This window comes from Astyanax mexicanus, chromosome 13, assembly GCF_023375975.1.
Source record: "Astyanax mexicanus isolate ESR-SI-001 chromosome 13, AstMex3_surface, whole genome shotgun sequence".
In the NCBI taxonomy this organism is placed as follows: domain Eukaryota; kingdom Metazoa; phylum Chordata; class Actinopteri; order Characiformes; family Acestrorhamphidae; genus Astyanax; species Astyanax mexicanus.
In genome coordinates this window covers 34,608,337-34,661,630 of record NC_064420.1, presented here as the reverse complement: position 1 = coordinate 34,661,630, position 53,294 = coordinate 34,608,337, and the positions used below count along the sequence as shown (strand labels likewise).

The window sequence follows — 53,294 nt, the reverse complement described above, 5'->3', positions numbered from 1 at the left end:
ATATTTCGAAAACTGCGGCACTAGTTAACCGGACAAAAAACAGGTGGAATAATAAGAAGAAGAAGAAGAAGAATAAGACTTAAGAAGATCAGTACTGTGATTGCATTACTGCAATCACACTAATAATAAGAATAAGACTTAAGAAGAACAATACTGTGATTGCATACTGCAATCACACTAATTATTTAAATGACTCCATCAAAGTAGGCATATATCTAGGCTATGTAGTTAGAAAGAGTGAGATGCTGAGTCATGCATTTAATAAGCGTGGGCAAACAAATAAGTTTACAAAGAACTTTAATATTATTGATAAGAAAATTTAAACAATCCTTTTATTTTGATTACAGCACTTTGGATTACCATACAGACATTGGACTTTTAACGGACATATCTTTTTTTTTTTTGTCAGTTACATCATAAAAGACAACAAACCATAATTTTTTTAGAAGCTTCCTAAAGAATGCTCTATTTAGGCTTTTGGGCATTCAAAAGTTGGTAAACATGCAAAGTCAATACAAATGTAAGGCATTTCCCTAAAGCACAAGAACTTCCCTAATGCACAGTAAGTGCCAAATAGAGGTTTTATAAACAACTCGTAATTCTGGAAAGATAAGAAGTCTTAATGCACTTTTAAAACCGTTCTAAACAGCTTTCCAGGAATAAGGTGTCAGTATTTAACTGCAAGTGCAAATCACTATTTAGTTCCAAATATAAAATATATCTATACTTGTAGTGCACGCTCTAGATATCATGACCTTGAGGGGGGAAATAAACATAAAAACATAAGGAACGGAATTTAAGTAACAAGACATTAGGAAGCATCTATGAATCAATTTTCCCAAAGGGGCTTTGCTCAGCAGACTCCATGTTTGAGTACACAAAGTAAAGAAACACTGCAATGACAACAAACACCAAGACTCGGAGCCAGCCTGGCACACCCCCTGATTTGCTGGCCTCAGATTTGGCTGGCACTGAACTTGCGTCCTGTTGGCTGGATTTGCTTGGGTAGGCTGGTCTGAAGCGGGGAGCGCTCTGGTAGGTAGTTTGAGTGCGGCTGATGATAGGCCTTTATGATGATATAGAGTTTAAGTTTTAAATGAATGACAACATTTGGATACAGAAGAATGAAGAAGAAGAAGCTGTGCATAGACTAATAAAGTGCTAGTAGATAAGGCAGGCTTTGAAGAATATGGTGAAAGTGGCTAGAAGGGAGATATTGACACAGGGTTATATGTATATAATTTAGTTTTGGCAGATGGTTTTAAAAACTCACTCGTCTGCATTATCTATGTCATCTTCTGCAATTCTTGATCTCCTTGTTCTGCAAAAACCAAAAACAGAGTACGGTGTTATTTGACGTGATACATTATGTGAAGCCATATTTAACTTTCTACCACATTTTTCGTTGTTCACTCTGTGCAACAGTGTAAATAAATGCCTTTTATTTTTAATCCTAATTAAATTTTCAAGCATACGTATACTGGCAGAAACAGAACTAGCACATGCTTAACAAGGACTCTGATAAAAGACACAGGTCTGTTGTCTTTGGATTAGACAAGAAGGCACCAAAGTTGGAATCATAATTTATTTATGATTCTACAATTCTGCTTTCTTTTGCTTTTTCCTAAGATTGGTATCCATGAATGAACATACATAAGCCTATAAAAACTCCACCACAAAGCTGGTAACATGCTGCAACAAATGCTTCACTATATAATGTTTGTTATTTATATAATATAATTTTGTTATTTTTTACTAAGTACAGATAAATTTATCAGTGATAAATTGCCAACCAACAACCAAGTTCTGCAGATTAGATTTCATTATATTCAGGATCTCATATACATTTGTCTGAATAATTATTCTGGCAATACAGAATTTAGCAAAACACAGAAACAATAAAATCAGAGGATGCAAACAGTCTGTTGCCTCACACTGCTGTACTTACACTTCTTCAAAGCTTTGTTTCACCTGAAATTTAAAACATGGCATGAGATTAGATTCCCATACAAACATGTAGGAGTACAATGTATCTGTACCTTAATTACTATTACTCAGTATGTACTTACTGGTGGGTGATATGTAACATATTCGATTTCTTCCTCTGTGGAGAAAAAAAAAAACATTTTGCCATGAGTGCATTTCTTCAGCTTCAACAATCAAAATCTGAATATGATATTTTAATATCTTGTTCTGAATTAAGGAAGCTATTACGTTCTTCTCTGTAGTAAGTCTTGTCAGAGGAAGGTGGCTTAGTGCCTTTGGCCATGGCTTCTGTCAGCTTCTTCTCATAAAGCTTCCTTGTAGTATCTAAATGAGAAAAATGCTCTTTTTTACATTTATAAAGCAGGTAAATGTTCAAGAAGAAAGTTTCTCTAAAGCTGGAAAGATTAGCTAAACCTCAAAACATCTGAGCCAATAAAATATTTCAGATATATAAATATGTGTCTGTTACCAACAATGGGTCCATGTTTGATCCCGTACTCATCCAGTAGTTTCGAGAGCTCTGCAGCAGACTTGGTGCTCAGTGAGGACATGACTAACACCTGAAAGGTCAAAATGAAAACTGGGTCAATTACTGACATTTCCTGTATATTAAATGTGCAGCTTTTGGCTGACACCCATATCCAGTTACCTACACCTGAGTCATGTTACATAGGTAGGTGAAGGTGGCATCTTGCTATTGTAATGTATGTGTCTTATCAAATCACTTATAAGGTTGCATACAAAGCCCTACACAACACTGCACTGGTTTACATTTCAGAACTTTTAACTCAATATTGTCCATCTCACAACCAGTCACCGGACTGGAGCCTGCATTTGTGGAATCAGCTAGCCTGAAATATCGGAGCTGCAGACAGCCTGAATTATTTAAAATCTTTACTTAAAACTCATATTTTTAAAGCATCTAATGTACTTTTGAATTTGGATTCCTTATTTCAATGTTACTCCTCGTGTTCTTTTTTTTTGTTTTTTACATGCTTTCATTATTTGTTTATACATGCTTCCTATTTTACACATTTCTTGTTTTTTGTTTCTCCTATTTCTCTTAAAGTTTATTTAATTATAAGCTAATGTAATTTTATTTGACTTGTTTTTACCTGCTTTATTCTTGGTTTGTATGAATTCTTCTTGTCTTGATGCAGCTTCTCCTGTCTTTGTTGTTAAGCACTGTGGGTTTTCAGGAAGGCACTATATAAATAAATGATGAATATTATTATTATTTTGGCAATAGTCACATCGCAGGAGCTGCAATGTCACTTAAGGCAAATTAACTCATGCACTTCATGCTACAGCTTTTTTAATTGCTTGACACAAAGGGAAAATGAACCATGTTCTATGTAATATCCAAGTGCATATCTGCACAATATCACTTATTTTACTGTTATCACAGTTTATTTTACCTTATTATATTGAGTTTATTGCTATTTGATGTGACCTGCAGTTTCAGCCAATCGTTCCTGATCATCAACAGCTGAGTGAAACCCCCACCCGCTCCCCCGCCTGTAGTTCAGCACAGACAGTACAGAGTAATGGCAGGAGAAATGCTGAAATTTGGTTGTAAAAATTGTAAAAAGAAACCAGCGTATGATATATGGAGTTATTTCGGCTGCAGAAAGGAAGATGTTAACCAAAAGCAGGTAATTTTAACAACACACGAGGCAACACGACTAATTTGTTTGGTAATTTCAATTCTCGCCACAAACCAGACCTGGATACTATCCAAGGAAAAAAAAACGCACACCTCCGTGGTTCTAGTTCTGTTTTTTTTTCAGTCAGTGTTACTAGAGCCTAAAGGAGGGTTTATACAAAAGGTTTAAAAGGTAAATATATGTCTCACGCGCGTTTAGCGAGTTTTCTGTTCTACCTTAAATGCGGCGGCATTTACATTCAGAGTAATAGAAAATCAATTAAAACTTTTTAAAATTAAATTCAAAGCCTTTTTCATTGTCTTTTCTGACTCTGACGTTACATGGAAGAGTCACACCCAAGTGTATATTTACATATAAATAATGATAATTATAAAATGTATGTAATTCTTCATTTAAACACATTTAATAGGTTTAATAATGGTAGGTTGTGTGTTTTTATACAATTACAACATTCGTTTTCTAAAATATTTAATATCTGGTCAAATATATTAAATAAATTATTTTAAGAACTATTTTTACATATAAAATAATGTGGCAAATTAACATTGCTGCACTGCTCATTTAAAGAAAGTAACCTACATCACTGCCTCAAAGAGGAGTAGCTTTGTTTCACTAAGCGAAATACCTACATTTTTATGACCTAAAGAAGACCCTAAGAATATAGCTAGCTAGACAGTAGCATATTAGCAGTAATTTAGAGGAATACATAAGTTTCTTTGTTTACACTATAGGCACAAAAACAAAAAAATGCATTTTTATACGAAATGTGAAATTAAAATATATCATGTAAAATTAAAAAAAATATTGTTCTACTTGTTACAACTCAGATAGCTAAGTATTTTGGTGCTATATTAAAGCCATTTTGCTAGAGTGCCTAACAAAAAATACAATGTGCTGTTTTTGAAAAGTGCCTTCTGTTACACTGGCCACACCCCTTTTTTTTAAACTCTGGTTTGTCCAGATTTTAAATATTGTGTTAATGTTTGTCCTTCCAATTATGGTGCACAGTGTTAACACACTATTTAGTGTGTGGTAGCTCACGATTTAGGACGCAGTCAGTGAATCCGTTTTACCTGAACCTTAATGATAGCTTTATTTGCACACTATTACACATACTATACAACTGTTGAGGGACTGCTATGCTACAGCCTCGTCTGCTCTGAGCTGCACTGATTTAAGGGAAAGAACTGTGCATTTTAATCACCGCCTCGAGATGAATTAGGTTTGATTCATTACTCAAAATAAATACGTGAATACACACGTATTCATGACTAACGTCTTAGACAGATTACAGGCAGCAGAGAACAGTAGGCTAGCAGTTAAAATAGTGCAGTTAACATTAGTTAAAATGTTGACTAAAGCAAAGCGATTTTACTACACGACGGGGAAATATATCACTTTAGTTTAGCTGTTTAATAAAGCTAAAATTAGAGACTTAAGAGAAAAAGGGAAACTCCAGCTCAAACATCTGGAACTGAATGGGCTCAGCGCATGCGCACTAACTCACTAAGTTAGCAGCGAAAGACGAGTAGTCGCACGGCGCTGAAATACAAGGTAGAAGTTTAGCTAAATGGAAGCACATTTTGATGATTTTTTTTAAGCAGCTTTATCTTTATATGCTGTAAATATGCTTAAGAAAAACGGTAATCTGTGTATATGCATATAAATCCAAGTTAAATGAGGCTAAAAGTCTTTAGTTTGCAGATGTTAGCCAGCTAAGCTAACGCGTTAGCTAACCTAGCCAGCTCTGTGCTGAGCCCACCTCCGTTCGCTGATACAGCAGGACACAGAGACACTGCGAAAGCGGAAAAACAACAGCACAGTTAACCTGGACTGTAGTCGACATGCTCCTCTACGCAGTAATAATATATTTAATGTATACAATGCGCTTACCTGTCGGGGGTCTGGTGTGAGTCGTGCTAACTTTCCTTAGCCAGTCCTCCCGAGCTGGGCGTGTGTTCCTCCGCCGGAGTGACGCTGCGGGAGACGCCCTCAGCCCGCTGGAGTTCAGAGTGGGATTTCGAAACGTTAAACAGAAAGCGCTCAGGCTCTGCCATCTTACTACAACCCTGGAACATCGCCTCCGGAAAACTTACGCTGCTGCTGGCCTCATAAAAACACAGTTTTACCCCAGCAGGGCTTCTTTTAACTTACTGCCTGTTTTGTTACTCGCAGTATTGACCCAGTTTCGTTACTTACAGGCACCGCATTTAGTTTACACATGCACATTAACAGCATATCCTTTCTGTCTTCATTTTTGTCTTAACCGTCAACTGGTGGGTCGGGGACAGTTTGTAACAAAAATAAATACATAAAAAAAATTTGAACTCGTCATTTACATATAAAAGGAAATATTTTGTGGCCCTGTTTATTTGATGCAGTATTTATATTTCATTTTATTGTAGTAACTAGGCCTGTCACAATAACAATTTCAGTTACCAATATCTTGGTAATATATATAGACGATATCACGATTATTAAAATTATTGAGACCATGTCCATTTATTGTACGATGAAAGGCCTAGTAGAAACTGTGACGGTAGTTGTCATGTTCCTCTGAAAAAATGCTCTTGCATGCATATGTATGTTAATGGTTTTTTGAAGTTTGTTTTTCAAAAATAAATTTGTTTCTATAAAAGTGGATAGAAAAATGGTAAAATAGTATTTTGAAACCTGAGAAATGAATGTGAATACTTCTGCCATCTTCTGCCAAAAGTATTCATATTCATTACTCAGGTAGAGGTATAGATACTAGGGTTTAAAAATAATTTTGTAGAAGTTAAAGTATCAGCTCAAGTAAAAGTTAAAAATAAAAAGTAATGTGGAAATTGGAAATGGGGAAAAAAAGCTTAAAGCTTAGGCTGTGCCTATGGTGGAGCCTAAGCCTATGGTGGGGCCTATGGTGCACAACCCCCTCCAACCCCCCCCCCCCCCCCCAACCCATAGTGCAACACATTTTTCTAACAGCCATAGTGAGTATAATATTAAGTTAGAATGTTAATGTTGCACTATGCTCCCTGTATCAGCTGCATATAAAATAATTGAAAATGAATGCATTTTAGTACAATGCAAATATATTACAGAACCTTAAATGAGTTCTATTGAGTCTCTGGACAGATTTAGTGCATTTATGGTGTATAAGGTGGTAAACAATATAAAATGTAGAACAAGTAATACTGTGTAAGAAACATAAGTTACATTGCAAGTAACAAAATATTTTCAATGTTAAGGTGCGCACATAGGAACATACAGGTTCATACAGTTTAGCTATATAAATAAGAAATTTGCTATCTAGCTAGTTATAGCTTCCCTTGTTGCTGTTTTATAAGAACAAATAGGTCATATAAAAAGATTTTAGTGTCCCTGAAGATATGTGGGAGCACATCAAAGTAATACATTTTTACTAATAAAGATCCCTACCCTGTATACAAACATTTATTTGTGCATAACAAATTATTATTTTTAGTTTTTTGTGTCTAACTTTACATGTAATAATTTTTGCAGATGAGAAAATTGCCTGGAATAGGTGTGGCATCATATACTCCCATCCCTTGACATCAGAATTGTAGCCTTTTTGGAGTCAAACATCCTTACTCTCTGGTGAGTAAAACATTAATTCACTAATTAATCAATTTTTGACATTGGCTGTTTGTAACATTGTCACACCTTAAAATAGAGAGCACTTTACCCAGCAGTCCTACCTGATGCAGCTGTTTCTTCAACCAGCACATTTTCATCCAGCACACCTTAAAGCATCCTGTTTTCCACCCAGCACATCTTTACCTGGTACACCCTAAAGCAGCCAGCACTTCACCACTTCATCCTAAACCAGCTGACTCTTTACCTGGTACATCTCCATTCAGCACCTCCTAAAGCACTTCCATTTTGGCTTTCATTTTTCTACACATGTGAAATATGACAAAAAAACAAAAAACAATAATTGAATACATTAATTTGCTATTTGATTTTTCACTCAAGAACAGGTAATCTGTGAAAAAAAGCTATTGTAATTTCATTTTCATTAACATACAGGTATTTCACCAGTCAAATTTGAAATTAAAAGCCTAATAGAAAAAGAACAACTCAAACTTCACTTTGGCTTAGCTTTTTCCTTATGAACTGCAAAATAATACATATGAAAATGTTATATGCACTTATATTTTACTACAGATGCGACAAAATACTAATAAAAACTGGTAAATAAGTGTCAGTTTAAGATTCTGTTTTTAGCCCTCAGCTTACTTTCAAGTAAAAAGTGCCACATAGTGCTGATTTTACTTTTAATTTCACCTTTTTCTTTAATTTTTTTTAAGCTGTGCATCTTTAAATATATGTAAATTAGTAGTGGGCAGGGCTTCTACAGTAATGGCAGATTATCTGTTATCAGGTAAACAAACACATGCTGATTTAGACTTCTGCCCTTCCAACTTCCAGCCATAAAGGCACTATACGCTGACCGGAAACTTTATTATTTCTACATTTATTGTCTAACTTATCAGCTCCACTCATCATATACTATATGCTGACTGGCCATTTTAATACAACCACTTTAGATCTACAATTGTCACATTAACTTTTATTTACCTGTTTTTTATTTGAATTTGCATTTGGTCATTATCACAATTGGAAAGGAAAAGCTTAGTGCCTATTTTATTTTCATGAGGAAAAAGCAAAGCTGTTTTCCATGAAGCTTTTCATTTTAGATTTGACCGTGAAATAACGGTCTGTTAATAATTTTTATTTTTTTACAAATAAATATATTGCAAATAAAATATATATTTTAATTTTGTCATATTTTTTACACATGCATTTTCATTTTAGCCATTTCATTTCAGTTTTATGTTTCGCTGAATCTGCATCCCATATAGAATAGATGTTTTGGGTAAAGTGCCAGCCAGCGTCTTGATTAATTATGACGTTATAAACAGAATGCAAAATGCAGTTGTAATATAAATTCTTTGGACAGTATAGTAGGAATATGTGGTTTTGAAAACAGCCATTACGTTTTCATTTGGTTCCTTACATGCAGCTCATCTTCATACTCAGTTCCTTCAGGACCACACCCTGATCTGTAGTGAAGTTTCAGTTCATTTATGTGGGAAGTGAAATCACCACTTGCACACTAATGTTGATGTTCTACCCTCCAACTAAGCCTGGTGAGACTCTGCCCAGCTCTCTATATTTTAGAGCATGGCTGTTCACTCCCGGCTGCCCTTGAGGGCCACAGCCCAGCGCTGACTGCTCTTTTAATGTTTGCTAGATTTACTTGGTGTGTTTGAGTACAAAAAGCATCAACATATGCTGAATTTTAGGTCTCCAAGACCACAACTATAATACTCTTGCTTGAGAGATTCATGCAGTATAACACAATCTTCAGCCAAATAGATGCAACTGGCAATCTTCTGTAATCTTCTCTAATTTAGCCTATCTGATTCTAGACTTTACACAGGTTTACACAGCAGCGCTTTTGGGTTTACTTTTGCTCAGTCACAGAAAGCTGCAGTATCTCATCCAACCACCAGTTGGAACTCTGGAGCACAGCTGCAGACATTCAGTCAGGGTACAGGCCCAGCTCAGCTTACTCAGTCGCAGCTCCAGAGATCTGCTGGCTCAGTCCAGAGTTGGGTATTGTTTCAGTGTTTCTGAAGTTCATATGTTTAGGACTAATATGCCTTGAGGTAGAAAGAGAATTAAATTTTTATTCTCACTAACCCCATACCACATTCCAGAGTGAATCATTTAGCTTATATAGTGAATAGCAGAGCTAACAAACACTGCAGACCATATTTAACCTCCACCAATAGAGCAATTGGTGCAGCAGCAGTCAAAACACCAAAAGGAATCGTTTTCAAAATGTTTTAAGGGCTAGGTTAGCAGCAATTTCTATTTGTGTTTCCACTTTGAGTTTCACAGTGCTGTTCTGTAGGGGGATTCAGAAGCCAAAGGAGAAAAAAAAAAAAAACAGAAAAACAAAAAAGGCATTGTATGGTTGGTTACATTACATAAAAGGAGCTAAAAGGTATGCAAAACCTAGCAGCTACAAATGGTGCTGCAATGGTGCTAATGTTATAAAAGTATTGTAGTGTACCTGCAGCTTTCAGGCAAGAAGAGAGGTTCTGAACTGCATGCATGAACATGCTAATGCAAGACCCATTCCCCAAAAAAGCAAAGTGAATGCAATGCACAACAGATATCTGATTTATATTTACTTTCATAACTGCTTGCTTATCTTATCTTGTGCATGTGCCAGGTTCCTGAGTTTATGCAGTGAGTCACCTGCATGCCAAGGCTGGGCGTTGACTGCACTTCAAAATCCCAATCAATCCAAGCTTCAGTCAAGGAGAACAGCCTTGGACATGTACAAAGCACAAGACAGTAAAACTCAGGGACTCAAATGAACCCTACACTAAAAAAGGTATGTAAAACGCTTACTGTTAAAAGGAAGATTATACAGCATTTTAGTAGATAGAATAAGAGCTTTTCTTTTAATGTGGGCTTTTCTGCACTGTAAAACATCAGCCAAGCTGTCAGGAAAATGCTGTAGGTGGAACCCAAAAGCTACATAAACCAATTATGCATAATTGGGCTTTAAAATGAATTAATTAATGTGCCTCGTAACAGCTCTTTACCTGCTTTTTTATAAACAATTAGTGATTTTCACTTGACACAAAAACACACAAATAAAAGGCAAGAAGCATTGTTAGATTGACAAAAATACTTAGAACAACTTTATTGTTTTATCAAAATACTGTAACAGTCTTACAAATATTGACTCTCTTAAGACATTTTTTTTCTATTTGGGAATACTGGTGACAGACATGAAAACAGAGCTGAAGGGCTGAGTTAAGTGAGAGCAGATACACAAGTGACTCTCCCCACCCCTCCCCCCAAAACACTTAAACTATAAGCGCATTTATATTTTTCAGTTAGGAATAATTCATTTAAATGCATCTCCCTTTCGTGTCACCTCCAGCCCAATGGGACTGTCTACTTTCAATTCATTCAGAATTTCCCTTTTTTTTTTTTTTTTTTTTTTTTTTTTTACTAGTCATTAGAACCTGGTTCAGAAGTCTTCTTTAATTTCAGTCTAAAAGTAGAGATTTTCTCAACCAAGGGAGCAAATGTTCAGCTCTACAAAGTGCATTGGAAAATGTAAGTCACACCAAAAAAAATATAAGGCAATAGGGCAAACCCACAGCTTTGGCACCAGTGTTAATTCAGTTGTGTGAAAGGCACAAGAGGCATTATGAAGTACTAATAAGTTTCATGTCACCCAATGGTAAGGTGTCTGTGCTCTTTCAAAAGGATGCAACACTCCTCTCTCGTCTGCTACTCACAGGAGTTTAAACAGCAGCATCCTAAAACAGGCAAACAAACTGTAGCAGCCCTGTTGTGTTCAGGAAAGATCAGTAAACATACTGGTGTAAACCTTTGAGAATGTGAGAGCCACCATGACCGGTACCTGCTTAACAGTACTACTGAACACTGCAAAACAGCCTGGCTGTGCTAGAGGAAGGGAACTAGACAGATGAAGGGGAAAAAGTACAGTATACAGAGAAATGAGTGATCAGCAAGTCAGCAAGAGAAGATTCAGTGTTTATGTATTTATCTTTGGGATGCAGGAGCACAAGTCTTGGCTATGGTTGTTGGCCACTTTGGTTGGGGTTGGCATTAGACAGTGATGTGGAACGGGCTCCCAGGAATGTGGTCATCACCCCATTTTACCACCAAAATGTACTCGCCCTTCTCTTTCAGCTGGTAGGACACATTATAGAGGCGGTTGCCCAGGTGTTTGACCAAGATCTCTTCACAGGGTACTTTAGGGCCGTCCACTCCAACCAGCAGCATGTTTCTTCCTGTTATTTAAAAGAAAAATAAAGCCTTTAGATATGGTGTTTAAAAATAATTTAAGTAACTTTAATTGTAGTAAAAGCAGCCATGTGTTGTACCTGCTTTGCTGCAGTCTACACTGAAGCTGTTTTTCTGGCCAATGAAGCCCTTTGTAAGCCCCAGGCCTTTAGCCACCACGCGGCTAGCATCAGAGCTAGCCCAACCCGGTGCTGCCTGCTGACTGGAGGTCACACTGCGGGTCACAGGGTCAACCAGCACTGATGAGGTTTCATGCATGCTGTGGCTACTAACAAGACGAGAGCCTGAAAAGGAGAACAAAGTCAATGAACTGCACTCTAATCCAGAAGGACTGACTGCATCAATGTGTGAGGTCTCTAAACACTTTTGTAGGACGAAAATGTGTTTGTTTAAAATGGAATCAAATTCTTACCAGTAATTCTAGCTTTAAAGGGGCTGCCAACAATATGGTAGGGTCCACCATATTTAATAGAGATTAGGTAGTTTCCAGGTGCCATGGGTGTGTAGGTGACCTTGTATCCCTCTGGACACTCCTGACAGTCCATCTTTACTTTGGAAGGCCCATCAATTGTTACTGCCAGCGCTCCAGGGCCAGCTGAGCTTGTGTTCACAATAAATTCACATGGAGATCCTGGAAAGAATAAGGCAGAGGATCAGTCAGTCTTCACTGTTTTTTTCGCCCTCCAAAAAAAAAAAAAAAAAAAAAAAATCCATGCTTAAATGTGGTCTTATCCATAACACGTAAACGTTACATACCAGTGTTTCCACCCTCCAGACCAGCTCCATAAGCAGACACCATGCCTGGATCTCCAGCCTGGCCTGCCTCTCCTACTCTGATCTTGAAAGGACTTCCAGGGATATGGGAGCCATTAAACTTCACATCGATCAGGTACAGACCATTCTCTCTGGGAATGAACCTCACTGCATACTTGTCTACAAAAATAATTGGAACACCGTACAGAAACAAGAAACACTCAGTAGGCTGATTGCTTGGCATGTATTCACTAAAGCTTTACAGAAATTATACTGATTTACTGTTTAAATCAGACTAAAATGTATGTTCTTAGACATTAGTAAATACTTGTAAATAGAATTGGTGCCAGTTGCGGTTTAAAACTACTGATGCTTATTCTGAGCATGCAGCAAAGTTCACTGCAAAAGTATGAGCAGTTACCAATTTAAAAGTATAGCTTTGATACAAACGTCAAGGTCTCAGCCTAAATACTAAACATTACATTCTTGAATTTAAAGAGGAATACATTCATTTGCTACAATGCAATAGAAATTCTGCATAAAGGAATGTTGCAGTCTATTTGAGCAAACCAAATCATAATTATTACCTTCGTCGATCTCAGTGACGCAACACTCCTCCAGGGCTCCGGATGGGCTATGAACTTTGGCGTCAATGACACCCTTTGCCCCATTCAGGCTCACAGCGAAGGATGCTGGTTGGTTCACCTTTAAGCCGGACTCCTGTATTCATTCACATAACACTTCAACTTCAACTCACCAACAAACAGTTAAGAAAGCCTGGATGATTCAGATCAATGTAAGGCCCCATCCACGCATTCAGTTTTTGTATTTTTGTCCACACAGACTTTTTTCCATTTGTTCCTTAAACAATGCTCCATTTGGGTTTAGGGTTTAGATGACTTGTGTGTAACTTTTCTGTGTAACTGTTCCTTCATGTTATGTCTCTTTGAGACACCAAGTTACCCACTACTCCATATGTACTGTACTAGGCAAGTCACCTAAACTCAAAACCCAAATAGTATTTTTGCACCTTCATATGTAGTGCTACCTATAGGGAGTAGGGTGGTATGGGATTGAGCTGGAAACATCCATGCATTGTGACGTGTGGACAAAAACTGAGCTTTATAAAAACACAAACAGTTTTTAAAAATCTCCACCTTGAACAATTTTTGAAAAGCTGTTTTCGGGGACCACAAACTGCATTTTGTGTGTATGGGTGGCCAAAATGCAGAAAAAAGTTTAGTTTTTTTTTAGAAAGATATCCAGTACTATATCCATTTGACCAACATCTTACCTTTAGGCTAACAGAGTTAAAGAGAGGCTGATTAGAAAAGAACCCCTATCCTAATAAATGTTTACAATGTGAAGACTAGAAGAAAAGAAAGGAAAAGACAAGAAACAGATGTAAAGAAAGAAGGCCTGAGATAAGAAGCCCCTTTGCTCTCTTTAACCCTTTAGCCCCTAGATTCCTACATCCCTGCAGGCATGTAGGGAGAGAAGAAGGCTGTTGGGAGCCTTTAGGACAAGGCACGAGAAATACAAACAGTCCTTCAGTATCCCACAATCCCCGGCACAGCCCTTCAACACAGCAGCAGCACAGCATGGCACTAAATATAGACTAAAGTCTGGTGTTAAATTTATTTTTCACTGAACTACAGTTAACATACTATGGGCACTATAGGCACATACTATGGACACCTTGTGACTTTTGGAATTTTTATTTTATCTTTATTCCTAAAGTCCATGAATAGGCTTGATTGTGACTGAAAGTGAATAGTCTGAACTTAATTATTTCTTATGGCTTACCTTCTGTTAAATGGGATATGAGTGAGTTCAAGCATATGCACCTAACCCATAGGGTGTTTAACTTATCTGATGGCTTATATTTTTGCTATCAGGTGTTATATTAAATCAGGTTAGATTAAGGATGAGACTAAAACTCTGCAGGCTGGTAGGTCTCTACAGCTTGAGATGGGCATCCCCTGATGTACTCCCAGAATCTCATTAAGACCTGACAAACTAGCTGGTGTAAAATAATCTGCTATGTGTGTTTTGTATAGGCTGTTAAAGGATTGGATTTTCTGCTGCTGTGCTGAGGGCAACCTGGGACTAGCTTTGGGCGGACAAATGTCTGTCTTCCTCGAAGCCTCACCTGAAGACTGGCAACAGTAAGTCGGCGAGCGTCATCAGAGGGTGAGGCCACAGGCACCACAAATGGACTGTCGGGGATGTTCTCATCGTTAAACTTGATGGATACTTCATAATCTCCTGCAAAACCAATCCACAAACTGTGAGCTATAGATTTCATCATTTAAATAATAAAGAAAAGTGAGCATGTGGTGTAAAATATCTATTTTAAGTAAATAAAGATTGCCACACTAGCTCACCAGGCTCCTGGACAATATAGGAGACACCACTGGATCCATCTTTACGGTCTTCAAAGGCAATCTCAGCTTTGCTGGGGCCCTCAACAGCAATGGACAGACCCCCAGCTCCAGCCTCACGTGTCCATATACTAAATTCAGCTAGAGGAAGGATCAAGCATGTGTTAAAATGTGTGTTAAGCACTATAATGCTTAGTCATGCCTCTCAAGTCTCCACCTGCCCCCAATTTCCAGTCACAATCATACCTGGTACTCCAGCCTCTGCTCTCTCCAGCCCTGGACCTCCTGCCCGGACCTTGTGAGCCCCCCCTTCACCTAGTGGCCCAACTGTGAACTGGAACGGGGAGCCTGGGACATGCTGGCCCTGGTACTTCACACTGACTGTGTGAACACCCATCTCAGTGGGCACAAAGCGAATGCAGTATGTGTTGTTCTCTCCTTCCATGATCTCCGCCTTGTGCACCTTTCCAGAGGGACTGGTTACCTGGGCAGTCATGTCAGCGATGCTGATCTCTGTAGAGCAGAAAATTAAAAGATCAGGCTTAATTAGAAACAGCTCAAATACAGTTAATCAAGGAAGGAATAGTTTGGAGGTGCATACCGGGTATCTTCAGGCTCAGGTCACACTGGCTACCAACATTTGCAACAGATGCAGCTCTTCTCTTACGAGTAATGCTCTCCTTCATCCTGCCTTCTCCAGTCACCTTCACTGTGAAAGCGCTTCCTGTAGAACAAACAGCGTTTCAGAGGCATGCTGACCTGCTGCCTTTTTAACTGGTTACAGTTTCACAAATTACAAATGAAGATGCACACCTGGAACATGCTGATCAGCAAATTTGATGTTGATTATGTAATTTCCTGGCTCAGTGGGGCAGTAGGTAACTTTGCAGGTTCCATCTTCCTGATCCTCAGTGTTAATGTCCACCTTGCTGGGTCCTTCAATGGACAGGCTAAGACCACCATAGCCTTAAATTAAATAAATAACCACACATCAGTACACTGCACATAACTGTGCCCCATTTCCCACAACTATTTTTTTACAGTCTGCACTCACCTGCATCTCTGGTATCAATGATGAACTCTGCTGGCTCAAACGTGCGAGCCTCACTCAGGCCCTGGCCAGAAACACGCACTCTGCTGGCATCAGCAATCTCTGACTGGTTGATCATAACAGAAATGGGGCTACTAGGAATATGGCGGCCATTTTTCTTTATATTCACAAGATGCTCGCCGATCTCTTTAGGCACGAAGGAGACACCTAATGACCAAAAAAAGAAAAAAATTAGTCAAGTATTTTGTGTCTTAATTCCTTATCGGAGTTACCTATGTGTTAAAACATTACAGTAACTGGGCATTTATAGTTCATGCAAGTCATGCATAGTGAAACAGAAATTGGGAACAGTTTTTCAACCACATAACAGAACAGAAGACTTATAAAATCAACTGATTAACTGAGCATTTTATTCAACAGCACACTTACCCACATGCCCGTTACGGAGCATCTTGAGCAGACATGGCTCTTCACGACCAGATGGAGTGGTAAGAGAGGCGGTCAGCTGGCTCAGATCTAGCTCACCAATGTCCAATGGGATGTCAGCAGCAGAGCCCACTTTAAGATGGGACATGCGCATGGAGTCATCTCCTGTAGAGAAAGGGGGAGGGTGTTGTCAAGAAAATCCAGATGAGCTTCTACTTAAGCATCCAAGACTGGATCATGTCAGAATCTCTGGCTTGACAAACAGGACCTTTCTTACTAATTCTGGCTCTGGGAGATTGAAAAGTTGTGCTACTCACCTGTGATCTTTGCCACGTACGGACTGCCAGGAATATGCTTGTCGTTGTACTTGACAAGGATGTTGTAGTCTCCAGGCAAAACAGGGAGGTATGAGACAGTGCAGGTACCATCCTGGTTATCAACACAGCTGATGTCTGCCTTTGAGGGCCCCTCAATGGCAAGAGAAAGACCACCTGAAAAAACACCAAGCAATTAAGCACAGTTGACCACTTCCAAAGTATTGTTCTAATAAATAAACCCACTACTTAAAAGAACCACAGTACAATACAGAGTCAATGACAATCAAGTCAAGTCAGATAGTTTAAAGGTTTAAGCAGAACCTATGCTTCTATACCTTCTCCTGCATCTTTGGTGTTGACTGTGAAAACCGCTGGCTTATTGACCATGCCGTGAATCAGACCAGGACCATAAGCAGTCACATGACCACTGTTGACATAATCCACATAGAACTGCAGTGGGCTTCCTGTCAAGGAAACGAAGGGAGTTATTAAAAGACCCATGCAGGTAACAATACTTTTCACAGAGCTCACTACAAACATACTATGGATAAAAATGGTAAACATTTTTGTACCATATGTTTACAACCTCCCTCAGAAGTTATGCATAATTAATAATTAAAATGTATATAATATATCCGTTACCTGGAATATGTATTCCATCATATTTGATGTCCATCTCATGCAGTCCAGCCTCAGTAGGAGCGTACTTCACTGTAACAGTGCCATCCTTATTATCTGCAATTTCTGGCCTGGCCACTTTTCCAGATGGCATCCTCACTTCACCTAGAATGATTAGATATTAAATTAAAATAGTGTGAGAAACAATTTATGTATATTAAAGCAAGTGGCTGGAAAAACAAAGTGTAATATTTTAATTAAAACCTGCCTGTGACTTCTCCCTTCTGGATGGTGAATGGAATGACCAAGTCAAAGGGTCTCAATCCAGCCACATCCAGTCCATTCATGCCCATGGGCCTGTCTGTTGCCTGGAAAAAAACAGAAAGCATAACACTCCAGGCGTAAGTATAGTTGGGGAATTCATTTAGGCACATTTACCCTAAATAATTGTATAGGTTTTATATTTATCTTATAGTTTAACAGTATGCTGAATGTCATAATAAAAACCTAAATGATAGCCAAGTCATTATAAAGCTAATCAAATATGGTTTAGGTATCAAGTGCAAATAAATACCAAATCACACATGACTGATTTACACAAAACAAATGAAGAGATACAATTATCTGTAAAGAAAAATAGTGTGTACATCAAATCCCCCAAAAAGGGAAAAAAAATGAAAGAGATGATAATGATCATGAAGATGACACAGCCACCAACGAACACTGTGAGAGATGACATCATGACAAGAGAATGAAAGCTCAGTGAGATTCACTAGTCTGTACAATGGTAACGTGGAAAGCCAAGCAGACAAGACAGTGACTCACAGGGACATACCACAGGAAAGGACCCAACAATTATCTGAACAAAACCCCAGCAAGCACCACAAATACTACAAATGTCTAATATGGTCCCAGCCATTTTGTTAAATGCAGACTTCCACATTTATTGCCTTCAAAATGGCTGCCATTATCTGAATGGCATCAAATTCGAGACCTACACCTGCAGGGAAACAACAGCTGGAGAATGGAGACGAAAGACAATGTCAATGAGGGACAAACAAGGGTGGACATGATGAGGGAGAGAAAGCAGGGAGTGTCAGTACCCATGGCTGGCCCATGTTGGGCGCGTAGGCGTACTGCGGGACCTGGGTCTGCTGCATAAGTTGTTCAGGGGAGGCACCTTCCAAAGCCTGAGATAGGATGACAGAATCAAGGGTGAAACAGTCCTAATACCTAAACATTCACAATGGCATTAAGAAGTCCCTTTGGGAAGCTGTTTTGTAATGAAGTCTGCTCCTGGCTTTGGACTTAAAATAATACGTCTATCAGCAAGAACAATTACATCATGTATTTCAACTTTTTGCATTTAAAAGATTTGGTCTATTTAACAATTTAGTCAACACACAGGGATAATGGAGGGGGGGGGGGGGGGGTTGTATAAACTGCATGTGCTATTGCATGTATTAAAAAAAAAACTACTATATTTTAAATGAAGTGTTGCAGTAGTATAGCAACCTACAAGGTAATCAAATTGTTTAGCCCACATTGAAACTTAGTGTTAAACTTCATTTGAACATCCTTTCAACTATATTTGCCCGAGATTTCAATCACTAGAAGTTAGAGCACACTTTCCTTAAAAAAATAAAAAGAATTAGTTTTAGCATAATGACAATCCCATCAGCAGTGCGCACACAGATTAAATGAACAGTCTGGTTTATACATACCATGACCTGGAAGGGGCTGTTGGGAATGTGCTCTCCTCCAAAGCGGACGCAGATGACGTACTTCCCAGGCTGGGGGGCCGTGTAGAAGATGTCAAAGGTTCCATCCTCATTCTCAACCACATCCACATCCACCTCTGCACCATCTGGAGTGCACACCGTGCAGGTCACCTTCCCCTTTCCGGCAGCCTTTGCATCCACAGTGATGACCGTCTGCTCCCCGATCTGGATAGTGGGACCAACTCCAGCACCTGGTGAACAGTAGACAAATACATCACCACCTCTAGTTTCTGCAGGTGGTCAGCTTGGTTCTGAGTTTCAGGAATCGCCCCCTTTATTATTCATTCAACCATGCACCCCGCCTCATTATGACCCAGACACTGTGGCAACAGACAGAGAGAAAGAGGTTAAGGCTGAGAGATTCTCTCAGGCTGCACAATTATAATGGAGGACTAAGCAAAGCTGTGACTAGAATTACTAACTACAAGACTCTTAATGTGTCTGCTTTGTATCAATGACTTTATATCATTATTATAAAATGTCTAACAAAAATGAAATTAAAATGGTTTCACGAAATATTAAAGAGCATATAGGTGATTGATTAGATAGCTTTAGTGCAGCACAAATGCTGAATATGAAAAATAAAATGCATTTAATAAAAAACAAATACATCTTTATTGCAATCAATAATCTGAACCAAAATATCCAACATGACTGTGCACAAAGTGAGAACAGATATGTAATTTTAATCATAAAGCTATTCCCCACAGTATTATTGTGCAGCCTAAATCATTTGTCTGTTACCTCAGTTGCCTCAAATCTACTCAAAATGCTCTATTCTCTATTCTGTTAAAACGGACGATGTTTGGTCAGATAGGAAAAAGAGCTCGTCATAACTTGTTTTTAGTAACCTCAATGCTGCATTCCACCATACAGACAAATGAAAGCCTGACTCAAGTTAGTAATTAGTCTACCATCATTGATAGTTCATGCTCTCTTATTTAAAAAAATAAAGAAATAACCAAAAAAAGGAAGTATGATGCAGACACAGAGGGATGAAAATGGGAAAAACCTCTGCTTTGTATCCTCTCATATTATGTTAACATGTAAGCTGTTACATCAGCTTAAAAAGCACCCGCTAATACAAAATGCACAATGTGTAAAATGTATAGAGAGAGGGGGGTTGCTATTTAAAAGCAGGATGGTGGCATTCTGCATGCAAAAAGAACCGGAGTCTGGAGCAAAGACTTTTCAAAGCGCTTACCCAAACCGTGACCTCCAATTGAGACTGAGAAACCGTGAGAAGCAGAGAGCGAAAAAGTGAGAAGTAAAAGTCAGGACAAAATCCAACAAAATGTGCTCAAAAAAGAATTAAACATTTAAAACAAGTGGGGAACAGGGTGTGCTCGGGAGTGTGAGCAGCTCTGCACAACAGGTAGTGTCCAAGTAGGTGACAGGGTTGAGAGCCACACACAAAAGTAAATAAAAAACTGTCCAGCATTAGTATTAAAAACTAAGGGCAAAACCACTGGTCCAACTGAAGTTGTCTATTGGTTCCATGGTTTTCTCTGTATATATTTTAGAACAGCAGACTGCAAGAGGTTGATGTCCAAAATACAATACAAAAAAAATAATAATAATAATAAAAAAAGTACATTGGAAAGTTAAATTTAGGGAATCATTAATATATGAATGTTGGACCAAGGTAGTGTTTACACAAACATAATTTAAGGATTCAGCTTTCTAACCAAACTGTTCTGTATTGATCAGAGTCCAGGGTTGTATAGTAAAGCCTACCTGTGACTGTGCATTTGCTGGCATCTCCTGTTGGCAGGGCCCGGATGCGGTATGGAGAGTAAGGGATTTCATCTCCGCCATACTTAATCAGGATGGTGTAGCGCCCTGTCATGTCTGGCACATAGGACACCAAGTATGTACCATCTTGGTTATCCCGAATGTTTGCTTTCTTGGGCTTCCCTTCTGGATCCTAAAACAAAAGATCCATGTAAAAAAAACAAAAAACATTGATCTTGGCAATGTGTTCAATAGTATCCTTTATACAGAGAAAAACTAAACACATGAAGACTGTGTAAACTCTTCTGCTTACAGTAATCTGGACAGCCAGAAGTCCTTCTCCTGCATCTTTGGCATCAATTGTGAACTCCACAGGCAGACTGGCAGGCACACCAGTGGTATTAAGCCCAGGGCCACTGGCACGCACCTTACTGGCATCATGAGTGGGCAGAACCTTTACCTTATAAGGACTAAAACCAGAGTGGAGACAGGGGACAGAAAGGAGTGATGAGTATAAGACAATTTACATTTCATAGAATTGGTTTGAAGATGATCGGTTTCTATGATTTTCTTCTAATGGCAGCCATTAAGAGCTTAGGGAAGAGCACGAAGGCAGACACCACGTCTTTATAGAGCTGCTGTTTATGCTACATCAGTCTGTTTAAAAATTAGAGCTTACTGCCATGTCACCCTCTATCCCATTAAGCTACCCATTCATTTCCAGGATCTTCAATAAAGAGCACTTAACAGTCACACACCTGCGTGGAATTTCCTCATCAGCGTACAGTACATTAATGGAATATGGTCCCTCTCTGGTTGGTACGTAGCTCACTGTGTGGGTCTGATCTCCATTATCAACCACTTCAGCTGGTTCCACAACACCTACCCAACAGATCAGAGGGGATCATTTAATAAAATAAATAAAAAAAAGCTTCAAAACTACATTTTAAAGATTGAATTGCATGATGTTAGATTTCATGTTGAAGAGCAAGTTCTCACCTTTGGGTCCCTGCACTCTGACCTGCAGAGGAGCCATGCCTGCTTTGCTGGCATCCACAGTGAACACCTGTGGGATATTAGCCCGAACATTTGTCCCGATACCCTGTCCCTGGCACTTAACCTTGGTAGGATCAACTGTATCCTGGACTGGCACAGAGAAGGGGCTTCCTGTAGGAGAAGACAAAGCAAAATATAATTATGCATTATGAAAATTAATAAAGAGAGGAAAAAAAATTCAAAAATAATAAAATAAACACTAACCAGTAATTGGTTGGCCTCCATAAGTGATATTGAGGTTGTAAGTCCCTGGCTCATATGGTATGTACTCTACAGAGCAGCTGCCGTCTTTATTATCAGTGCAGGACATCTTGGCCTCGGAGGGTCCTTCCATAGCCAAGCCCAATCCTCCTGTACCCGCCCCACTTTAGAGACAAGGAGACGAGAGTCAAAGATCAGACGAGGAGAGGTAAAAAACTATGGCTGATAAATGTAGCTGATCAATGGCTTTACTACTGACCGGGTCTCCACAGTGAATTTGTTGGGTTTGTTGGTGAGGCCAGCCTTCAGTCCTGGGCCGTGCACTCGGACACGTGCAGGGTCACAGCCTTCAGTCACCGGCACACGGAAGGGACTGTTGGGCACTGGGGAATCATCGTAGGCAACCTCCACGCTGTGCGGACCTGTTTATAGCACCAAAATAATATATTATACCTTATTGAGATTAGCAAGCCACGAGAAAGGTCTGTTGAGCTCTGAGTTACTTTATAGTAAAAGTCATACAAGCTCAAAAGGGCTCACCCTCTTCATATGGAGTGTATTCCACTTTATAGGTACCATCTCCCTGGTCTCTGATGAGGGCTTCAGTGCAGTTGCCAGATGGGTTGTTGACACAGGTTTTGATGTGTTTGCCGCCCGTTTTAGTGAGGGCACGAGCGTCAACAGTGAATTCTGTGGTAGCCTCTCTGAAAACACCTGTGGAACAACAATTCCAAAATAAAAGTGAAATTAATTCATAAATGCATCAAAAAGTTAAAACTTGACCATATGTAATCTGTGAGAGGTGGTGGTAGTAAAGATACTCAAATTTTAAAATTCAGACCAAATGAAAATACCTTTTCCTTCAACACCAGGTCCAAACACCTTCACACCACTGGTTTCTACAGCTGGCTCAACATGGAGTCTTGCAGGGAAGTTTGGCACATCCTGGCCACCATAGCGGATGGTCAGGGTGTACGCTCCAGGGTACAGAGGGATGTAGGTAATGGTATATGTTCCGTCTCCATTGTCCTGGATATGAACCTCTGCCTCAGTGCCATTATCAGAGATGATTTCTATGGTCAGCTCAGCAGGGCCAGCGTTGGTGCAGTCAACCACGAACTGGCCAGTCTCACCAACCTTGGCACGCTCCAAACCTGGGCCAGAGCAGCGGACCTGAAGACACAACAGAACAGTAAGAGAACTTATTACAGTCAAAATGTTTAAAAATAAAATAGCTGCATCAATATAGCAGATGTAAAGCCAGGCATTACATCATGCACATGCATAGTTCACCTTAGATGGGTCAGTAGGAGCCACAGCCTCCACAGGGAAGGGACTTCCTGGGATGGGCACACCATCGTAAGTGAGCTCCACCTCATACGGCCCCTTGTCTCTGGGGATGAAGCGGACCTGGCTGGTCTCTGGGCTCAGACCTGGCTCCACCTTACAGGGCACTGGCTTGCCAGCAGGTCCAGTCACCTTCGCACCAACTTTACCTTGACCGCCTGCACCCTTTGATTTCACTGTGATATCCTGGTCTTTTCCAACAGTCATTTCTGAGAAAAGGTAAGAATGCTTCAGAATTAAAACCAGAAGCACCAAAGAGTGGATCATTACCAGCACTGACCTATAAATTCAGGAAAAAGAAAAGTAAACAAACTCACTGTCTCCAAGGCCTGCAACCTTAACCTTGCTCAGATCCAGAGAAGGTGCCACGGCCACAGCGAAGGGAGTCTTGGGAATAGGGTCACCACCATAGGTCACATTCACACCCATATTACCCTGAACGGAGGAAAAAAATAAAAAATAGGAAAACAAACATTTATGGATGCAAAACATGGCTCATAGGAGTCTTGAATCAGTAAGAGATTAGAAGGTCTAAATATCGAGCATTTGAGAAATTGAAGCAGTCCGTACCTGCTGCACAGGAGTGTATTTGACAGTGTATGTGTTGTCATGGTTGTTTACAATGTCAAAGTCCCGGACAGCCTCTCCCTTGGTGGGGCCAGTGAACTGAGCATCCAGCTTAGCCTTGCCTGCTCCTTTAGTGTTCACAGTGAAGTGAGTCGGTTTGTTCAGTTCCACACCTGAAAAATGTAAAAAAAAAAAAAAAAAAAAAAAAAAAAAAAAAAAAAAAAAAAAAAAAAGGATGTAAGAAAATCACATTGATTTTAATTTTTAATTTAATTTACACAAAGATTGCTGTCAGAAGGTGGTTCATTCTGTATTGTGTTTGAACCCCAACTGCTTGATAGTGTTGTACTGTGCTGTCGTTACAAATCCATAAAATGTAAAAGAAAGTTTTTTTTTTAAATATAAGTGTTTATTTTAGACTATGACTGATTACTGCAAGCAAGGTAATATTAAGATTGTAGCTATTGCATTATATTGAGATATACTGAATTGTATATAAAGTTCTGCCAATACACAGCCAAATATTGAAATCTTGTCCAAATATGGCAAGTCACAAAGCTAAACAGATGCTGAACAGAGAACCTTTGGTTCCATACAGATCAATTTCTGTAGCAATGTGGAACTGACTGAACCTTTTAATGGGATAAAGAACCTTCACTTTATGTTTCTTTACCAATAAAATATGTTTTCCCACACTGATTAAGCCGAATATGAATCTTTATTTTTAGGCAAAAAAATTCTTACCAGTTCGGCTAAGACCAGGGCCCTCTGCTTTGACTTTGCTGGCATCGTGAGAGGGGTCCACCTTAATTCTAATAGGAGTCATGGGAATAGCCTAGCAAAAATAAAAAAATAAAAAATAAAAGGTCAATACATACAAAAGGAACACAAATTACATTATTAGGCTACATTATTAGTATTTATACCAATCCCAGCATATGCCTTACCTGATCAGCAAACAGAACCATGATGGTGTAGCTGCCAGCTCCTGGGGGAGTGTATTTAACTGTGAAAGTGTCGTTATCATTTCTGATGATGTCAAAGTCGATGTCAGCCTCAGCTGGTCCAACCACCCCTGGAGCGCATTTAATCCCGATGCTGATGTCACCTGCAGAGATTATTTATAAATACAGCTGTTAAAATTAAAGTGAGATTACTTAATAAACCAAAAGCTGCTGAATACAAGGCCTCTATCTATAGATCATACCCTGGCCGGCCTCAGCACAGTCCACAGTGAAGTAGGTTGGTTCAAAGGCCTTCAGGCCTGTCTTGGCAACACCAGGTCCAGATACTTTCACCTTATTAGGATGGCATCCAGCACCAATATTCATCTACAGGAAAATAAAGAAATATATTTATGATTATTTATAACATTTCAACAACCTCTACAGAAGTGTCTGCATATGCAGAAATACAGATTTACACACTCACCCTGAAGGGGCTTTCTGGGATGTTGACGCCACCCCAAGACACCATGACCGTGTGTTTAAGGGGTTTGCGTGGGGTGTAGCTGCAGCTGTACGTCCCATTGCCATTGTCCTTCACCTGTACATCTACTGGGTTTCCATCCCGGTCCTAAATTAATAAATTAAAAATAAAAGAAAACTGTAACTGTACCTGACTAATGTTTGTAATGTTTGTGCAAGAAACAATGGAGTAAGAGAGGCATACCTGGGCTTGGATCTTTAGAGGAGCTTTGCCACCCAGTTTGGCATCCACTGTGAACTCTGCTGGTTTCCCCACAGAAAGACCACTGCTCTGAAGGCCAGGACCATAAGCCTTTACCTGCAACAGATACATTAAGCCATCAGTACCCAACGCTGTGGTCTGGCAGCATTCTAACTTATTATGAGCAGTCTAAGAATTCCCAGAATTTACCTTGTCAGGATAGAAGTCTCTGTCTGGTGCTGGTTTGATCTCAGCCATGAAGGGGCTGTGCTGGATGTCCTCATTCTTACAGAGCACATGCACTGCATACTCTCCGGGCTCTGTGGGCCAGTACCGCACGTCACAGGAACCATCGCCCTTATCATCACACTCAATCTTAGCCGGGGATGGGCCCTCCACAGAGAATCCTGTACAGGACATTAAGCAGTAAGTGGTGGGATTAGCATGCCATGTATTTTGAGGTCTTTACAAGAAGAGTAGAAAAAAACAACAACTGAGAATTAGAAAAAAATAAATAAATAAATAAAATTAAAATAAATAAATAAAAGACGAATGAAGAAACTTACCCAAAGTACCAACATCATCCCCAACCGCCTCCACGACAAAGTCAGCCGATTTGCCCACAACACCACTCTCCAACCCTGGACCCCATGCCCGCACCTGCTGTGCTCCAGCTTCAGTGCCCACCTTTACTTCGAATGGACTGCAAAATAAGAAACAAGATTAGAGAACATTCAAAAAAAAAAAAAAAAAAAAAAAAAAGAACAAAGGAACTAAATGTTTTCTACTCTAGGGCTCCCACTTCTGCTGTTCGAATCAGGATCCTGTGTGTTAGTATGGCCTTTTATACAGCCACAAATAAATAAATCAAGTGTACAACAGTTAGGGCTGAACAAATATTTAATGTGAATTCATAATCAAAAAAAATCACAATTTGAAAGAAATTGTGGTAAAGCTGGTAATTGTGAAATTACCCCAGGCCAGATAGTATCAAATTACGTTTTTAGAGCAAATATATGATGTCAAATATCAAAAATCTGTTCAGTTTTGCATCTCAAATTAAGTAATTTGATTAGTCCAGAATCTCCTTTATTTATTATTTTTTAAAAATGCTGGCTATTTGCTGGAGTTCAAACTGATTTACATCATTTATAGCATTAATTACTGACAGATTTGTTAAAGGGCACAACAGTCAGTTCACTTGCATTTAAGCGAAGCAAAAAGGGCAGAACATCAATATGTTTCCATACCCTGTGCATGAACACACCACAGGCAATTTGGATTTTATACTGTTCATATTATTGAAATATTGTAAAAGCGTATGAAATTCAGAAACATATAGTGGCTATGCATACAAAAGTAACATACTCCAGGGCTAGACAAATAGACATTAGCTTGAGATGCTGTAGACAAAGTAGCCATGTGAATATTCTAACCTGCGAGGAATATGCTGTCCACCCCAGGTGATTGTGATGATATAGTTTCCAGGTGTGGTGGGGTAATACTCAAAGCTATAGACACCATCTCCCAGATCCTTCTTCTTACATGGCTCCTCCAGACCCTCTGTAAGATAAATTTCATGTGAGACTAATTCCAGTTGGAAATCTAAGACATGTAAGCTTATACTACATGGATTGACCTGTGCAGTGCTGCGTTTTAGGCGAAAAGGTTACAATTCGAGAATGCTAGCATTGCCAGCAGATAAAATGTAAGATGTTCAGGATCTATACAGTTTATGTAAATCGAGTTTTAAACATTCAAAACCACAAGGAGATTAGCTGGCAGACATGTAGACTGAAGATTCACTTACTAGGCCCTTTGATGGTAACTTTCAATTCTCCAGTGCCAGCTCCTTTGGTGTAGACCTTAAATTCAGCTGTCTCCTTAATCCGCAGGCCTTTGGGCTGCAGACCACGGCCCTTGGCTACGCAAAGGCTGGGATTACAGGCTGGAAAATGAAATTACAGACATTAAATTACTACACGTATAGGAATTCATAAGCCATAGGCAATCATGTGCCCAGTTAATTCTCTGAATGGTAAGGCTTTCAGAGACAAGCAGGAAACCCCCGGCATGTAGAGATAAATGGCAGAGTGGCAGAATTAGATAACTTTAACAGGAATCTTCCACATAGAGTTAAGAGGAAAGAAACAAGGCAAGAATAGCAGCAGTTTGTGGTAGTAACCTCTAAAGGAAACTGTGCTCGTCTTAGTTTCTGATAAAATGCCATTATTAACACTCTTACAAATGATTGCACCATGCATTAACCTGCCATGGGGACACCCAAACCACTTCTGCCTTCCAAAGAGATAGTTAATATTAGGAGTCTGTACAGTCAAGAATGTGGAAGTGAGCGGGGGGAGGGGGGAAATATTAAAATGGTTCATCAAAATATGCAGCAGACCAAGTGTGCATGCAAAGCGAGAAAAATACCCAAAACAGATCCAAGAAGAAAGGACAAAAAGTCACATCAGAGCCCAAGAGGCCGATCCAAAGAGAGAAGACAGATCAGCAAACAGCTGTCCTTCAGTAGGAGAAAGAATCAGCAGGAAAGAAGAAATAACAGAAAAACAATGAGAAATACAGTGGGAAAAGATAGGATAAGCACTTAATCTCTACAACTGAAATACAAATTTGTCATTCAGTACAAGGCAACAATATTTACAAAGGTTACGCAGTAAAACTGAATTTTTGTTACATGTATACCAACAGATTTTCCACAATTCACGGTAAATAAATGAATATATCATTTTTAAACAATGTCTACATTCACTTGTGCTCTCTTACATATTTTTATCATCATCTTGTTAAATCCTTACCCTCTCCCACGCTGACTGTATAGGGGCTCTTGGAAATTTGGCCTCCAGCAAACGTGATGTAGATGATATGCTGGCCTTCCTGGGTGGGCTTATAGGTGCAACGGTAGCTGCTGTTGCCTTTATCCTCAATCTGGCACTCTACCGTGTCCTTTTTGCCACTGGGGTCCATAATTACCACCTCTACCTCACCAACTCCTGCACCTGATAGAAAGAAGAGTGGGACATAGACTCAATATTTCAATTCAATTTTTGCCTAAAATGAATTTATTATTTATTAGGTTGCTGCCATAAAGTGGAACCATCCTCATTTCTTTGGTATGACAGAATTAATCAATCATTTATTTAATCTGCCAATAAACTACAGTACCCAGTCTGGAAATCTTGCAGTACTGCATGTGTCGCAGAGGGAGCATTTACCTGCAGTGTAGACATCGAAGTAGGTGGTCTTATTTGCAATGTTCCCAACAGCCTCCAAGCCTGGACCCTGGGCTGTTACCTTGCTGGAGTCTCCCTGAGCCATCCCCACGTCCACCTCAAACGGGCTCTTTGAGATGTGCAGCCCTGCAAACAGCACTGTAACCTAGAGGAACAGAAACACGTCAGATCTCCAGATGCACTATGGAAAATGTGTTCAGATATGACGCATCTGAATAGGTACGTACTTTATGCATCCCAGTTACTTTAGGAATGTAGAATACTGAGTAAGTGCGGTTCTTGTCGTTGTTGGCAGTGACTTTAGCCTCCTCACGGTGACCTGCCGGATCCTCCACATAAACCAGAACTTCTCCTTGACCTGCGCTGATTGTCTCCACAGTGAACACTGCCTTCTTCATTACCACGTTACCAGTGGGCTCAATACCTGAATAAAAAAATAATGCAGTGTTCATATACAAAAAAAAACAAACTAACACTGCAATAGCTCACATTTATGGGTAAACACAGCCAGTTGTAGAATATGCACACACTTGAGAAGTTACAACCGTACCTGGCCCATAGGCGCGAGCCTTTTTGGGGTTGAGTTTGGGACGAAGAGGGGCGCCGGGCTTTAGCTTGGCCTTAGGGAACTGTGACAGGTAGGTCATGACGGAGTGTTCATCCACATTGGGATCAACAATTTCCTCTGGAGTGATAACCTGGTGGAGTGGAGAAAAAAAAAAAAAAAAAAAGGCATTGCTTAATACATGTTACCTGACATGAACCGGGGGTTGGGGGGGGGGGGGCAGTGGTTTGGCATATGAAATCATAACAGACCGTCTCATAGGAGACAGGCAGCTCAATAAAACCACATGGCAGTCTGCGGCATGAGCGGATGGGCACAAGACATGTGACAAGCAGGAAACTGTGCCAACCACACTTGCAACCGACGGCACGCAACGTACAAGACACACGGCATACACTCACCAATAAACCTCATTAGTCTACTACTTCTGCAGTAGTGAAACAGTGTTACATTACCACAACTGTCATAGCAACCAAGTAGTAAAGAAAAGGTAGAAGAGGAAACATCCCCTAAATCTCATTTTACATATCTCATCAGCCTAAACCATTCTTGTTACATTAATTATTCTGAGCCAGTTTTGCTAATACTTAAATTTTAGGAAGGGGAAATGATGCATAAAAATGTTAGCTTTTACTTAAGTAAAAAAAAAAAAAACGCAGTACAAGATTTCTGTAGTCAGATGGATTATGGTTAATTTCTCTTTACCCATTCAAGTTTTAACTAAACCTCAGGTGCCGCAAGAATTAAATATGCAGTGAGCACAAAATCGAACTAATCTATCTAATCTAGTGCAGCTGAGGTGTAGTCGCAATTTAGCAACAATCAGCAAGCAACACAGCAAAAGCATCAAGCTGGGACTCTCAATTTATGCACAGTTATGATGTGGTAAACTGACAAAACAATTGATCCAAGGTCCCCAGTATCTGTGCTCAACCTTTTCCTCTACCCGCATTTTTGTTCCTATTCTCAGTTTGGCACTAAACATGGAAGCTAGTCATAAATCATCTCTTTTCCCATGATTCTTTTTCCAGCCAAATATAAACATTTCAGGTGACACTAAACATGACTGAATGGTAAAAGTCTACTAAAGTGTATTCCAATTTATACTGTGGGCCAAATTTTCCATTTGTTTAATTTCAAATATAATTATTTTTATTTAGTAATAAAAAAGCCTTTAATATGATTCTTAGCAGAAAAAAAAACAGACCACACTACATTTGGTTATGTGTTTTGGCTAATTCCTTGTCTTATCGCAACCTTGTACGTGCCCACATACGCGACATTGTGCACGACCTCAAACACCTACACAAAAGACAAACTCTGGAAACTTAAGTGTCTTGTCATCTGCTAGCATAAACAGAGTAGAGCTTAGATTGGGCCCAAAAAAACAATCCGGAGCTTTTTAAAAACATTTTCAGGCTGTTTGAATGAGCAAAATCTGTTCAGAATGATAATGTTAATTAACATTGCAACACTGAAGAAGCATTGACCTATCATTAAGGAAATAATGTTTAAGAACAGCTACACATGGAGCCGCAAGTCAATTGCATAAAGTGGACAAACAGAGGAACTCGTGTGCGTGAGCCCCAGAGCTGCGTGATTCTAACATTCTAACTAACAGTTTAATTTGTTACTTTACTATATCGCGATTATCATGCCCTAGCTTTATATAAGATAAAAAGCATTTTAAAACAGAGCCTCTGGTCAGGTTTGGGCAGAGAATCTAAGCTCTAAAACAGTCAGAAATGTACTGTAACTATGATATATTCACCTGAGGAACTCCTAGCCACTCATCAGCCTGCTGCATAGCCTCACGGGCATTGTCCACTGGCTTTGTCTGATCCCAGGAGTCCCAATCCGGACACAGACCTCAAAAAGGTAACAAAAACAGAAGAGCAGAGTCATATTTTAAGTGCAATATAAGGTGTAAATACTGGTCTAAACACTGGTGCTAGAATCTGAATATAAAGGAGCAGCACTTTTATACACTTTATATAGCGGCTGGCACTTGGCTACAGTTAGCACTTTAAGTTCACGGTCCACTTTGCCCTCCCTCTGCTGACCATTTGTCCTCAATCTCCCCCCCCCCATCAAAATGTGACCCTCACCTGGAGCACAACTGTCCACAAGAGCTCCCAGGGCTTTTCCTGACTGCCAGTCGCGACTGAAGTTGGTGATCGGCAGCTCGGGCAGCTTGTTCTGAATCCAGCCCAGGAGCCTCTGCTTGGGAGTCTTCTGCTTGGCATCGTCCGTGTCCTCCTCCTCGTCCCACATGGGCATGGAGATGGAGTAGTGCAGGATAAGTGTCCATATCAGTCCCAGGATGAGCTTCAGATTTCCGTCCACTATGGCTTTACTGTCTGTATGGGACACAACAAGGGGAGGAATTAAAAAAAGAGTAAGGGAGGAGAGAGAGAGAGAGAGAGAGAGAGAGAGAGAGAGAAGAGAGAGAGAGAAGAGAGAGAGAGAAGAGAGAGAGAAGAGAGAGAGAGAAGAGAGAGAGAGGAGAGAGAGAAGAGAGAGAGAGAAGAGAGAGAGAGAGAGCACATGGAGCACAGCAATGGAAGAACAAAATTTAAAGCGTCTAGAAGGATGAACTTTGGTATACACAAACAGGCCACATGTCATGGCACAGCTCCTCAAGTTTTTAAATGTTAAAATGTGACTTCTGTTAGAGTTCTTTGACTGATCGCTCATTGTACTGTCCACTGCTGGTCCAATTTTGAATTTGGGACAGGAAAGATTTTTGGACAAGGGTACGAAGTGACTGTAGCAGTCAGAATTGTTGCACATTGTGTGAATAAGGCTACGTTCACATTACCAGGCTGAAGAGATTCAAATCTGATTTTTTTTATTTATGTTTCTCAGATTTGATTTATTAATGGCTGTGTGAACGTTCCAAATACGATTTTTTTCCAAATCAGATTCGAGTCTCTTCTATATGTGGTCCTAAATCGGATACGTATCCAACTCCATAGACATGAGACATGAATGTGAATGGTCAAATCGGAATTCATGCGTATTTTTGCTTTTACACTCGCGCCAGGTGCTTCTCTCTCGTACCCACACATCTCGGTGCAGCTATAGCTACAAAAACAGCAAAAGCAAACCGCCTTTTTTCTTCTCCTTGACAAGAGTATGTAATTTAGACTAGCTGTTTGCTCTCCAAGAGATGATCCACATATATGAGCTGCTAATGCGTTAATTTCCCTTTATAAAGCTACAAGTCATCTATTTATGCACGCATCAATGTGCGCATGTGAGGTGACTTAGGGACAGATTTGTACACATTAAACACACATATAGGTCACTTACATTTGTAAATGTGAACCTACATGAGCAAAAAAAAATCGGATTTGAGCAATGTGGCTTGTAAATGTGAATGTAGCTCAAGTTCACAACATGAGGAAAACCCTGATGAAATCTGAACGAAAAAACATGCGTAGGATAGGGCAACAAGGCCTACGGATCAGCAGAAGCTGAGCAGTTCACTCCTACTCCACCCAGTTTTGTAAGAAACGCAGTGCAATAAAGGTGGTCAGTGTGTAAACTCTGTCGACATTCACACTTCTCTTTCTCTGCACATCACTACAGCACACACCCATCCGGCCCGCGCAATTCAGAAAATGATGTTCCCCCAGTTGCAAAAAAAAAAAAAAAAAAAAAAAAAGGACAAGCTAAGGACACTCTGATAAACTCGTCACACGGACACTATGCAAAGATCTAGAGCTGAGCACGACGAATGGACAGATCTTGGCTCAGGCTGAGCAGCTCTAGAGATGGCTGTAGATAACGTGGGTGATTACTGGCTGTTTGGGCAATCACACTGTCAGGGTGGGGCTGGGAGGGGAGAGCTCTTCCTGTTCTAACTGAAGCGTGCAGCGCTGAGGACAGACTAATTTTCAGTGGAGGGGACCCCTTTAGTGCAGTCCCACTCCCAACTGCAGCAAAACATGGGCTGAATCAGTGAATCATCGTTAAGGAATTCAAGCCCAGTGGACATCATTTGTCCTGTTGCTACAAACCAGTACAAGTACGTAGATCTCCAAATTATAAACAAGAAAACAGATTAAAAAAAGAAGAAACCGCTCAAATAAAATGGAAATATTCAAGCTTATTATATGGGTTGGACAAAGCCACTTGTGTCCATTTGTATACAAAGCAATCATCCAAACTGATGTCCATAAATACCTACAGATGTGGGGCAAGAAAAAGGTACCATTTTTTTTTACATCTTAATGATGTTTCAATGCAATGAAGCAACATTTTGCATGAACTTAAAATACATAATGTTTATGTATGTAAAAAAATCTTTATGTAAGGCTCTATGGAGTCACATAGCTGTCCTTCAACAGGGAATGCTGTTTATGCAAGCATTGTTTCACTCCAGACTCAACATTCCCCAATAGGGATGTTCAGCAGGCTGAGCTAATATGGCCTTCAACCCAATAGTGCAGAAGAAAGGGTAAATACCCACGAATAGATGAAACAGCCTTAAATAGAAGCCTTGAACACTCTGTATATTTTGAAATATCACATAACACACTATCCTGCTACTGACCCCCACTCCAGTTATCCAGCAGTGCCTTTCTGCCATGTAAAATAATACATTTGTAATTTTTATTTTGGCTCTCATTTTCTAGAGTGTGGCCTACAAACCTCAACATCCCTCACCACCAAAGCTGCAGGAATTCAGCTCTGCTTCTGGTAAAGAGGGTTATGGAATAATCACAGCTCAAATTTTCTTTTAGATTAAAAATATTTTTGTTTAAATGCAGTTAGGAGCCATCAAAATAATAAATCAAAGAAAGCAGAGAGGCATTTTTCTATCCTCTTTCTTTAAAACTGGTGTGTTTGATTAAAATATAAGGCCCATGGTTTTGACCATGTTTTTTTCTGGTCAGTTACCACAGATAATATTTTGACACGGTTTCAAAGTAGAGGGGACCACAAAACCATCATACTCATCATAGAATGAGACGGGAGGCTGCCTTAGCATGCACATTGACACCAATTGTTACCGTTATAGATATAGAGAACACGGCTTGGAAATATACTGTCAATAATGATGGATTGTGCGTGCATGGGTGCATGTTTGAGGTTGAGAATGTTCAAGTTTGTGAAGGCATGGTACTTTGTACACTCTTGTGCAAATTATGTTGCAGAATAATCAGAATTAAAAGGAGCAGTATAATCATTTTTTAACCATCTTAAACAGAGTGCTACAGTCTATTATTAAACACTATTATATATACACACACTACAAATGTTTACCAATTAAATATACAGCATTATTAGACATTAGCATAACACTTGATTATTTTAAGTAGAAATAAATATTATGGACAAGCTCTTTATTACAAACATGGCAGGGAGAAGTAAAGTTGAGCAATACTAAAATATCCCTTTTAACAACCAGAACATCCAGCAACTCACTCTTGCCATCCCACGAACTGTAAGGAAGTCAGGAAGGAAAGTGTGTCACAGTGAGCTCAGGCCCTTATGACTTATCTGTCCCCATGACAATTCAGCATGAGCGTGTGCATCAGTAACACACATACAGAGACAGAAAGAGTGAGTGTGTATGGTCTGAAAGAGTGATCTGCTGCCTTGAGCAGGTTGGAGCTTGTTAGAGGGATTAGAGGCCCTAGTGATGAACTGCAGTGTGGAGAGGGTGTTGCCAACCCCTGAGTGAAAGCATGTAAAAGCACACCCCAGACTGGCAGCACAGCTGGAGACGGATCCTGGACAGTCGCTAAACTTGCGTAACCCTGCATTCCTTCAATTGATCAACATTTCACCTAAAGACGTGTTTTCTAGGCTTAAGCGTGACCACAATCTCCATAGTCCATCCCCAAGTCCTAATTTATGGAGTGCTGGGGGGCAGGGCAGCGGTTCGCTTAATCAGTACAGCTGATTCACTGGGGTGGGGTGTTTAAGACTTTTTTTTTTTTTTTTTTTTTTTTCCCTCCTTTCTTTAATCATAACCTTAACTGGCGTGGTACATCATTTATTCTGTAAATTTCTGGGAATCATAGACTTTACCACAGACATGGAGGTAGGTGTGTGTTTGTGGTGTGTCCATATTAAGAATGAAACAAAGAGGACCTGATTGCCCAGGTCAAGTTTGTAAATTTGGTAGAGAAAAGCAGAAAAATCTAAAATCAATTCTTCCCTTTTCTATAGTTTGTTCTACACAAAAACCTCACCATAACTACAACCATGGTAATTGCTTTTCAGTAGTCATGGACACATCATGGTGTGCAGCAGCATTACCTGTAGTTGTGAACCATACACAACAACAGGTAATATGAAACAGCAGAAAGAAAAGCTTGTAAGCTTCCTAAAGCACTTGCAGCTTTTTGGCTTTTTTGCCAAACATCAAATCATTCTGCACTATATGTTTTTTTATTTTATTTTGTCAGATTATTATTTAACACAAAATAAGGGTCTTTGTAAGTTACTGTTTAAAAACAAACAAATAAATAAATAAATAAATAAAAGTTAAGACGTATTGTCAAAATTAGCATTATCGCAAAAATAGCCTGAAATATTGTGATCATTTAGGGCCATAATTGCACATCCCTAATTGCACTCTAGCTCACTCTGGTCTTTTAATTCATTACAAAACATGCACATACATGTGATTAAGGAATAGTTCAAAATGTGAAAGTCACTGCCACATAATTTCTTTTTTTCTTAGAGATGGACCAATCCCTGTTTGGGGCCGAATGCCACATTAATGCCACACAGATGCCAGGCAAACTTGGGACAGATTCCCCTTAATTACTTCCTCTTTTAAGTAAACATTGGGAATCTAAGCTGACTGCAAATAAACAAAAGCGCTTTACTAATATCTTTCTAATAATAAATTGTTTTTTGTAAAAAGTGTAAGAACTGAACTGCGGGGCTCAAAGTGGAAACAAATTGCTGCTTATCTACCACTAAAGAATATTTTGACTGCTTTAGTTTTCTGACTGCTGTTGCTGCTGTACTTTTTGTGGAGGTTATATGTGGTGTGCAGTATTTGCTGGTTTGTGTGGTTAGTGGCGTTTGTTAGTACATGCCAAATATGTTTGTGTTGATTATGTCCCAGCAATACAAATACACAAATTCTCTGTTTTTAGTTTTTAGTCAATATCAAAAACAGAATCTCTTTACCAAATCCATTCATTGTGTTTAATGATCTAGGCCACTATTGTTGAGAAGTTACTTAAAATGTGATTGTCAACCAATTAAAAATGTTGGGATTTTATCCATTGGAAGACTTTTGCCAGGCTCAATCTGCATTTGGATCCAAAACTCTGCTGTGGGTCAGTTTGCTTCCAATGTTCTTGGGCTATATTCCAATTTTCTGTGGTTCCAAGTGGTTCTTGTTTTGGGCTGAGGGTTGAAAAGCTTCCAACATACGTCATAGCAAACATATGAAACATGACAGGAATCCTCACCATACCAGCCTCAGGCCCTTTTTTGGACATGGACAGTCGTTCAGGGCTAAGCCATCAAATTCCCAAAACATGAATCGCATCACAGGGGGAAAGCAGGGCTGGGGGGTGAGGTGGGGGGGGGGGGGGGGGGGGGGGCCATGCAAGATGCGAGAAAGAGGAAGGTGGAAAAACAACCTCTATAGAAAGACGGAGATGCATATCTAAATGAAACTGTTTGGCAGAGTCTTTAGAAGGCTTCTAGAGAAGCTAATTTCAGAAAGCTGACTCATCATTCTGGATGTGAGCACTGATGTACCTCCTCAGGACACATTCCCATGACTCACTGGCTCTCTGGACCAACCAACAACTGCAGCCAGTGTGACATCAGTGATCACCTCCAACCCCACACCCAGACATCTGACGCACCATGACATGAGCCACTGCAGATGCTGAACGCAGTCTGGAGATCTGGCTTAATTCATTGTCTGCCACACTGAATAACCAAGGAGATTTTTCATTAAAAGGGCAGACAGATCAATTCTAAACATCTAGACTAAGATTAAAGCCAGAGTTAAAAACTAAAAATGAAGGGTCACAATTAAAGCCCAGTGAGGGGGCAGTAATGCTAGTAGCATGGCAGTGGGGGGAAGCCTTAGAGGAAATTGCCCACATTCCAGTAAGGTCTTATCACCAAGTTCTGGCCTGTTGGCTAGACAAGAACACAAACATGCATGAATCACGGAAAACATGCTTCATCTGTACCCCCCACTCCAAATTTCAGTACAAGTTGTGCACATGTACAACAGAATACTGTAACCATGTACTGATCCATAAAGGCGTAAAAAGGTTCACATTTACTTAAAAACACTCACAAAGAAAAACCTTTAGGGACCACTAATAACTCCAGAACACCACACTGTGCAGGAACACTATATGGTGCTGTATTGCCACATACAGGAAAGCCTATTAAAAACAATACAGCAATTCCAACATGCGCTTTTAAAAGCGTGAGCTCCACAAGCAAACTTCCTCTTTCTTTTCTTTCTGCTGCTTCCAAACGTCCCTCCCTTCTTTTCGGCCTTCCTCCCTCCCTCTCCCTCTCTTTTTGGAAATGTTCCCCTTGGTTTTTTAGCCTTAAAAGGGCAGAAGCAAACTTGATCCTGGCAGGCCACCCATTCCCCTCCACAGCGGTTTCTGATTACAGAGAGGGAGGGAACAGAGCGAGGGAAGGAGGGATGAAGGGAGGGAGGGAGTGAAAGAAAGGGTAGAGGAAAAAAAATGCCTAGAACACTGAAAACTGCTACGTTTGGACTTTTGTAAAACCCCATATTGACTGAGCTGAATTGTCACTTGGCTCCTCTTGTTCTGTGGATAAAAATCAAGCCACGTTCCATCACCCCATCTATGCCCCATCTTTCTTTTAAATAAACACAGTGTCATCCATATAAAAACAAAACAGATGATTCACATTACACTTAAGCTCAACAAGTACTGATAATTAGGTGCCCATGTGCTTAAGCCTCCCATGTCTTCTGCCCAAAATTTCAGATTTTAAAGAACAAGGTCTGTGTTCACAATTCTGAATCTACTGTCCTATAGTATTTCAACTGATTGCAACTGTTCACAATCAATCAATCACAACCATTCAAATACACAAGGCCCAGTGCCTCCATACTATTCCCATTATAAAACAGACATCTGGAATAGCACAGGAACAGCTGTATAGTTCAAGCTGACATGTTCAACTTAAACTACTGTATATAAACTTCTTAATCTAATGAGAAATAGCTATGCAACCATTTTACACGTAAAGCAACACTTTCATTCCCTTCCAGGACACTTTTACTCTTGTTCCTAGCTTGCACTCCTCATTTGCCCCCCCCCCCTTTCCCTCTGCTTCCCTCAAAATGAATAAAAAGAAAGAAAACCACAGCCCCAGACTGGATGCTTTGCAAAAACATACCATCCCTCACTATTAGCTTAACAAGTGGTGCCAAACTGAATTCTTGTCATCCTTATCTGCTTGGACTTTGTGGAAAACTGAATTATAGACATCCTATAAGAGAAAGAAGACTATGACCTGCACTTTTGTCAGTATTGAAGCTACTTTACCACTTTAAACCTTGTGTGTGTTCCCACTGTGACTGAAGTTTAAACCTCCACATTCTTCACAAGGCTTTTCAGAAACATGCCGTCGTGGTCTTCTTGTGGTTTCCCTGGCTGCTGTCTCTCTGATTCAGAGTCCCAAAGAACACAACAGAAAACCTTTGAAAAGAGCTCACATAAATGGAATGGCTCCATTTGAGTTACAGATTTGTGCAAAATAAACTCTTGTTTAAAATCTGAAGATGACTACTTCAAAAGTATATACTATAGAAACTCATACCAAAGGGGAGAAACAACTGGAAGACCTTGTGTACTCCTCTGCCAGGTGCTTTCCACTTTGTGGCTGGTATATGGTGCCATGCATTCTCACGCATAGACAAACCACCTCTTTCAATTTTTTTTTGTATCTCAAAAACTCCCCTTTTCATTTCAACATTTTTACCATCAGTGGTACACTCATAGTAGTAGCAATGTGTGCATAACTCCACTTCATTTATACCAACATCTTCACTCAGACTGCTCTCCTTCTAAATGCAACACCAGCTCCCTGAACAAGGGTTAAGAGCAAAAAAGGAAATCCTGTCAATGGAATAAGGAAGGAACGTCCCAAAGCCTCTAAAGCATACACTTAACATGCACTATACATTGTGGGTGGGGCAGGCAAGATAAAGAGAGTTAGAAATCTAAGATAAACAAACATGTTAAAAGAAAACCATTCTAAACCCAGATAGCAGTGATGGCACTGAGAAAACAAATCTAACGCAAATGCATATGGAAAAGGGGAAAGATAAGACAGCATACGAGTGGAAAGCAATTTCAGTATTTGCCAATTTGGGGGGGGGGGATGCAAGTCTATACAAGTAAAATCTGCCAGAGTTGGCAACACTTATCCAAAGTCCCCAAGAACAGGACCTTCTTATCATAAATTAATTAAATAAATGTTATTTTGCCTTGTCACTTAGATAATACTGATACTGAACATTTCTAAGTCTGCTATTCTGAATAAATAAACATCACTGTATATGAGAAGCAACTGAATCAATGCTCAACACCAACTGTGAATAACTTTACTGAATAATTTGCAGAAATATTGCCAGAAACATAAGGCAGAAACAAGGCAACAGGTTAAATGCTTCATTTACACCAGCCTACTTCATGAATCTTGATTAAGGTTAAGGCAGCCATATAAAAATGCAACTTTAAATGCACCCAAGATACTTTAACACAGATACAAATCTGGTCACTCAAACTAGTTCACGAGGTAGTCTGAGAAAAATCTGCCCAATGCCTGCCCACCAGCATTAATAGCCCCTTAAGCCAATTCATATACTCCATCCCAAACAGCAATTTTAAAATGTTCAGATTTCAGTCTGACTATCAAATAAATGTAGATAAAATCGTAACATAATACATACGCAGATACAGGTCACATAACGTGAGCAAGTGTAAACAGGGCCTTTAAGACTTTATTCAAACAGTGTCTATAATTACTATGTGATCAGCAATACGCAAAGCAAATATCCAAATGAGACCATACACCAGCAATGACAACCACCAGCCTAAGAACCACTACTCGAAACCTTACGCTTTGGTGGAAGGCAATAGCTCACATCTTATGTGAATGCATCACTGCAACCCAGATAAGGACAATAGGATTGTTAGGATGGTTTGTGAATTATACACGTTTTGAATAATTGCCAAACATATTGGGGGGATGGAACCCCACCCAATGCTTTTTGTTTTTGTGTTTAAATGACTTGATGAATGCTAGGGCAAGTGTAAAATGTCAGTGTACTGGATCAAAGATCATAAAAATGACAATATTAGTAAAGCATTGCTGAAGTCCAACAATGGTCATGCATCAGCCCTCTGACATGGAGAAATCACACAAGCTGACACAGATGGATACTGTTCTGCCACTTCACCATAATAATAAACCCAATAGCAAATTTACATGCTGCAAACTAGATGCAACCTGCCAAATCCTAAGATCTGGTAAATTATGGTAATTAAGAAAATTTCACAAATTATCAGCCATTATCCTCCCTATACTTAAGAGAGCAGATTACAGATTTAGTTTATTGTTCATAACTAATAAAGCTAATAACAGTGGCTTATCCTTAAATGGTTAGATCCATGAACCTCAAAGTGCTAAGACCTGTGAGCTCTTAATTTCATAAAGTAACACCAATACAAGTTAAGTCCTGAATGCTATGCAGTAAAACTCCACGATGAAGATTGAGCAACAATGTGTCAGAAGGCACTAAATCAGTCAGAGCCACACCCACAGAGGACAGGGTGTGCTTCCATGTTCCACCATTTGAGCTCTAAGTGCTGAATCAGGAGGGGCAGAAGGAACCCCTGCATGAAATCCCTGGAGGAACACAGCCATAGCACCCCACACAAGTTAATGTTCTTACTCTGATCAAGAAGAACTTGACAGATTGAGGATCAAGTAAAATTACTTTAATTCAAAAATAAAAAGCACTACTAAAAAGTCCACTAATATTCCAAATACCACAGCTCATGTTACTGTGACAGCACAGGTATGTAGAGGCATGTATCTGCACATCTCTGAGAATTCTCAAAACAAATCCAAATCAAATCCTCAACTCATATCTCAAGTCAAAATCGCTGTGTCTAACTGCAATCCTTACTGTGGTAAGTACAAGCAGATGTAAAAAATGTTACACTGCATCACCTGAGGTTTTAGTGCCCAATTTCTTGGCACTCTCTGCCCTCCTTGGCTTGCAACACCCCGATAAAAACGCTAAAGTAATCTCCCCAGGGCCCTGTTGAGAAACACTACCATGCAGAGACAGATCCTCTCGCAACCCTTTCCTACCTAAAAGCTGTATACACTATAAACTTACAACCAGCAAAACCACTGTGCTACCCAAGAGGCATATCAGCATCCATCCCTGAATCTGGCTGCAGGCACATTCTCACAAGTCATCTTGTTTTAGGCAGACAGAGGGCTAGACATAAAGACGATATATGGAAGTGTGGAGACGGGTGTGAAAAATGTGGTAGTTGTGGTTAATGTATAAGAAGAGGATGTGAAATCAAACTGGTATGCTCTACTCACTCCAAACAGATATGCAAATACTGCCAGCTTTGTTTTAAAATAATGAACCATACCACTGTAGCGCACGCATAAGGCACAGTATAAGCAGGTCAACTGTTTTATACAGCTATATCGTATATAGCTACAAACTATGCAGTTTGCCCATTAATTTGCTTTACTTACTGGTTCAATGTATTGAAAGATGGTGGCTCAGATTTCTAAAGTGTTTGTGATGGCACACAAAGCAATGCAAACATAGCCATCTTATTTTCTATATGACCAGAGTGCGAAAAATTGGTATGTCTAGATGCAAATCCCACAGTTTTCTTTGGCTACCAAATGACTAATCCACAAAAAACCTAGCACATTCTTTTAAAATATGGTTTTCAACTTTAAAAGCTTTCATGCAATCACTTTCTGTAACATAACTCAAGGGAGGAACATTAAAAGCTTCAGGCGCCTGGCTCCAATCATTACCACTATGAACTATGAAGTCTGACTCTGCAAGTTTTTTTCTGAAACAGTGCACGTCACACATCAAACCACTCTGAATGAGCTTGTTCACGTCTGAGCTTTTTAATTAGGTGAAACCCCACATCCCCTTTACTAATTTGTCTTTGGCAGACACCTCCAAACCAGCACTGCAGATTAGGACTGGGCGATTTGGCAAAACTATATTATATGACGTTATCTAAAAATCTTCACACTTCACCCCATTAACCAGGACTAATTACACTGTTTAAAATGGAATGTGGCATTTGTCTTGTGTCATATAAGTTCTGAAGCTCTGATCATATCTATAATGAGCTCAGGAAAGCATAATAAATCAAATAAATTCATCACAATAAAAAGAAAATTGTCATACTGCCCAGCCCTTCTACAGATCCATCAAAAAGGCAAACATTTACTGTGTGCACTTCAGAAAGGCACTCTAGGAGATGAACAAGCCCCACCCAGGAGACTTTTAAAGAACACACAGAAGCACATGTTAGATGTGAACCTATTTAGACAAGTAGAGACCAGAATTAAAAAGGAGGCTATATAAGATTTACAGGTTCTGGCTGTGGCCTGCATGACTTGAGGAATGACACACATTCCAGACTATAGGGCCCAACTCAATTTAAGGTCTGTTAAAAAAAAAAAAAAAAAAAAAGAAACAGGCAGTCTATCAAAGAGAACAGGCCCTGGAGCTGCATGGAAAAGTCTGGGCTGATGATACATACATACGTTCTCACTGACAGGATTAGCTCCACACCCTGCTCTAACGCCTTCAGCTCAACTTGTTCGTGGCGGATAAAGAAACTTTGGCAACATTTCCAGAAGTAAATTAAGAAGTGAAAAGTGGACATTTGGGAGGTAAAAGCCTGAGGCAAACTAGACTGCATCCTATAGGCTTTGCCTTCAGCTAACATACTATAGCAACTTGCACAACAAAACAACTGAAAAACCAAGCTATTTGGGAAAATAAAGTGGGGTGCTTCTAGACAGTTCTAGATGAACTTTAAAAAGGAGTTGAGTGTACGGAATGGTGGTCTTTAACTATGCCTGGTTACACAGGGTTTTTGCTAGTTAATTCCCTCGTTATTGTATGGCCTAGCTTGTTAGCTGTTAGCTAGCTTTCTCGTCCTAACCACAGCCCATAGAAAGAGAGTGAGAGAGAGAAAGAGATGGGAAGGGCTCAAATCCTGAATTTCATTCATAGCATTCTTAGAATTTGAGGGACACACACAGAAAGAAAGGGAAAATATTGGAGAATGGAACTTTTAAAAGCTTGAAATGCCAAGCTAGAAAAAGAAAAACAAATGTTTACAAATTATATTTAGCCATATAAACAGCCCTTATCAATTGTGGAGTGGCTTGACTGCTAACGTTACTGGGTAAAATTATCCAATAACCTCCAAACACATTTGGCACAGAGTTAGGTTAACTAACTTTAGCTAGAAGCTCAGAAAGTCTCGAGAGCACTTACCTATGGAGACGAGCTTAATATTCTCCCGGTCCAGGAACTCCAGAGCCACGGAGACGTTCTCCAGCTGCATCTGCCTGAAGGTGGGCCGCTGGTTGTACTTGCGGAACATCTTCTTCTGGCTCAGCACCTCCAGGAGCCCAATGAGCCGCAGCCCGTCGCTCAGGTCCGTCTGCAGGTTGGCGATGCGCTTGTTCACGCATTTCAGGTGCTCGTTACACCAGCGGGTGAAGGTGTTCTGCTGGATCTTCTTCCACGGCGCGTCCTCGGCCAGGTCTTTCTCCGTGGCGGGCATGTCTGCGTCCTTGTCCGGGCTGAGAGAGGCGTTGGGCGCGGGGGAGGTTGCGCTCGACTGGTGGAGCCGTGGGTGTTGACTCATTTTTAAGGACTCGGCTCTCCCTTTCACTAGCTCGCTGGTTCGCTGTTTTTTCTTTAGGGCGGGGCCTGGAAGAACCGCTAGTCTCTTCTTTAAGAAGTTGTTCAGCTAAAACAAAGAAAACGGAGCGAAATAAGTACAAATTTCTGTGAGAAAAAGTTATATTTTACTTTTAAAATCATTATTTTTAAAGATTATTTTAAATGAGCGACGCTGGGCAGCGCGTTCCAGCGCGCTGATTGGGCAATATAGACACGTGTTCACACTTTAATTAGCCTACAAGGCAGAACAAATCTTTAACAATGTTTAACATATGTTAAAATGAGTCTTTGAGCAGGTAAAGGTTAACTGTAACAAAAAAGGTGATTAAATTATTAACAAAAGTGTAGGAAAGAAGTTCTATGTATTTTTTTGCCTTTATTACAGAACAAATCTTTATCAATAAACTTAGAAACAATATAAGGGTGGCGATCATTTCTCACTTGAAGTCATAAGCCTTTAAACAAATAAAAAAAAAATAAACAGGGTCACCAGAAGCATTTTTTTAATATACACACTAAAAACAGAGGCATGATATAAGTACTTTCTTGTACTCAAAGGTACATTTTGCATAGTTGTACACTCAAAGGTATAATATTGGTCTTTACATGGTCAGATGTGTCTTTCCTAACAACAGGAAGTACATATCAGTACCATTAAACCAGTTTAAAGGTACATTCAGTATTCTGTATCACTGTGCTAAAATACAATATATATTTTAATTACATTTTTCATTTAAAAGCCAGACAATTTGAGATCACCATGTTCTTGACACATATTCAGTTGATTATATATGTTTATATTCTTTACTGGTACAAAAAAATGGGTAAAAAAAAAGACTTTCACTGAAAGGTACTCTAATGTACCTTAATATAAGTAACAGCCCCAGTGACAAGCTTTGTATTATTTTTCTTAGTGTGTAGGGAAGTGGGCAGAAATGTTCTTCTTTTCCAGAATATTTGTATTAATTAGATGCCATTTCCTGCATTCTTGTGTATTTTCAACAGGTTGTTAAGCACTTAATTTTACGTAGATAAAAGTGATTTATTCTTAATTCAATTACTATTTTAGAGACAGATTCAACAATTTAACAAGCCCTCATTTAACTAGGCCATATTTACATCAGCCTGTTTTTAAACCCAGATAATAACATAATTGTTTTTTATCACCAACAGTGACTATATGTGTGCATTTTTCTTTTCATTTTGTGTATTCTTTTTTATTTAGTTTTAGATGTAACACAACATGATATAACTGTGATTCTCAGCTGTATGTTTGCAATAAGAATATTTATAACTTCACACAATAAAAAGGCATGATTTTGTATCATGCAGCATTCATGACACAAAATCACTGAGATGGCAATGGGTCTGATGTTACCGCCTTTAAGCAGCCTTCACCATTACTGTCTATGCACTTAATGCACTGACCGTTTTCTTTACTTGAATGCGGTAAGTTATTGTAGGCAACCCTGAGTGGACTTTCAATACTATATGTATTCTCCTAATGATCAAGAGGAATAATTTTTTTTCCAAAGCAACAAAAAGAGTGCTGGGTGGACTAATGTTTTATATTAAATGCACAGGGGTTGAAACAAATAATTATGAAATGTATTGTCCCCTTCAGCTTTAATGGTGTAACATAAATATAACAGAAAGAAAATGTGATTAAAGAAGCCAGCAGATTCGGAAAAAAGAAATACCCATCATTTAAAAAATATATTATTGTAAATGAATTATGCTGGGTAGCTCATTTCTGCACTGTTAAAATGACCACGCCTTAATGAGCTCATCAATAATTAATATAGGACAAAACAGTCAGTGTTTCTTGACTACTGTCCTGTACATTTTAGTGATCTCCCTGCATTAACACATTTATTGGATCAGGTGTGTTTGGAGCAGGGAAAACACAAAATATCGTACGTGTAGGACAGTGGGGCTCCAGGAACAGGGTTTAGAAAAAAAACTGAGATATTCAAAAGAATTGTGGTTATCATCTCACATAAACTCATGGGTCTTTAAGCAGATGATAGGATAAGGCTACAATGAATGTTTGTGTGTGTTTCTGAGTGTGTGTGGGTGGGTGTAAGGGTGGAGTTTGTGAAACTACCCAGTGATAACCAAACCTGCTTCTGTGTTATCACTGCACTGCACTTTCTAGTGCCATCACTGCTCTAATACCACCATTTAACTTCATGAATGCCTCAATAATTACAGATGAGCTGAGCCATGTGTGTCACAGTGGGGAAAACACTAACATTTGTACCACAATGAGACTTTAGGAGCGTCTGGCAGCCAGAACTGAGAAACTCTGCTCTAGAGAAGGGCTGGAGCTCAGTACAGTTAGCTACTCTTACTGAACCACACCTTATAAACCTGAGAATTAATGGATGAGTTAAATCAGCTGAGCTTAAACAGTGCAAGCATAAAACTCTAAAGAAATCCAGGCACCCAGGCCTCCTGCTTTAGAGCCCTAGAGCCGTGCATGTTTCTCAAGCCTGGTCTTGTAGACACTCTGCTTTGCACGTTTTAGTGCTTTCCCTGCTCCCAACACACCTAAGTCAGATAATCAGCTCATTTCCGAAGCCCCTTCAAAATTACAGGGGGTGTGTATGCTAAAGCAGGGAATCCACGCGGGCAAGGGTTGAGAAATACTACTCTGTAGTATTATATAATTCTAGCAAAAATCTATAAATAAATGCTGTCATTTGATTGATACACTAACATTTGTGTTTTCCCTTCTCTCTCCTGACATACTGGCTTTCAATGTTGGTGGTACATCAAGAAACCCATAAGGTAAACTGTTAATCAGCAACATACTGAATAAACTGCATCTCTGCACAATATTTTCATATGTTTGGGACATTTGAGACTTTATTTATGGTTCCGCTGGTTCTTCTGGTAAATAGGTTGATGATGTCAGCACAAATAAAAGAGCTGGAATTAATCTGCTTATAGACTGAAATTTAGTTCATGCTGGAGAACCTGCAAGAAAAGTTATTTTTAATTTTTAATGTTTAATCTCCTGGATCAATATTGAACATGGTAGGGATTTTCCTTGTAAACCAAAAATAATTGAATTATCAAACTGACTGTGCCTTTAAAATTGATACATTGGAAGAAGCATAAGGAATAATTGGCCATATATAATGTCCAGAGTGAAACACTCCTTATAACTTCTACATGACAGTGTGGAAAACAGAGCTGTAGCTTACCAATGACAATAGATTGACATGTTATACATGGCATTGCATTGGTTGTTAATGACATAAAAAATAGTTTAAGGTATTGGTACTGTTAAAAGGTATGTTTTTTTCCTTGATTTAGGAGATTTAACACATCATCTACCTTGCATGGACACTGTATATAGGTTACAAATACCTAACGTTTTCTAACATTCATCAAGTATGAGATGGTGCTCTTGGAGGAGATGTAGGTCTGCAAGTCTAGACAGTCTCTCCCTAAGAAAATGTAAATTAACAAAAGATAAGTAAAAGTTGCAAATTATGCTATGTTCAATACCCAAGGTATATATCATAAAATTCTTGGCAGGCTCTGTGGACTCATTAACGGGAGCAATTTAGCAAACAGTCATGGTGCATTTAGTATGCCTTTTACTAAATAAGGCAACTAGGACAAAAATGTGTGTGTGTGTGTGTGTGTGTGAAGGATGCAGGCCATAAAGAATGTTTTCCTTCAGCCTTTTTTTCAGAATTTGCCTCTGCAGGAGAATCTGTGGAATGCCCTCCGTCTAACCACTGATGCCCCCTGACCCCCAATAAACCCCCCCCCATATTAAAACAACCACATTAAATAGACAGACACACACTTTTTCTCTCATTTCTCATTCTCTCCTGTTATATCTCTTTATCTGATACATACACATACATATCACACATCTCTAGACAAAGGCAATCGTTCTCAAGTGACTAGTGCAACATTTACCATCATCATTTACATAAGTTAATGATTCATAAAACCACTTTTCACATATCAGCACAGCACAGTGTTTCCATTCATGTAAACTATGCAAATTCTTATAAGCTTAATACTGAACAACATGTAACAATAATCCTTGCTTCAAGACAATGGCCAGACAGACATTCCTGGACTTTATCACACCCATCTCATTTTGTGCTTTAGCGCCATCTGCAGGACATACGAGCTACAAAAAATCATACTACCCCATTCAAGGAGGGCATTAGACCATATATAACTGCAAGTCAGAAAGGACGCATAGAAGATTCAGGGACTAGATCAAAAACTATTACATTGTTTATGCTATAATAATGACAATGGTATATAAATTACAACATAATCTAGAGTTGCAAATAGCATTTGTTGGACTAACATTTCAGTACTAAACTTTACATAGATATTGTTTTTGCATTGATTAAGACATTATTATATATTTTTAAGTATTATAAAATGTGTAAAAAAAAATAATAGTCTCAAGTGTTCAAGTCAATAAACATTTTTGGACAGTTTCCCAAACCTAGATTAAGGCTGTGTCTGAAATTAGATTTATGTAGTGCACTTGATGCCTTGGTATGCTTGCTGTCTCAAAAGGCAGTGTAGAGATGAAGGTTGCTAAAACTGAATCATGACTACAACAATCTGTCGAAAGCTTACTGATAGATATGAGCTTTTAGCAGGGTTTTATTATGCTGTAGCATTCCAATAAAACAGAAGGCTAGATTACCGTTACTAAACTTAGGCATGTTTCAGACACTAAGCAACAATAAGCAACTAAAACAAGTGCCAGTGTAAATGTACGACTTACACTAATATTCAGTCCAAGATTAGGGTTAAACAATGTTGAGGAAACCTTTAAAAAGTTTTGTACTTTAAACATGATGTGGTATAAATAAGTCATATAATGGATGTGTCCTTTAGCCTCTGTTCTGTACTGCAACAAACACCAGTAGGAGAAACTGAAATATTAAAACTTAATTTATTTTTAATCATTGCCAGTTCTGTGAGAAAAGAAATTTCCTTTTTTCACACTTCTTTATTATATTATTATTTTTTTAAGTTCTTGTGAAAAAACTAAACTCTTTAACTCAATACTAAATGTTTTTTTAATACTTATACATTTTGCTATTTGGCGCAGAAGCCATTTTCTGTAGTGCACTAGATATGAAGCTAAACACCAATCGTGTTTGAACCTTGAGGCAAACAAAGGGTGTGTGCTTTACAAGCGAGACAGCAATCGTTGCAAGTGAAAGTGTGTGTGCGTGCCCACACTCTTATCATGAAAAAAATAGCAGCGCTGGAACGGAAAAGCGCTGCTAAGTAAACCACACAAGATGTTAACCACAGGACATGCTAAGCGAGTGAAAAACACGGATTGCAGGCAGCTTAAGACAATGAGCAATGACTGCCTCAGGGTTCTGTCTCTTTGACCATGGCATTTTAACACTGTTTAAGATCAGGATTAATACAAAATTAGCTAACTTTTTTAAAAGAGAAAGTACTAGACAGTAGGTGGTGATTTACAGTATGTAGGCCTGCTTAAGGCACTAAACTGCAGCCTGTAGGGGCAGTGAAAGGAAACATCTGTGTCCATTATCCCAGTAGCTGACAGATGAGTGGGGGTGCATCTGTGCTGCACTCAGGTGAGCTGCTCGCAGGGCGCGTGCAGTGACTCTTTAACGGCGCAAGGGGGCGCCCACACCCTCTGCATCAATGAGCGCAGGGAGAGCGCAGCTTTTCCATATTTTCCCTTATTTGGTGAGAAGCTCTTAATGAGGATTACGCGTTTAAACCCCCTGTTTAAACTCTCTCTCTCTCTTTATGTGCGTGTGTATCTGTGTGGGTTTGTGTGTGTGTGTGTGTGTGTGTGTGTGTGTGTGTGTGTAAGAAGGGAGGGGGCATGTTTTACTGGAGCTACAGCACAGGGCAGTTTCAGCAGTGCTGCAGTAGTTTAGCTGTAGCTCCTCTGAAGCTGTACAGTTCAAACAAGGCTACATCTGCACAGCAAACAAGTGTGCTAATTATTTACAATAACGCCCTGTTTTCAGAAAATGTTACAGATTGCTGTATGTATTTTGCAGTTTTATACACTCTTTTTTTTACCTGGGAAAACAGGGAAATACAGACACTTTTTTCATGTAGTAATAGTCAGTCAATACATTTAAAATAGTTTTGCTATTTTTTTTGCAGCAACATTAATACTTTATAGTTATAGTAAAAAATACTTTTACTTTTAGTTTACGTTTAATAATGTAATATTACAAAAAAAATACTTTTTTACATTATTACTGTGATTTTTATCCCTGTAAACTTAGAGTCAAATATTTTACAGTCTCTTTAAATACTTTATTTTACTGGTATCTAAAACAGTCAAAGACAACAGCCTGTACTAGCCAGCTAGAGTGTATGGTGAATGTATGGAGAGTTCTGTGCAAAGTTCTGAACATCACTTGGTATCACCTGTTACCTATTACATACACCCCAACACAAAATCAGCATACTGAAGATAGTGGTTATAGATGGAAAACCACTGAGCACTATGTTTGTGGTGCCCACGACAAAATACAATGTAATGCAACGAGTGTCAAACTTGGTGTACAAAACTTTTAACTCTATGAAACATGACACACACTTACACATACACACACACACACTCACAGATAACTTTCCACACACTCTACTTTCTGCATGTTACAGTCCTCTGCTTGCTCGAAAAACCAACACAAGATATAAACACTGCAGTAAATGCTACAGCTGCACGTGCACTATTCATTTTAACTGTTTTATGCAGTAGCTAATTTAACTACTAGTTAACTGATGAGTGTTTTAAGAGTAAGGAATTAACCCAACCTCACAGGAAAGGGTGATGAACTCAGGACTCTCTACTTACTCAGTTACTGCAGTCCTGCTGGTGGTCTCGGTCTTGTCTTGTATCCTCACGTCCTTCTTTCTGCACGCAGGAGCAGAGCGCACTGTCTCCTCCCGGTCCGGTCCGGTCTCCGCGCGAGCCTCCCAGAGGGGGGAATGCTAGTAGTGTTGGCTCCAGAAAGAGCACGAGTGACACCCCTCGGCCTTTTCTATCTCCTTCGCTCCTCCGCGGCCCTCAAATGCGAGAGCCTTAATTGGTAAAGTATCAGAGAGGAGGTGGAGGAGATGCAGGGGGGGCGCTTTCCTCGCGGAGTGACTGAGGCTCGGTGTGAGGCTGACGTTATACCGGCGGCCGCGCCTTCAGATTTTAAAGGTATGATGTCACCCCGTTAGCAGTGGGCTTGTGCGGAGTTTTGTTCCGCACCCGTTTTCAGACAAGCCCCGCCTCCATCGCTCTCTGATTGGCTAAACTCACTGAACTCCTGCGCTCAGGAGGGCGGGGCTTCTCTGAAAACGAGTGTGGTATAGACTGACATCAGCCTTCAGCCTTTACTCTCTGCTTCTTCTCAGGTGGCCCTTTTGGATGAAGGACCCTTCTGAGTGAAAACACTCCCCAAACCTCTATCTGTGATAACTGTTGTTTTATTTTTTAAGGACAATCTTGTGACACTGCATAAGCTTATCGAAACAATAATACAATTAAATATAAGTGTGTGACCTTTTTTTTGGTGGCAACTCTTTTGTTGGCCAGACAGTTTTTTTATTAATTTCTACGTCTCATAAAATAATCAGAGTGTGTCAATAAATATGAAAGGAAACTCCAGTGTGAAATACACTTGGAGTGTAGTCAAACATGATAACTATACAATACTTTTGTCAAATAGCTCAATCCACCCCCAGCATACGGAAACACATTGCATTTAGCCGATGCTCCAAACAAGCTCAAAGTAGCTCCCCAGCTGGCACTTTGTTTGTGGAATTCCGAGGACCCTGGCATTTAAAATGAGGCATTGAGATCTTTGAAAAAACACTGTTTATGCACAGTACCTTCAGGTCGGCACTTCCTCTTGAAATTAAATCAGAATTATTTAAATGACGAGCACAAACAAATAGGTAGTATAGGTATTATTATATCCGTGGAAATGCAATTCCAGCTGTTGCTGAAAATATCTCTATAATATTCACCCATTTACACAGAATTCAATAGGTAAAAGTAAAGAGTTCTTGAGGAAGACTCCTAACACTGTTTACAAGGCTGCGTGAACGCAGTATATTCTGGAAAAGACTGTCAGATAAATGCGATATATTAAGTGCTTACATCCTTTTAAGAAAACCTCAGTTAAATATAACATTCCAGGGAAACGCCCTGTTCATGCCATAGTTTCATATCTGCTTTACAGAACATGCTACACCCTTATTGACTTCCTACGAACTTCACTATTTTATTAGTTAGAATTTTTAGCAGACCCCCCTAGTGTGAACAACTCTGCTGGCCTTCCTGTGATGAATGCAATGTTACTAAATATAGATACAAAAAAAAGTTCTTAGAGATTAATTGTGTGCTGGTGTAAATTATTGTGCTATATCTGCAGTGCGGTGTGTGTAATTTCAATTTGTTTAACCTCCCCAAAAACTGTAGTGTAGACTATAAACTCAGTATTTTTATTATGTATTTAAAACATAATGGTGAATAACGCATGATGGAAGGCCCTCATGTGCATTTTTCCCTAGGGTCCCAACAAAGTCTAGAATCACCACAAGACAGGGGAACCAGAAAAATAAAATAAAAAGAGAGACAGAAAGAGACCTGAGGAAGATAGATGTGTGGGAACGACAGAGATGTGGGACAGAGATACAGAATAAGAGAGTCAGACAGAGAGAGGGAGACACCAGAGTTAGAGTCAGATAGATGCAGAATGAGAGTCAGACAGAGAGAGACCAGAGTTAGAGTCAGATAGATGCAGAATGAGAGTCAGACAGAGAGAGAGAGAGACCAGAGTTAGAGTCAGATAGATGCAGAATGAGAGTCAGACAGAGAGAGACCAGAGTTAGAGTCAGATAGATGCAGAATGAGAGTCAGACAGAGAGAGAGAGAGACCAGAGTTAGAGTCAGATAGATGCAGAATGAGAGTCAGACAGAGAGAGAGAGAGACCAGAGTTAGAGTCAGATAGATGCAGAATGAGAGTCAGACAGAGAGAGAGAGAGACCAGAGTTAGAGTCAGATAG

General features: G+C 39.5%; 2 protein-coding genes and 1 long non-coding RNA gene across 8 annotated transcripts; 1 reads left to right on the top strand and 2 right to left on the bottom strand.

Annotated features, from left to right (window-relative positions):
- Positions 1-280: 280 nt before the first annotated feature.
- Positions 281-5,791, bottom strand: emd (emerin). Of its 3 annotated transcripts, XM_007249883.4 has the most exons (9): positions 5,547-5,785; positions 3,405-3,504; positions 3,102-3,192; positions 2,456-2,546; positions 2,215-2,310; positions 2,070-2,104; positions 1,949-1,971; positions 1,274-1,321; positions 281-1,066 (listed from the first exon to the last, which is right to left on the bottom strand). In XM_007249883.4, the coding sequence occupies exons 4-9, from the start codon at positions 2,535-2,537 to the stop codon at positions 823-825; spliced, it is 528 nt and encodes a 175-aa protein (XP_007249945.2). In that variant the 5' UTR covers positions 2,538-2,546; positions 3,102-3,192; positions 3,405-3,504; positions 5,547-5,785; the 3' UTR covers positions 281-822. The 3 variants fall into 3 exon arrangements, with proteins under 3 accessions (XP_007249945.2, XP_007249944.2, XP_007249946.2); XM_007249882.4 differs by lacking the exon at positions 3,405-3,504; XM_007249884.4 differs by lacking the exons at positions 3,102-3,192; positions 3,405-3,504 and having other exon boundaries at positions 5,547-5,791.
- Positions 5,149-10,697, top strand: LOC103026004 (uncharacterized). Its single transcript, XR_454811.3, has 3 exons — positions 5,149-5,207; positions 7,158-7,253; positions 9,904-10,697. It is a non-coding gene; the product is annotated as an uncharacterized LOC103026004 (long non-coding RNA).
- On the bottom strand, positions 10,668-51,391 carry flna (filamin A, alpha (actin binding protein 280)). Of its 4 annotated transcripts, XM_007249885.4 has the most exons (47): positions 51,090-51,391; positions 43,814-44,294; positions 31,353-31,604; positions 31,016-31,113; positions 29,230-29,377; positions 28,907-29,103; positions 28,662-28,824; positions 28,245-28,445; positions 27,236-27,373; positions 26,862-26,988; positions 25,992-26,128; positions 25,636-25,832; positions 25,429-25,542; positions 25,189-25,332; positions 24,965-25,088; positions 24,705-24,865; positions 24,502-24,592; positions 23,761-23,930; positions 23,508-23,625; positions 23,137-23,399; positions 22,698-23,016; positions 22,384-22,557; positions 22,103-22,265; positions 21,847-22,007; positions 21,586-21,753; positions 21,345-21,468; positions 20,900-21,056; positions 20,590-20,779; positions 20,057-20,080; positions 18,796-19,043; positions 18,175-18,261; positions 17,340-17,439; positions 17,096-17,236; positions 16,789-16,917; positions 16,454-16,627; positions 16,140-16,301; positions 15,714-15,917; positions 15,473-15,625; positions 15,261-15,383; positions 14,906-15,172; positions 14,663-14,800; positions 14,428-14,543; positions 12,863-12,995; positions 12,279-12,455; positions 11,935-12,153; positions 11,603-11,806; positions 10,668-11,509 (listed from the first exon to the last, which is right to left on the bottom strand). In XM_007249885.4, the coding sequence occupies exons 2-47, from the start codon at positions 44,187-44,189 to the stop codon at positions 11,325-11,327; spliced, it is 7,659 nt and encodes a 2,552-aa protein (XP_007249947.3). In that variant the 5' UTR covers positions 44,190-44,294; positions 51,090-51,391; the 3' UTR covers positions 10,668-11,324. The 4 variants fall into 4 exon arrangements, with proteins under 4 accessions (XP_007249947.3, XP_049318856.1, XP_049318855.1 ...); XM_049462899.1 differs by lacking the exon at positions 18,175-18,261; XM_049462898.1 differs by lacking the exon at positions 20,057-20,080.
- Between the last annotated feature and the right edge of the window lie 1,903 nt (positions 51,392-53,294).

Bases quoted from the DNA above. Each gene is read 5' to 3' on its own strand.
- emd (XM_007249884.4), bottom strand. From the start codon at position 2,537: ATGTCCTCACTGAGCACCAAGTCTGCTGCAGAGCTCTCGAAACTACTG. The intron at 1,322-1,948 runs GTAAGTACAGCA...TGGTTTTTGCAG, and splicing joins AAACAAAGCTTTGAAGAAGT to AACAAGGAGATCAAGAATTG. The intron at 1,067-1,273 runs GTGAGTTTTTAA...ATCATCATAAAG, and splicing joins GACATAGATAATGCAGACGA to GCCTATCATCAGCCGCACTC.
- flna (XM_007249885.4), bottom strand. From the start codon at position 44,189: ATGAGTCAACACCCACGGCTCCACCAGTCGAGCGCAACCTCCCCCGCG. The intron at 29,378-31,015 runs GTGAATATATCA...CCACTCCACCAG, and splicing joins AGTGGCTAGGAGTTCCTCAG to GTTATCACTCCAGAGGAAAT. The intron at 20,081-20,589 runs GTAGGCTTTACT...ACGGTTTCTCAG, and splicing joins CAGCAAATGCACAGTCACAG to TCTCAATTGGAGGTCACGGT.